Source organism: Rutidosis leptorrhynchoides, chromosome 8 (assembly GCF_046630445.1).
Source record: "Rutidosis leptorrhynchoides isolate AG116_Rl617_1_P2 chromosome 8, CSIRO_AGI_Rlap_v1, whole genome shotgun sequence".
In the NCBI taxonomy this organism is placed as follows: Eukaryota; Viridiplantae; Streptophyta; class Magnoliopsida; order Asterales; family Asteraceae; genus Rutidosis; species Rutidosis leptorrhynchoides.
The window spans coordinates 253,540,711-253,612,799 of record NC_092340.1 but is presented as its reverse complement, the minus strand read 5'-3'; positions in this window follow the sequence as shown (position 1 = coordinate 253,612,799).

Sequence of the window (72,089 nt, the reverse complement as noted above, 5' to 3'; positions counted from 1 at the left end):
GAAAGTAAAGGTTTTTATAATATTATTAAGATTAAATATAGAAATTTTGATATAAATATTATTATGAAAATGACTAGAATTTTAATCAAAATATGATTTAATGGAATTAGTAAAATTATTATAACTATTCTTATCATATTTATTATAATTATAATACAATTTAGTATTATGATCATTATTAATATCATTATTTTTATTAACATTATTATTATTATCACTTTTATCATTATTATTATAAAATATCATTATTATTACTAATATTAATATTATCATAAATAATAATTTAACAAACAAATAGTTATATACTTATTACACATACGTAAACTATATTAATATCTTATTTATTAAAATATATAAAATGAACAAACCTAATTAAATAATGAAATATATAAGTATTAATATAAAAATTATATCACTAATAATAATATATATTTGTTCGATTACAAGTATATGTTTTAATATATATATGAATGATATAGGTTCGTGAATCCGAGGCCAACCCTGCATTGTTCAATGTCGTCATATGTATTTTTACTACAAAATACAGTATTGTGAGTTTCATTACTTCCTTATTATATATATTTTTGGGACTGAGAATACATGCACTGATTTTATTAATGTTGTACGAAATAGACACAAGTGATCAGAAACTACATTCTATGGCTGGATTATGAATATTGAATATCACCCCCTTTTTAGCTTGGTAACCTAATAATTAGGAAATAGGTATGGCCCCTAATTGACGCGAATCCTAAAGATAGATCTATGGACCTCGACAAGTCCCATCCGGGGTACAAATGCTTTAGTACTTCGAGATTATTATTATTATACAGACGGGAGGTTCTGTTTGGGGATATTCTATGCATTAAAGTTAAGTCGGTTATCAAGCGTTCACCATATGAATGATTTTTAATTCGAGGGTTACACATGTTATTTTGTACTCGGGTTACGTGTACAATTAAATACATGAAATCTTGTGGTCTATTAAAATGATGGAAATGAATGTTTATGATAAACTAATGAACTCACCAACCTTTTGGTTGACACTTGAAAGCATGTTTATTCTCATGTTTGAAAAAAATCTTCCGCTGTGCATTTGCTCATTATAGAGATATTACTTGGAGTCATTCATGGCATATTTCAAAAGGCGTTACATTCGAGTCGTTGAGTTCATTAAGAATATTATTAAGTCATTTATAGTTGGATATATTATGAAATGGTATGCATGCTGTCAACTTTCGATGTGATGAAAGTTTGTCTTTTAAAAACGAATGCAATGTTTGTAAAATGTATCATATAGAGGTCAAGTACTTCGCGATGTAATCAACTATTGTAAATCGTTTATAATGTATATGAACGGGTCCTTTCAGTTGGTATCAGAGTGGTGGTCTTAGCGAACCAGGTCTGCATTAGTGTGTCTAACTGATAGTCGTTAGGATGCATTAGTGAGTCTGGACTTCGACTGTGTCTGCACGTCAAAAGTTTTGCTTATCATTTTTATCGGAAATTACCTGCTTATCATTCTTAGTCTAGACACATCTTATTGCATTGATTGAATGTATAGTGTATAGACAAAATAAATATCTTAGCGTATCTGCTAATTCATATCTTAGCGTATCTGTTAATGTAAGCTTTGCCTGACATATTCCGTAAATTTCTCCGTAATCTATGAAATCTTTTGCTCTATATATATATATATATATATATATATATATATATATATATATATATATATATATATATATATATATATATATATATATATATATATATATATATATATATATATATATATATATTCTATGTAATTAGAATACCACCTGATAGCCGGAAAAATCATTTCATATCGAAAAATACTTTATTCAGTTGTATGAAATGGAATTCGTCACTAGTTCAAATTCCTCGGATTCCGACAGCTATTTCGACATGGATGATCACCTAAGCTCCGAAAGCAGTGTAACCGGAATGGGTCAACCAATTAGCCATCATTTATTCTGGATGAATTGGAGATGGTTTCATAGTCTACTTAATCAATGGAGACAAGAAAAAGGAGATTCCTTCTACCAATCGAATTCACCTCTTGGCAAGGAACCTAAAGCACTTACCGGCGAACCCATTCGAAACACCATTTCCACACTCATTTCCAGAGTATCTCGCCACGATTATATTCTATCTAAAATTCTAAATCTTATTCATTCACTCGTTCCAACCGACAATCATCCCTGAATAATATAAGAAGTCAACGAACTTCGCGTTCGAATAATCAATTTGGAGAATATGGTGCAAAATTTACCAGCTTTAACAACATCATCGACACCAACAGTACCATCAATAAACAGCACCAGTACCATCAACAATCTATGCCTCAACATCTCATTCTGTACCTCGAGTATAATCATCGTTCTACGTATCGTTCTACATCAATTATCTTCGTTCTTCATGGCGATTATGTAATCTCTAATGTTTTAGAGATTATGTATTCTAGTTCTAACGGTAAATCAAATTAGATAAATATTATATTAACTCATTAAATCCATGATTACATCTGAAGAAAATATATATGTAAGTATATTTTCATAAAGATTGTAATTAAAAATTTCTTTCGTACAAACTGTTAATGGTGAAAATATTTTAACGGGTAGGTAATACCCGAGGAATATTTAGATTTTACATTAATAAGTTACACTGTACATTCTTTCAAATCTAATTCAATAGTCATTTACTATCCTATTTACAACCACCGATATACGTATCCGTTCACCGCAAAATAACCATTTTCATTCAATTTCATATTTGGATTTTGATCTATCAGAATCCAACAAGTGGCATAATGAAGAAAACATTGGACAAAAATAAAATTTGTTAGAAACAAACAATTTAACTATGAGAAGAATTTTGATAAGAATCCACGCTAACTGTTCCTAGCTAACTGTTCCTTTGCGAACTGATTAATTTCGTATTACATTTTATTTAGCGCAATTTATTTATCGCAATTTAATTATCGCAATTTATTTATCGCAATTTAAATTCTCGCAATTTTATTTATCGTCTTTTAATTTCTGTTATTTATTTTACGCACTTTAAATATCGGGACACGTATACAATGTTTTGACATATCATATCGATGCATCTATATATATTATTTGGAATAACCATAGACACTCTATATGCGGTAATGATCAAGTTAGCTATACAGGGTTGAGGTTGATTCTATAATAATATATATACTTTGAGTTGTGATCGAGTCTGAGACATGTATATAACGGGTCACGACACGTATTAATTAATTCGAATATTATATATTAAACTATATATGAATTGTTGAACTACAAATTGTGGACTACTAACTGTGGACTGTCAACATTGGACAATTAAAATGAATTAAAATATTGATTATAACATATGAAACTAAACAATTCTTCAAGTTTGCCACTTGATTTCATCTTAAACTTCATTTGTATCTTGACGATTACAATATGCGTTTAAACCTTTCGTTATTCTTGAGAACACCTCAATCGAGAGGATGAACCAACCACACTTCATCTACGGAAGAAAAGATTGATGCATATAGTTATGCACCTGTAAAATTTTCGGAACCTAAGTAAACGTTTAACACGTATCTGCGCTAGCTTCTTTGGCGTTGTTATTACCGAAAATTACTTTACAATCCCTTTCCAAAGTAGCCAATTTTGTCACAGCTCCAGCAAATCAACTTCGATTTTCATTCGAATAAGCCTTATTATAACAATTACCCCTTCATCATCGTTAACGGGGAACCGTTTATATTCCACCACATTAGCAGTAAACTTACCAATAACTTTTTTGATCTTTGACTCTCAGAAAAATCATTATATTCGTTGCAACCCTATCATATACTCATCCGCATCTTATAACGAGAATTGCCATACCAATTACTGGGAATCAGCAAACCGTATTTTGAATCTCGCAGCGTTTCTACATCAACAGTTATATGTATACATATAACCTTTATCTCTTAGAATTATGAACTTCCATTCTGAAATTCTGAAAATCAACCAGTCTACGAATCAATATTCTGAATTTTGAAAAAGTTGAATGAAGCAACAAAAACTGTAACGACCTTAACCATCGGAAGTTTGATGATAAAGATAGTAGGTTGGTAAAAGCTCTGAAAAGTTGTAACTAAAAAATGGATTGAGCAAATCATGAAGGAGGCTGTGGACAAATCATCAAGACTAAATCTGCCTTCAAAGAATTCAAATTATTCAGTATCTGCTGAAGTTATTAATGAATACCTTACTCCTGACTCTACGCTTTTGCGGACAAATCTTCATCATCATCCATCGATATTAGAAATTATAAGATATCATCGTATCTTTCATTATAAATATTCTCAATATTTATGAAAGTATTTTCATAACTATCCTTATCTGAAATCATTTATCTCTTCGCGATAACAGTGTTACATCAGAAAGGAAACTTTTTTAGTTTCTAAATTCTGAAAAATTCGAACTTAAAATATGAATGTTATTGAAGTAGTGTTGGGAACTGAAGCATGACTTAGTATGATATAATGACACTTGATCTACGTGATTATATTACAGTAAGTCATGCCGAGTTTTAGTGGAACGTGATGATTCACAGACCATATTGTCATCATGTACCATGTTACACGACTCTTACATTCTACCTAATCTACAAACATATCGAGAACATATCTTCCTGATAATTCTATCATTTCTCTTGAATTCTGGTAATTTGACAAATCAAGATCATGCCATTTTAATTTCCTTCTTAGAACATTAACTATGTTCATTTTGAAATTCATATCTACAAATTCTGGACCATTACATGCTGTGCTTAAGGGATAGAAGAGAAAACTGAGCATAAAGCTTCGAAGTGTAAGTGGGGGTATAAATCGCAGCAAATAGGAGAGAGCATTAACTGTGGAAGACAATGATTATAGGAGACAGAAGTAGGGACATCGAAATATAAAGGAAGATATAAAACCCAATAACAACACATAAATTACAAACCGTGGATATTAATACGAATAACAATATAAAGACACGGTAGAATTAAGAATAGTATCACCTCAAGGTAATAGTAGAAGTAAACAGATTTTTCTGGTGGAAGATTGAAAAGAAGGATGACAGAAATGATAATTAGGAAAATATCAAGGATTAGAACGAGATTAAGCATTTTCACAATCTTTTGGATGTATGAACTAAGAAAGAAAGTATAGGAATGGTGAGAATAATGGAACAGAAAAAGTTTCATTTATAATGGAAATATCAGACAGAGTAATCGAGACAGATCACCGTATTTAATTATAGAGATCTTAATTTCCTTATTCGGCGAAGAATCAAATCTTTTAGATTTCGAAGATTTTCTTTATATCCCTTGAATTCCGGAATTCAACCAAGACAACGTCAAAAGTTAAGACGCACCTTATTTACTAAATTCAAACGTGACTACGGCAAAAACCAAGGCAAATCTGTATTTCTTCATTTTAAATCTTTTGTGATAACTTCACTCGTACTCTTCACATAATCGAATTGTTTTATCTATATTATTCAATGATGATAAAACTCTAATTATCAACTCATATTCGTCATGAAAACATTTTTATTCTTAGCCATGACTACCTCACTCAAATTTCGGGACGAAATTTCTTTAACGGGTAGGTACTGTGACGACCCGGAAATTTTTGACCAAATTTAAACTTGATCATTATATGTTCCCGACATGATAAGCAAAGCCTACAACGTTGAGTCTCGAAAATTTTGGAACTATGTTCATGTATTCAATTAACTTTTGACCATTCCCGACGATTCACGAACCAATGTGTAAATAATTATGTAAATATATATATATATACATATATATAAGTGTATATATAGTAATTTAAATTAATAAGTATACAGTAATCAACTAGAATTAAAAATGTAAGATAACAAATAAAATAATTAAGTTATTATTACCATAAATATATATAAATAGATATATAATATTATTATGAATCTATATAATTTCTATTAATAACTAATATATTGTAACATATCTAAAATATATAAATATTAAATATTCAATAATGATATTATATAATATAAGTAGTACATAATTAACAACATATTAGATTTAATCATATAAATTGTTATTATAATAATATTTTCATTACTTTTAATATTAATATTAATATTAGTGTTATATATAATCTATAGATACAAATTTGTTATATATAAATGATTGTAGTATTATTATTACTAATATTATTAACATTAATAATATTAACATTGTTATAATTAGTATTATCATTATTATCATTAATAATATCATTATCATTTTCGTTAATATTATTGTTACTTATTATTATTATTATTATTATTATTATTATTATTATTATTATTATCATTATTATTATTATTATTATTATTATTATTATTATTATTATTATTATTATTATTATTATTATTATTATTATTATTAACAATATTAAAATTATTATTAATAATTATCAATATACTTGATATAATATTAGCATTATTATTATTATTAGATATTAATATTAAGAATTGTTATTATTATAAATTATTATCATGATCATTATCATAGTTATTAGAAAATAATACAATTTATCATTATTATTAATATTATTGATATTGTTATCATTATTATTTTTATTATTATTATTATTATTATTATTATTATTATTATTATTATTATTATTATTATTATTATTATTATTATTATTATTATTATTATTATTATTATTATTATTATTATTATTATTCTTAAAATTAATAACAGATTTTATGAATACCGATATATAAATATATACATAAATCTAATTTAATATATACAGATAAATATATATCTACTAATATATATATATATATATATATATATATATATATATATATATATATATATATATATATATATATATATATTAAGAATCAGAATCTACGAATAAATATTATTGTTATTATTAGTATGATTATTATTATATTATTATTATCAGTATTATTATTATTATGATTTCAAGGTTATTAAACAGGTTATTAACACAAGTATATAATAAAAGTTGTTATATTAAAGATTATAGAAATTTGTTATATGAATACATGTAAAAATTATAATTTTGATACAAATTAAGGTTATGAGAAGCCATAGTTATTAACTACGAAGATTATGATTACTATGACCATGAAAGTAAAGGTTTTTATAATATTATTAAGATTAAATATATAAATTTTGATATAAATATTATTATGAAAATGACTAGAATTTTAATCAAAATATGATTTAATGGAATTAGTAAAATTATTATAACTATTCTTATCATATTTATTTTAATTATAATATAATTTAGTATTATTATCATTATTAATATCATTATTTTTATTAACATTATTATTATTATTATCACTTTTATCATTATTATTATAAAATATCATTATTATTACTAATATTAATATTATCATAATTAATAATTTAACAAACAAATAGTTATATACTTATTACACATACGTAAACTATCTTATTTATTAAAATATATAAAATGAACAAACCTAATTAAATAATGAAATATATAAGTATTAATATAAAAATTATATCACTAATAATAATATATATATTTGTCCGATTACAAGTATATGTTTTAATATATATATGAATGATATAGGTTCGTGAATCTGAGGCCAACCCTGCATTGTTCAATATCGTCATATGTATTTTTACTACAAAATACAGTATTGTGAGTTTTATTACTCCCTTTTTATATATATTTTTGGGACTGAGAATACATGCGCTGATTTTATTAATGTTTTACGAAATAGACACAAGTGATCAAAAACTACATTCAATGGCTGGATTATGAATATTGAATATCACCCCTTTTTAGCTTGGTAACCTAATAATTAGGAAACGGGTATGGCCCCTAATTGACGCGAATCCTATAGATAGATCTATGGACCTCGACAAGTCTCATCCGGGGTACGGATGCTTTAGTAGTTCGAGATTTTTATTATTATACAGACGAGAGGTTCTGTTTGGGGATATTCTATGCATTAAAGTTAAGTCGGTTATCAAGCGTTCACCATATGAATGATTTTTAATTCGCGGGTTACGCGTGTTATTTTGTACTCGAGTTACGTGTACAATTAAATATATGAAATCTTGCGGTCTATTAGAATAATAGAAATGAATGTTTATGATAAACTAATGAACTCATCAACCTTTTGGTTGACACTTGAAAGCATGTTTATTCTCAGGTTTGAAAGAAATCTTTCGCTGTGCATTTGCTCATTATAGAGATATTACTTGGAGTCATTCATGGCATATTTCAAAAGACGTTGCATTCGTGTCATTGAGTTCATCAAGAATATTATTAAGTCATTTATAGTTGGATATATTATGAAATGGTATGCATGCTGTCAACTTTCGATGTGATGAAAGTTTGTCTTTTAAAAACAAATGCAATGTTTGTAAAATGTATCATATAGAGGTCAAGTACCTCGCGATGTAATCAACTATTGTGAATCGTTTATAATGTATATGAACGGGTCCTTTCACAAATTATCCATAAATCTCATAAACCCTAACTTCACATAACCCATTTAAAATTTCAACATTTAAACACTAATTCAAGGATAAGGAGCCATCTTAGGGTCACACAAACCTCCAATTCCAATCATAAACCGTAATCACTGAATTAGTCACTAATTAGAAATTAGAGTTCTTACCAACAAGAATCAAAGAGTAATGGTGATGAAGATCAGCTGCAACACTCCCAAGGGCACCATAGCAACAATCATCAAAGGAACATGAATCTGGATAAAAACCAATCGTTCATTAGGAATCTGACAAAGAGTCTCAAGAAAATCCTCGTGGCAGAGCCTATATAAAAGACATTCACTAGGCCATCACGCATGTCTCAGTATGTGCGGAGAGATAAAAGTTTTGTGGCTTCCCCGAAGACTACGGTTGAAATGTCCCGTTCTTATTGATTAAAAACGTTCCATATTAATTGATTTCGTTGCGAGGTTTTGACCTCTATATGAGACGTTTTTCAAAGACTGCATTCATTTTTAAAACAAACCATAACCTTTATTTCATAGATAAAGGTTTAAAAAAATTTTTACGTAGATTATCAAATAATGATAATCTAAAATATCCTGTTTACACGCGACCATTACATAATGGTTTACAATACAAATATGTTACAACAAAATAAGTTTCTTGAATGCAGTTTTTACACAATATCATACAAGCATGGACTCCAAATCTCATCCTTAATTAAGTATGCGACAGCGGAAGCTCTTAATAATCACCTGAGAATAAACATGCTTAAAACGTCAACAAAAATGTTGGTGAGTTATAGGTTTAACCTATATATATCAAATCATAATAATAGACCACAAGATTTCATATTTCAATACACATCCCATACATAGAGATAAAAATCATTCATATGGTGAACACCTGGTAACCGACATTAACAAGATGCATATATAAGAATATCCCCATCATTCCGGGACACCCTTCGGATATGATATAAATTTCGAAGTACTAAAGCATCCGGTACTTTGGATGGGGTTTGTTAGGCCCAATAGATCTATCTTTAGGATTCGCGTCAATTAGGGTGTTTGTTCCCTAATTCTTAGATTACCAGACTTAATAAAAAGGGGCATATTCGATTTCGATAATTCAACCATAGAATGTAGTTTCACGTACTTGTGTCTATTTTGTAAATCATTTATAAAACCTGCATGTATTCTCATCCCAAAAATATTAGATTTTAAAAGTGGGACTATAACTCACTTTCACAGATTTTTACTTCGTCGGGAAGTAAGACTTGGCCACTGGTTGATTCACGAACCTATAACAATATATACATATATATCAAAGTATGTTCAAAATATATTTACAACACTTTTAATATATTTTGATGTTTTAAGTTTATTAAGTCAGCTGTCCTCGTTAGTAACCTACAACTAGTTGTCCACAGTTAGATGTACATAAATAAATCGATAAATATTATCTTGAATCAATCCACGACCCAGTGTATACGTATCTCAGTATTGATCACAACTCAAACTATATATATTTTGGAATCAACCTCAACCCTGTATAGCTAACTCCAACATTCACATATAGAGTGTCTATGGTTGTTCCGAAATATATATAGATGTGTCGACATGATAGGTCGAAACATTGTATACGTGTCTATGGTATCTCAAGATTACATAATATACAATACAAGTTGATTAAGTTATGGTTGGAATAGATTTGTTACCAATTTTCACGTAGCTAAAATGAGAAAAATTATCCAATCTTGTTTTACCCATAACTTCTTCATTTTAAATCCGTTTTGAGTGAATCAAATTGCTATGGTTTCATATTGAACTCTATTTTATAAATATAAACAGAAAAAGTATAGGTTTATAGTCAGAAAAATAAGTTACAAGTCGTTTTTGTAAAGGTAGTCATTTCAGTCGAAAGAACGACGTCCATATGACCATTTTAGAAAACATACTTTCACTTTGAGTTTAACCATAATTTTTGGATATAGTTTCATGTTCAAAATAAAAATCATTTTCTCAGAATAACAACTTTTAAATCAAAGTTTATCATAGTTTTTAATTAACTAACCCAAAACAGCCCGCGGTGTTACTACGACGGCGTAAATCCGGTTTTACGGTGTTTTCGTGTTTCTAGGTTTTAAATCATTAAGTTAGCATATCATATAGATATAGAAGATGTGTTTAGTTGATTTTAAAAGTCAAGTTAGAAGGATTAACTTTTGTTTGCGAACAAGTTTAGAATTAACTAAACTATGTTCTAGTGATTACAAGTTTAAACCTTCGAATAAGATAGATTTATATGTATGAATCGAATGATGTTATGAACATAATTACTACCTTAAGTTCCTTGGATAAACCTACTGGAAAAGAGAAAAATGGATCTAGCTTCAATGGATCCTTGGATGGCTCGAAGTTCTTGAAGCAGAATCATGACACGAAAACAAGTTCAAGTAAGATCATCACTTGAAATAAGATTGTTATAGTTATAGAAATTGAACCAAAGTTTGAATATGATTATTACCTTGTATTAGAATGATAACCTACTGTAAGAAACAAAGATTTCTTGAGGTTGGATAATCACCTTACAAGATTGGAAGTGAGCTAGCAAACTTGAAAGTATTCTTGATTTTATGTAACTAGAACTTGTAGAATTTATGAAGAACACTTAGAACTTGAAGATAGAACTTGAGAGAGATCAATTAGATGAATAAAATTGAAGAATGAAAGTGTTTGTAGGTGTTTTTGGTCGTTGGTGTATGGATTAGATATAAAGGATATGTAATTTTGTTTTCATGTAAATAAGTCATGAATGATTACTCATATTTTTGTAATTTTGTGAGATATTTCATGCTAGTTGCCAAATGATGGTTCCCACATGTGTTAGGTGACTCACATGGGCTGCTAAGAGCTGATCATTGGAGTGTATATACCAATAGTACATACATCTAAAAGCTGTGTATTGTACGAGTACGAATACGGGTGCATACGAGTAGAATTGTTGATGAAACTGAACGAGGATGTAATTGTAAGCATTTTTGTTAAGTAGAAGTATTTTGATAAGTGTATTGAAGTCTTTCAAAAGTGTATAAATACATATTAAAACACTACATGTATATACATTTTAACTGAGTCGTTAAGTCATCGTTAGTCGTTACATGTAAGTGTTGTTTTGAAACCTTTAGGTTAACGATCTTGTTAAATGTTGTTAACCCAATGTTTATAATATCAAATGAGATTTTAAATTATTATATTATCATGATATTATCATGTATGAATATCTCTTAATAGGATATATATACATTAAATGTCTTTACAACGATAATCGTTACATATATGTCTCGTTTAAAAATCATTAAGTTAGTAGTCTTGTTTTTACATATGTAGTTCATTGTTAATATACTTAATGATATGTTTACTTATCATAGTATCATGTTAACTATATATATATCCATATATATATCATCATATAGTTTTTACAAGTTTTAACGTTCGTGAATTACCGGTCAACTTGGGTGGTCAATTGTCTATATGAAACATATTTCAATTAATCAAGTCTTAACAAGTTTGATTGCTTAACATGTTGGAAACATTTAATCATGTAAATATCAATCTCAATTAATATATATAAACATGGAAAAGTTCGGGTCACTACAGTACCTACCCGTTAAATAAATTTCGTCCCGAAATTTTAAGCTGTTGAAGGTGTTGACGAATCTTCTGGAAATAGACGCGGGTATTTCTTATTCATCTGATCTTCATGCTCCCAGGTGAACTCGGGTCCTCTACGAGCATTCCATCGAACCTTAACAATTGGTATCTTGTTTTGCTTAAGTCTTTTAACCTCACGATCCATTATTTCGACGGGTTCTTCGATGAATTGAAGTTTTTCGTTGATTTGGATTTCATCTAACGGAATAGTGAGATCTTCTTTAGCAAAACATTTCTTCAAATTCGAGACGTGGAAAGTGTTATGTACAGCCGCGAGTTGTTGAGGTAACTCAAGTCGGTAAGCTACTGGTCCGACACGATCAATAATCTTGAATGGTCCAATATACCTTGGATTTAATTTCCCTCGTTTACCAAATCGAACAACGCCTTTCCAAGGTGCAACTTTAAGCATGACCATCTCTCCAATTTCAAATTCTATATCTTTTCTTTTAATGTCAGCGTAGCTCTTTTGTCGACTTTGGGCGGTTTTCAACCGTTGTTGAATTTGGATGATTTTCTCGGTAGTTTCTTGTATAATCTCCGGACCCGTAATCTGTCTATCCCCCACTTCACTCCAACAAATCGGAGACCTGCACTTTCTACCATAAAGTGCTTCAAACGGCCCCATCTCAATGCTTGAATGGTAGCTGTTGTTGTAAGAAAATTCTGCTAACGGTAGATGTCGATCCCAACTGTTTCCGAAATCAATAACACATGCTCGTAGCATGTCTTCAAGTGTTTGTATCGTCCTTTCGCTCTGCCCATCAGTTTGTGGATGATAGGCAGTACTCATGTCTAGACGAGTTCCTAATGCTTGCTGTAATGTCTGCCAGAATCTTGAAATAAATCTACCATCCCTATCAGAGATAATAGAGATTGGTATTCCATGTCTAGAGACGACTTCCTTCAAATACAGTCGTGCTAATTTCTCCATCTTGTCATCTTCTCTTATTGGCAGGAAGTGTGCTGATTTGGTGAGACGATCAACTATTACCTAAATAGTATCAAAACCACTTGTAGTCCTTGGCAATTTAGTGATGAAATCCATGGTAATGTTTTCCCATTTCCATTCTGGGATTTCGGGTTGTTGAAGTAGACCTGATGGTTTCTGATGCTCAGCTTTGACCTTAGAACACGTCAAATATTCTCCTACGTATTTAGCAACATCGGCTTTCATACCCGGCCACCAAAAATGTTTCTTGAGATCCTTGTACATCTTCCCCGTTCCAGGATGTATTGAGTATCTGGTTTTATGAGCTTCTCTAAGTTCCATTTCTCTCATATCTCCAAATTTTGGTACCCAAATCCTTTCAGCCCTATACCGGGTTCCGTCTTCCCGAATATTAAGATGCTTCTCCGATCCTTTGGGTATTTCATCCTTTAAATTTCCCTCTTTTAAAACTCCTTGTTGCGCCTCCTTTATTTGAGTAGTAATGTTATTATGAATCATTATATTCATAGATTTTACTCGAATGGGTTCTCTGTCCTTCCTGCTCAAGGCATCGGCTACCACATTTGCCTTCCCCGGGTGGTAACGAATCTCAAAGTCGTAATCATTCAATAATTCAATCCACCTACGCTGCCTCATATTCAGTTGTTTCTGATTAAATATGTGTTGAAGACTTTTGTGGTCGGTATATATAATACTTTTGACCCCATATAAGTAGTGCCTCCAAGTCTTTAATGCAAAAACAACCGCGCCTAATTCCAAATCATGCGTCGTATAATTTTGTTCGTGAATCTTCAATTGTCTAGACGCATAAGCAATCACCTTCGTTCGTTGCATTAATACACAACCGAGACCTTGCTTTGATGCATCACAATAAATCACAAAATCATCATTCCCTTCAGGCAATGACAATATAGGTGCCGTAGTTAGCTTTTTCTTCAATAACTGAAACGCTTTCTCTTGTTCATCATTCCATTCAAATTTCTTCCCTTTATGCGTTAATGCAGTCAAGGGTTTTGCTATTCTGGAAAAGTCTTGGATGAACCTTCTGTAGTAACCAGCTAGTCCTAAAAACTGGCGTATGTGTTTCGGAGTTTTCGGGGTTTCCCACTTTTCAACAGTTTCTATCTTTTCCGGATCCACCTTAATACCTTCTTTGTTCACTATGTGACCGAGGAATTGAACTTCTTCCAACCAAAATGCACACTTTGAAAACTTAGCGTACAATTCTTCCTTCCTCAATACTTCTAACACCTTTCTTAAATGTTCACCGTGTTCTTGGTCATTCTTTGAGTAAATAAGTATGTCATCAATGAAAATAATGACAAACTTGTCAAGGTATGGTCCACACACTCGGTTCATAAGGTCCATGAACACAGCTGGTGCATTAGTTAAACCAAACGGCATGACCATAAACTCGTAATGACCGTAACGTGTTCTGAAAGCAGTCTTTGGAATATCATCTTCTTTCACCCGCATTTGATGATACCCGGAACGTAAGTCAATCTTTGAATAAACAGACGAGCCTTGTAGTTGATCAAATAAGTCGTCGATTCTCGGTAGTGGGTAGCGGTTCTTGATGGTAAGTTTGTTCAACTCTCGGTAGTCGATACACAACCTGAATGTACCATCTTTCTTCTTGACAAACAAAACAGGAGCTCCCCACGGTGATGTGCTTGGTCGAATAAAACCACGTTCTAAAAGTTCTTGTAATTGGCTTTGCAGTTCTTTCATCTCGCTGGGTGCGAGTCTGTAAGGAGCACGAGCTATTGGTGCAGCTCCTGGTACAAGATCTATTTGAAATTCAACGGATCGATGTGGGGGTAATCCCGGTAATTCTTTCGGAAATACATCGGGAAATTCTTTTGCAATGAGAACATCATTGATGCTCTTTTCTTCAGTTTGTACTTTCTCGACGTGTGCTAGAACAGCATAGCAACCTTTTCTTATTAGTTTTTGTGCCTTCAAATTACTAATAATATGTAGCTTCGTGTTGCCCTTTTCTCCGTACACCATTAAGGTTTTTCCTTTTTCTCGTATATTGCGAATTGCATTTTTGTAACAAACGATCTCCGCTTTCACTTCTTTCAACCAGTCCATACCGATTATCACATCAAAACTCCCTAACTCTACTGGTATCAAATCAATCTTAAATGTTTCGCTAACCAGTTTAATTTCTCGATTTCGACATATATTGTCTGCTGAAATTAATTTACCATTTGCTAATTCGAGTAAAAATTTACTATCCAAAGGCGTCAATGGACAACTTAATTTAGCACAAAAATCTCTACTCATATAGCTTCTATCCGCACCCGAATCAAATAAAACGTAAGCAGATTTATTGTCAATAAGAAACGTACCCGTAACAAGCTCCGGGTCTTCCTGTGCCTCTGCAGCATTAATATTGAAAACTCTTCCACGGCCTTGTCCATTCGTGTTCTCCTGGTTCGGGCAATTTCTAATAATGTGGCCCGGTTTTCCACATTTATAACAAACTACATTGGCATAACTTGCTCCGACACTACTTGCTCCGCCATTACTCGTTCCGACACCATTTGTTCTTTTCGTTCTGTTAACCCCTGGTCCGTAGACATCACACTTCGCCGCGCTATGACCATTTCTTTTACACTTGTTGCAAAATTTGGTGCAGAACCCCGAGTGATACTTTTCACACCTTTGGCATAGCTGCTTCTGATTGTTGTTGTTGTTGCGGTTATTATTGTTGTTGGGATGATTGTTGTAGTTGCTGTTGTTGTTGTTGTTGTTGTTGTTGGGCCGTTTGTTGTAGTTGCGATTGATGTTGCGATTGTTGGGATAATTGTTGCGATTATTGTTGTAATTGCTGTTGTTGTTGTATTGGTGATTCTTATCACCGTTTTCCTCCCACTTTCTTTTGACTTGCTTCACATTGGCCTCTTCAGCAGTCTGTTCTTTAATTCTTTCTTCAATCTGGTTCACGAGTTTGTGAGCCATTCTACATGCCTGTTGTATAGAGGCGGGCTCGTGTGAACTTATATCTTCTTGGATTCTTTCCGGTAATCCTTTCACAAACGCGTCGATCTTCTCTTCCTCATCTTCGAATGCTCCCGGACAAAATAGGCACAATTCTGTGAATCGTCTTTCATACGTGGTAATATCAAATCCTTGGGTTCGTAACCCTCTAAGTTCTGTCTTGAGCTTATTGACCTCGGTTCTGGGACGGTACTTCTCGTTCATCAAGTGCTTGAATGCTGACCACGGTAGTGCGTACGCATCGTCTTGTCCGACTTGCTCTAGATAGGTATTCCACCATGTTAACGCAGAACCTGTGAAGGTATGCGTAGCGTACTTCACTTTGTCCTCTTCAGTACACTTACTTATGGCAAACACCGATTCGACCTTCTCGGTCCACCGTTTCAATCCGATCGGTCCTTCGGTTCCATCAAATTCCAAAGGTTTGCAGGCAGTGAATTCTTTGTAGGTGCATCCTACACGATTTCCTGTACTGCTAGATCCAAGGTTATTGTTGGTATGTAGCGCAGCCTGTACTGCGGCTATGTTTGAAGCTAGAAAAGTACGGAATTCCTCTTCATTCATATTCACGGTGTGTCGAGTAGTCGGTGCCATTTCCTTCAAAATAGTTAAATGGAACAAGTTAATCATACAGAATATTAAGAGTAGTTAATAGTATTTCGTAGCATAATATGAACTCATTTATAAAAGCTTTTTCTTCATATTAGCGTTTTATAAGTTTAAATTCGGGTAGTACCTACCCGTTAAGTTCATACTTAGTAGCTAATATACAATTCAACTACTACAATTCTATATGAAAAACTGATTATAATAATATTTCGCGTTCAAACTTTTACACAACATTTTACAAACTTACAATACCTCTTATTTTACATATAGCATGAAATATAGCACACAATAAATTTGATACAAGATGGTTGTGAAGATAATTCTAGCTAGTACACAAGTCGTTCAGCAAAGGCAATAAAGACACGTAATTCATACGTCCAGAAATAAGTCATGCATTCTGGTTTTACTAGGACTACTTCCCATCCTTGGTCTTGTGGAACATAACCGTTATGGCCGTTGATAAGACAGCGTGTTGTAACGTCGTCAAAGGGACGAGGGTTACGTAATGTCCAACAGTCCCGTAACAATCTAAAAACCTCATTTCTTACCCCAATTACCGACTCCGTCACTTGTGGGAACGTTTTGTTTAATAGTTGTAGCCCGATGTTCTTGTTCTTACTTTGGTGAGAAGCGAACATTACTAATCCGTAAGCATAACATGCTTCTTTATGTTGCATGTTAGCCGCTTTTTCTAAATCACGAAGTCCAATATTCGGATATATTGAGTCAAAATAATTTCTTAACCCATTGCGTAAAATAGCATTTGGGTTCCCCGCAATATATGCGTCAAAGTAAACACATCGTAACTTATGGATTTCCCAATGTGATATCCCCCATCTTCCGAACGAAAGCCTTTTATAAACCAAGGCATTCTTGGAACGTTCTTCGAATGTCTTACAAACTGATCTCGCCTTAAATAGTTGTGCCGAGGAATTCTGACCGACTCTAGACAAGATTTCATCAATCATGTCTCCGGGTAGGTCTCTTAAAATATTGGGTTGTCTATCCATTTTGTGTTTTTATACTGTAAAATAGACAAGAGTTAGATTCATAAAAAAATACTTATTAATACAAGCAATTTTTACATACATCATAAAGCATAAGCACACTATATTACATATATTACACCACACGAATATAACTATCTTATTCCGACTCGCTGGTTTCTTCTTGTTCGGTTTTGGTTCGTTTTGCCAAGTTTCTAGGGATATATGATGTTCCCCTAATACGAGCCGTCGTTATCCACATTGGTTTAGAAAAACCTGGTGGTTTAGAGGTTCCCGGGTCATTGTTACAACTTAAGGACTTCGGGGGTTGACGATACATATAAAGTTCATCGGGGTTGGAATTAGATTTCTCTATTTTTATGCCCTTTCCCTTATTATTTTCTTTTGCCTTTTTAAATTCGGTTGGGGTAATTTCTATAACATCATCGGAATTCTCGTCGGAATCCGATTCATCGGAGAATTGGTAATCCTCCCAATATTTTGCTTCCTTGGCGGAAACACCATTGACCATAATTAACCTTGGTCGGTTGGTTGAGGATTCTCTTTTACTTAACCGTTTTATTATTTCCCCCACCGGTTCTATTTCTTCTTCCGGTTCCGATTCTTCTTCCGGTTTCGATTCTTCTTCCGGTTCCGACTCTTCTTCCGGTTCCTCTTCGGGAACTTGTGAATCAGTCCACGAATCATTCCAATTTACATTTGACTCTTCATTATTATTAGGTGAGTCAATGGGACTTGTTCTAGAGGTAGACATCTATCACATAATATCAAACACGATAAGAGATTAATATATCACATAATATTCATATGTTAAAAATATATAGTTTCCAACAAAAATGTTAAGCAATCATTTTTAAAGAAAACACGGTCGAAGTCCAGACTCACTAATGCATCCTAACAAACTCGATAAGACACACTAATGCAAATTTTCTGGTTCTCTAAGACCAACGCTCGGATACCAACTGAAATGTCCCGTTCTTATTGATTAAAAACGTTCCATATTAATTGATTTCGTTGCGAGGTTTTGACCTCTATATGAGATGTTTTTCAAAGACTGCATTCATTTTTAAAACAAACCATAACCTTTATTTCATAGATAAAGGTTTAAAAAAAACTTTGCATAGATTATCAAATAATGATAATCTAAAATATCCTGTGTACACACGACCATTACATAATGGTTTACAATACAAATATGTTACAACAAAATAAGTTTCTTGAATGCAGTTTTTACACAATATCATACAAGCATGGACTCCAAATCTCGTCCTTAATTAAGTATGCGACAGCGGAAGCTCTTAATAATCACCTGAGAATAAACATGCTTAAAACGTCAACAAAAATGTTGGTGAGTTATAGGTTTAACCTATATATATCAAATCATAATAATAGACCACAAGATTTCATATTTCAATACACATCCCATACATAGAGATAAAAATCATTCATATGGTGAACACCTGGTAACCGACATTAACAAGATGCATATATAAGAATATCCCTATCATTCCGGGACACCCTTCGGATATGATATAAATTTCGAAGTACTAAAGCATCCGGTACTTTGGATGGGGTTTGTTAGGCCCAATAGATCTATCTTTAGGATTCGCGTCAATTAGGGTGTTTGTTCCCTAATTCTTAGATTACCAGACTTAATAAAAAGGGGCATATTCGATTTTGATAATTCAACCATAGAATGTAGTTTCACGTACTTGTGTCTATTTTGTAAATCATTTATAAAACCTGCATGTATTCTCATCCCAAAAATATTAGATTTTAAAAGTGGGACTATAACTCACTTTTACAGATTTTTACTTCGTCGGGAAGTAAGACTTGGCCACTGGTTGATTCACGAACCTATAACAATATATACATATATATCAAAGTATGTTCAAAATATATTTACAACACTTTTAATATATTTTGATGTTTTAAGTTTATTAAGTCAGCTGTCCTCGTTAGTAACCTACAACTAGTTGTCCACAGTTAGATGTACATAAATAAATCGATAAATATTATCTTGAATCAATCCACGACCCAGTGTATACGTATCTCAGTATTGATCACAACTCAAACTATATATATTTTGGAATCAACCTCAACCCTGTATAGCTAACTCCAACATTCACATATAGAGTGTCTATGGTTGTTCCGAAATATATATAGATGTGTCGACATGATAGGTCAAAACATTGTATACGTGTCTATGGTATCTCAAGATTACATAATATACAATACAAGTTGATTAAGTTATGGTTGGAATAGATTTGTTACCAATTTTCACGTAGCTAAAATGAGAAAAATTATCCAATCTTGTTTTACCCATAACTTCTTCATTTTAAATCCATTTTGAGTGAATCAAATTGCTATGGTTTCATATTGAACTCTATTTTATAAATCTAAACAGAAAAAGTATAGGTTTATAGTCGGAAAAATAAGTTACAAGTCGTTTTTGTAAAGGTAGTCATTTCAGTCGAAAGAACGACGTCTATATGACCATTTTAGAAAACATACTTTCACTTTGAGTTTAACCATAATTTTTGGATATAGTTTCATGTTCATAATAAAAATCATTTTCTCAGAATAACAACTTTTAAATCAAAGTTTATCATAGTTTTTAATTAACTAACCCAAAACAGCCCGCGGTGTTACTACGACGGCGTAAATCCGGTTTTACGGTGTTTTCGTGTTTCTAGGTTTTAAATCATTAAGTTAGCATATCATATAGATATAGAACATGTGTTTAGTTGATTTTAAAAGTCAAGTTAGAAGGATTAACTTTTGTTTGCGAAAAAGTTTAGAATTAACTAAACTATGTTCTAGTGATTACAAGTTTAAACCTTCGAATAAGATAGATTTATATGTATGAATCGAATGATATTATGAACATCATTACTACCTTAAGTTCCTTGGATAAACCTACTGGAAAAGAGAAAAATGGATCTAGCTTTAATGGATCCTTGGATGGCTCGAAGTTCTTGAAGCAGAATCATGACACGAAAACAAGTTCAAGTAAGATCATCACTTGAAATAAGATTGTTAGAGTTATAGAAATTGAACCAAAGTTTGAATATGATTATTACCTTGTATTAGAATGATAACCTACTGTAAGAAACAAAGATTTCTTGAGGTTGGATAATCACCTTACAAGATTGGAAGTGAGCTAGCAAACTTGAAAGTATTCTTGATTTTATGTAACTAGAACTTGTAGAATTTACGAAGAACACTTAGAACTTGAAGATAGAACTTGAGAGAGATCAATTAGATGAAGAAAATTGAAGAATGAAAGTGTTTGTAGGTGTTTTTGGTCGTTGGTGTATGGATTAGATATAAAGGATATGTAATTTTGTTTTCATGTAAATAAGTCATGAATGATTACTCATATTTTTGTAATTTTGTGAGATATTTCATGCTAGTTGCCAAATGATGGTTCCCACATATGTTAGGTGACTCACATGGTCTGCTAAGAGCTGATCATTGGAGTGTATACACCAATAGTACATACATCTAAAAGCTGTGTATTGTACGAGTACGAATACGGGTGCATACGAGTAGAATTGTTGATGAAACTGAACGAGGATGTAATTGTAAGCATTTTTGTTAAGTAGAAGTATTTTGATAAGTGTATTGAAGTCTTTCAAAAGTGTATAAATACATATTAAAACACTACATGTATATACATTTTAACTGAGTCGTTAAGTCATCGTTAGTCGTTACATGTAAGTGTTGTTTTGAAACCTTTAGGTTAACGATCTTGTTAAATGTTGTTAATCCAATGTTTATAATATCAAATGAGATTTTAAATTATTATATTATCATGATATTATCATGTATGAATATCTCTTAATAGGATATATATATACATTAAATGTCTTTACAACGATAATCGTTACATATATGTCTCGTTTAAAAATCATTAAGTTAGTAGTCTTGTTTTTACATATGTAGTTCATTGTTAATATACTTAATGATATGTTTACTTATCATAGTATCATGTTAACTATATATATATCCATATATATATATCATCATATAGTTTTTACAAGTTTTAACGTTCGTGAATTACCGGTCAACTTGGGTGGTCAATTGTCTATATGAAACATATTTCAATTAATCAAGTCTTAACAAGTTTGATTGCTTAACATGTTGGAAACATTTAATCATGTAAATATCAATCTCAATTAATATATATAAACATGGAAAAGTTCGGGTCACTACAACGGTCATGAGAGAAATGGGTGCAAAGCTCTTGTGGAAAAGGTGGCAGCATGCTTAAAACGAGAAGAGTTGCAACATCTAAAGGTTCAGAAGGAAATATCGAACAAATATAACAAAATCGAAAGCAAGTCTAAAGGGCCCGATAAGATGATCCACATTGTTATGCAGAAGGGGAAGAGGGCGACCTCAAGATCTGAACCCCTTCAGTCACGGGAGAAACTGCAGATTACATTCCCGTTGGTGGGGAGTAGTCGCATGAAAAGCGAGCAAATAATCGCGCAAGGATACTTTCCCAAGTGCGGATACACAATTGGACGGCTTTGTGTAGACATCATGTTTGAGCATCTCTATGAAGAGCTCTCATTCAGGGTCAGATCAAATTTGAAAGCGTCCAATGAAAAATTCTGAGGACTTGATATCTCCTAAATTATAAAGAATTTTTATAACATTTAAAGGAGTTATCTTACTATTTTAAAGTCATTTTAATACTCAAACACACTAAAATGGGTAAAATGGAGAAAAAAGTATTTCTAATGATTTTATTGAAGTTATGTATTAAACATGATCAAAAACAGTAAAAACTAAAGAAATTGAGATGAAGCCGCCGGCATGGTTTCCTGAAGCTGCCGGCTTGGTGACAAAGATCCAGAAAGTTCCAGAATTCTAGAGAAAATGCCAGAATCATTGGAGCTACCGGCTTGCAGCTGAAGCCGCTGGCTTAAATCTGTTTCGTGTACTTAAAGTCCAAGAAAAAGCTAAAAAGGAAACAAAATCAAAAAGATTGCAGATCACTGAAGCCACCAGCGTGGTCCTAAAGCCGCCGGCTTGGCCTAAGATAGTTACGAGTTATTCAATTTGATGGCTACGTTAAACTTGCGAAAGGAGTAACTGACCAAGTGAAGCCGCCGGCTTCCCACTGAAACCGGCGGCTTGGGCCTCCGAATTTGAAAACTATAAATAGAGGCCTTCTGGTTCAGTTTTAGATGTACTTTTTCATTTTTCCTTGAGGGTTTTCACCAAAATACGAAAACTCTTAGATTAGGGTTTATTTCAAGTTGTAATCAAAGTTATCAAGTTATTAGTAAAGTTCTCTTTTCATCTACCTTTTTAAGGTACATGACTTTATCCATTTACTTTTATTTATTGCATTTTATTTGCTTTTTATGCATCTGTTCGTCTACCACTATGAACTAAACGTTCATAGTGGTTGCGTGGACGAAAAACAACTTTGTCCGGGAATTAGATGAAGTCGCCGTCTTCACCATTCCAAGTCGCTGGCTTGACTAGAACAAAGCTGCCAGCTTCGTGCTTAAATTCGTACAGTTTCTGGTTTTTCCCAGATCTGTATAAACTGAGTTTCTGCGATGATTATTTAAACTGTTTTGAATCTGCTTTGTTTTAATATGCTTGTTTGCCATACTTAATAATTAAATGCTAGATTTTAGGATTGATTAGTACTTAATCCAACGATCTATTATTCGATTCATGCTAGTTGTTTAGATGTAGTCAATCAAATTTGTTAAATTGGATTGCATGCAACTAAGTTAAACAACATTGTTAGTGATAATAGTTGTCTTACCTATTGAATGATATGCAACACTTGTCTTAACTTGTTTACGAATAATAGTTGGTCTATGATTATTATCTTGATTTGTGTTAATATAAGTTATGAAACTTGAAATGTCCCGTTCTTATTGATTAAAAACGTTCCATATTAATTGATTTCGTTGCGAGGTTTTGACCTCTATATGAGACGTTTTTCAAAGACTGCATTCATTTTTAAAACAAACCATAACCTTTATTTCATAAATAAAGGTTTAAAAAGCTTTACGTAGATTATCAAATAATGATAATCTAAAATATCCTGTTTACACACGACCATTACATAATGGTTTACAATACAAATATGTTACATCGAAATCAGTTTCTTGAATGCAGTTTTTACACAATATCATACAAACATGGACTCCAAATCTTGTCCTTATTTTAGTATGCAACATCGGAAGCTCTTAATATTCACCTGAGAATAAACATGCTTTAAACGTCAACAAAAATGTTGGTGAGTTATAGGTTTAACCTATATATATCAAATCGTAACAATAGACCACAAGATTTCATATTTCAATACACATCCCATACATAGAGATAAAAATCATTCATATGGTGAACACCTGGTAACCGACAATAACAAGATGCATATATAAGAATATCCCCATCATTCCGGGACACCCTTCGGATATGATATAAATTTCGAAGTACTAAAGCATCCGGTACTTTGGATGGGGTTTGTTAGGCCCAATAGATCTATCTTTAGGATTCGCGTCAATTAGGGTGTCTGTTCCCTAATTCTTAGATTACCAGACTTAATAAAAAGGGGCATATTCGATTTCGATAATTCAACCATAGAATGTAGTTTCACGTACTTGTGTCTATTTTGTAAATCATTTATAAAACCTGCATGTATTCTCATCCCAAAAATATTAGATTTTAAAAGTGGGACTATAACTCACTTTCACAGATTTTTACTTCGTCGGGAAGTAAGACTTGGCCACTGGTTGATTCACGAACCTATAACAATATATACATATATATCAAAGTATGTTCAAAATATATTTACAACACTTTTAATATATTTTGATGTTTTAAGTTTATTAAGTCAGCTGTCCTCGTTAGTAACCTACAACTAGTTGTCCACAGTTAGATGTACAGAAATAAATCGATAAATATTATCTTGAATCAATCCACGACCCAGTGTATACGTATCTCAGTATTGATCACAACTCAAACTATATATATTTTGGAATCAACCTCAACCCTGTATAGCTAACTCCAACATTCACATATAGAGTGTCTATGGTTGTTCCGAAATATATATAGATGTGTCGACATGATAGGTCGAAACATTGTATACGTGTCTATGGTATCTCAAGATTACATAATATACAATACAAGTTGATTAAGTTATGGTTGGAATAGATTTGTTACCAATTTTCACGTAGCTAAAATGAGAAAAATTATCCAATCTTGTTTTACCCATAACTTCTTCATTTTAAATCCGTTTTGAGTGAATCAAATTGCTATGGTTTCATATTGAACTCTATTTTATGAATCTAAACAGGAAAGTATAGGTTTATAGTTGGAAAAATAAGTTACAAGTCATTTTTGTAAAGGTAGTTATTTCAGTCGAAAGAACGACGTCTAGATGACCATTTTAGAAAACATACTTCCACTTTGAGTTTAATCATAATTTTTAGATATAGTTTCATGTTCATAATAAAAATCATTTTCTCAGAATAACAACTTTAAAATCAAAGTTTATCATAGTTTTTAATTAACTAACCCAAAACAGCCCGCGGTGTTACTACGACGGCGTAAATCCGGTTTTACGGTGTTTTTCGTGTTTCCAGGTTTTAAATCATTAAGTTAGCATATCATATAGATATAGAACATGTGTTTAGTTGATTTTAAAAGTCAAGTTAGAAGGATTAACTTATGTTTGCGAACAAGTTTAGAATTAACTAAACTATGTTCTAGTGATTACAAGTTTAAACCTTCGAATAAGATAGCTTTATATGTATGAATCGAATGATGTTATGAACATCATTACTACCTTAAGTTCCTTGGATAAACCTACTGGAAAATAGAAAAATGGATCTAGCTTCAATGGATCCTTGGATGGCTCGAAGTTCTTGAAGCAGAATCATGACACGAAAACAAGTTCAAGTAAGATCATCACTTGAAATAAGATTGTTATAGTTATAGAAATTGAACCAAAGTTTGAATATGATTATTACCTTGTATTAGAATGATAACCTACTGTAAGAAACAAAGATTTCTTGAGGTTGGATGATCACCTTACAAGATTGGAAGTGAGCTAGCAAACTTGAAAGTATTCTTGATTTTATGAAACTAGAACTTTTGGAATTTATGAAGAACACTTAGAACTTGAAGATAGAACTTGAGAGAGATCAATTAGATGAAGAAAATTGAAGAATGAAAGTGTTTGTAGGTGTTTTTGGTCATTGGTGTATGGATTAGATATAAAGGATATGTTATTTTGTTTTCATGTAAATAAGTCATGAATGATTACTCATATTTTTGTAATTTTATGAGATATTTCATGCTAGTTGCCAAATGATGGTTCCCACATGTGTTAGGTGACTCACATGGGATGCTAAGAGCTGATCATTGGAGTGTATATACCAATAGTACATACATCTAAAAGCTGTGTATTATACGAGTACGAATACGGGTGCATACGAGTAGAATTGTTGATGAAACTGAACGAGGATGTAATTGTAAGCATTTTTGTTAAGTAGAAGTATTTTGATAAGTGTATTGAAGTCTTTCAAAAGTGTATAAATACATATTAAAACACTACATGTATATACATTTTAACTGAGTCGTTAAGTCATCGTTAGTCGTTACATGTAAGTGTTGTTTTGAAACCTTTAGGTTAACAATCTTGTTAAATGTTGTTAACCCAATGTTTATAATATCAAATGAGATTTTAAATTATTATATTATCATGATATTATCATGTATGAATATCTCTTAATATGATATATATACATTAAATGTCTTTACAACGATAATCGTTACATATATGTCTCGTTTCAAAATCATTAAGTTAGTAGTCTTGTTTTTACATATGTAGTTCATTGTTAATATACTTAATGATATGTTTACTTATCATAATATCATGTTAACTATATATATAACCATATATATGTCATCATATAGTTTTTACAAGTTTTAACGTTCGTGAATCACCGGTCAACTTGGGTGGTCAATTGTCTATATGAAACATATTTCAATTAATCAAGTCTTAACAAGTTTGATTGCTTAACATGTTGGAAACATTTAATCATGTAAATATCAATCTCAATTAATATATATAAACATGGAAAAGTTCGGGTCACTACAGTACCTACCCGTTAAATAAATTTCGTCCTGAAATTTTAAGCTGTTGAAGGTGTTGACGAATATTCTGGAAATAGATGCGGGTATTTCTTCTTCATCTGATCTTCACGCTCCCAGGTGAACTCGGGTCCTCTACGAGCATTCCATCGAACCTTAACAATTGGTATCTTGTTTTGCTTAAGTCTTTTAACCTCACGATCCATTATTTCGACGGGTTCTTCGATGAATTGAAGTTTTTCGTTAATTTGGATTTCATCTAATGGAATAGTGAGATCTTCTTTAGCAAAACATTTCTTCAAATTCGAGACATGGAAAGTGTTATGTACAGCCGCGAGTTGTTGAGGTAACTCAAGTCGGTAAGCTACTGGTCCGACACGATCAATAATCTTGAGTGGTCCAATAAACCTTGGATTTAATTTCCCTCGTTTACCAAATCGAACAACGCCTTTCCAAGGTGCAACTTTAAGCATGACCATCTCTCCAATTTCAAATTCTATATCTTTTCTTTTAATGTCAGCGTAGCTCTTTTGTCGACTTTGGGCGGTTTTCAACCGTTGTTGAATTTGGATGATCTTCTCGGTAGTTTCTTGTATAATCTCCGGACCCGTAATCTGTCTATCCCCCACTTCACTCCAACAAATCGGAGACCTGCACTTTCTACCATAAAGTGCTTCAAACGGCGCCATCTCAATGCTTGAATGGTAGCTGTGGTTGTAGGAAAATTCTGCTAACGGTAGATGTCGATCCCAACTGTTTCCGAAATCAATAACACATGCTCGTAGCATGTCTTCAAGCGTTTGTATCGTCCTTTCGCTCTGCCCATCAGTTTGTGGATGATAGGCAGTACTCATGTCTAGACGAGTTCCTAATGCTTGCTGTAATGTCTGCCAGAATCTTGAAATAAATCTGCCATCCCTATCAGAGATAATAGAGATTGGTATTCCATGTCTGGAGACGACTTCCTTCAAATACAGTCGTGCTAACTTCTCCATCTTGTCATCTTCTCTTATTGGCAGGAAGTGTGCTGATTTGGTGAGACGATCAACTATTACCCAAATAGTATCAAAACCACTTGCAGTCCTTGGCAATTTAGTGATGAAATCCATGGTAATGTTTTCCCATTTCCATTCCGGGATTTCGGGTTGTTGAAGTAGACCTGATGGTTTCTGATGCTCAGCTTTGACCTTAGAACACGTCAAACATTCTCCTACATATTTAGCAACATCGGCTTTCATACCCGGCCACCAAAAATGTTTCTTGAGATCCTTGTACATCTTCCCCGTTCCAGGATGTATTGAGTATCTGGTTTTATGAGCTTCTCTAAGTACCATTTCTCTCATATCTCCAAATTTTGGTACCCAAATCCTTTCAGCCCTATACCGGGTTCCTTCTTCCCGAATATTAAGATGCTTCTCCGATCCTTTGGGTATTTCATCCTTTAAATTTCCCTCTTTTAAAACTCCTTGTTGTGCCTCCTTTATTTGAGTAGTAAGGTTATTATGAATCATTATATTCATAGATTTTACTCGAATGGGTTCTCTGTCCTTCCTGCTCAAGGCATCGGCTACCACATTTGCCTTCCCCGGGTGGTAACGAATCTCAAAGTCGTAATCATTCAATAATTCAATCCACCTACGCTGCCTCATATTCAGTTGTTTCTGATTAAATATGTGTTGAAGACTTTTGTGGTCGGTATATATAATACTTTTGACTCCATATAAGTAGTGCCTCCAAGTCTTTAATGCAAAAACAACCGCGCCTAATTCCAAATCATGCGTCGTATAATTTTGTTCGTGAATCTTCAATTGTCTAGACGCATAAGCAATCACCTTCGTTCGTTGCATTAATACACAACCGAGACCTTGCTTTGATGCGTCACAATAAATCACAAAATCATCATTCCCTTCAGGCAATGACAATATAGGTGCCGTAGTTAGCTTTTTCTTCAATAACTGAAACGCTTTCTCTTGTTCATCATTCCATTCAAATTTCTTCCCTTTATGCGTTAATGCAGTCAAGGGTTTTGCTATTCTGGAAAAGTCTTGGATGAACCTTCTGTAGTAACCAGCTAGTCCTAAAAACTGGCGTATGTGTTTTGGAGTTTTCGGGGTTTCCCACTTTTCAACAGTTTCTATCTTTGCCGGATCCACCTTAATACCTTCTTTGTTCACTATGTGACCGAGGAATTGAACTTCTTCCAACCAAAATGCACACTTTGAAAACTTAGCGTACAATTCTTCCTTCCTCAATACTTCTAACACCTTTCTCAAATGTTCACCGTGTTCTTGGTCATTCTTTGAGTAAATAAGTATGTCATCAATGAAAACAATGACAAACTTGTCAAGGTATGGTCCACACACTCGGTTCATAAGGTCCATGAACACAGCTGGTGCATTAGTTAAACCAAACGGCATGACCATAAATTCGTAATGACCGTAACGTGTTCTGAAAGCAGTCTTTGGAATATCATCTTCTTTCACCCGCATTTGATGATACCCGGAACGTAAGTCAATCTTTGAATAAACAGACGAGCCTTGTAGTTGATCAAATAAGTCATCGATTCTCGGTAGTGGGTAGCGGTTCTTGATGGTAAGTTTGTTCAACTCTCGGTAGTCGATACACAACCTGAATGTACCATCTTTCTTCTTGACAAACAAAACAGGAGCTCCCCACGGTGATGTGCTTGGTCGAATGAAACCACGCTCTAAAAGTCCTTGTAATTGGCTTTGTAGTTCTTTCATCTCGCTGGGTGCGAGTCTGTAAGGAGCACGAGCTATTGGTGCAGCTCCTGGTACAAGATCTATTTGAAATTCAACGGATCGATGTGGGGGTAATCCCGGTAATTCTTTCGGAAATACATCAGGAAATTCTTTTGCGACGGGAACATCATTGATGCTCTTTTCTTCAGTTTGTACTTTCTCGACGTGTGCTAGAACAGCATAGCAACCTTTTCTTATTAGTTTTTGTGCCTTCAAATTACTAATAAGATGTAGCTTCGTGTTGCCCTTTTCTCCGTACACCATTAAGGGTTTTCCTTTTTCTCGTATAATGCGAATTGCATTTTTGTAACAAACGATCTCCGCTTTCACTTCTTTCAACCAGTCCATACCGATTATCACATCAAAACTCCCTAACTCTACTGGTATCAAATCAATCTTAAATGTTTCGCTAACCAGTTTAATTTCTCGATTCCGACATATATTATCTGCTGAAATTAATTTACCATTTGCTAATTCGAGTAAAAATTTACTATCCAAAGGCGTCAATGGACAACTTAATTTAGCACAAAAATCTCTACTCATATAGCTTCTATCCGCACCCGAATCAAATAAAACGTAAGCAGATTTATTGTCAATAAGAAACGTACCCGTAACAAGCTCCGGGTCTTCCTGTGCCTCTGCCGCATTAATATTGAAAACTCTTCCGCGGCCTTGTCCATTCGTGTTCTCCTGGTTCGGGCAATTTCTAATAATGTGGCCCGGTTTTCCACATTTATAACAAACTACGTTGGCATAACTTGCTCCGACACTACTTTCTCCGCCAGTACTCGTTCCGACACCATTTGTTCCTTTCGTTCTATTAACCCCTGGTCCGTAGACCTCACACTTCGCCGCGCTATGACCATTTCTTTTACACTTGTTGCAAAATTTGGTGCAGAACCCCGAGTGATACTTTTCACACCTTTGGCATAGCTGCTTCTGATTGTTGTTGTTGTTGCGGTTATTATTGTTGTTGGGATGATTGTTGTAGTTGCTGTTGTTGTTGTTGTTGTTGTTGTTGTTGGGCCGTTTGTTGTAGTTGCGATTGATGTTGCGATTATTGGGATAATTATTGCGATTATTGTTGTAATTGCTGTTGTTGTTGTATTGGTGATTCTTATCACCGTTTTCCTCCCACTTTCTTTTAACTTGCTTCACATTGGTCTCTTCAGCAGTCTGTTCTTTAATTCTTTCTTCAATCTGGTTCACTAGTTTGTGAGCCATTCTACATGCCTGTTGTATGGAGGCGGGCTCGTGTGAACTTATATCTTCTTGGATTCTTTCCGGTAATCCTTTCACAAACGCGTCGATCTTCTCTTCCTCATCTTCGAATGCTCCCGGACACAATAGGCACAATTCTGTGAATCGCCTTTCGTACGTGGTAATATCAAATCCTTGGGTTCGTAACCCTCTAAGTTCTGTCTTGAGCTTATTGACCTCGGTTCTGGGACGGTACTTCTCGTTCATCAAGTGCTTGAATGCTGACCACGATAGTGCGTACGCATCGTCTTGTCCCACTTGCTCTAGATAGGTATTCCACCATATTAACGCAGAACCTGTGAAGGTATGCGTAGCGTACTTTACTTTGTCCTCTTCAGTACACTTACTTATGGCAAACACCGATTCGACCTTCTCGATCCACCGTTTCAATCCGATCGGTCCTTCGGTTCCATCAAATTCCAAAGGTTTGCAGGCAGTGAATTCTTTGTAGGTGCATCCTACACGATTTCCTGTACTGCTAGATCCAAGGTTATTGTTGGTATGTAACTCAGCCTGTACTGCGGCTATGTTTGAAGCTAGAAAAGTACGGAATTCCTCTTCATTCATATTCACGGTGTGTCGAGTAGTCGGTGCCATTTCCTTCAAAATAGTTAAATGGAACAAGTTAATCATACAGAATATTAAGAGTAGTTAATAGTATTTCGTAGCATAATATGAACTCATTTATAAAAGCTTTTTCTTCATATTAGCGTTTTATAAGTTTAAATTCGGGTAGTACCTACCCGTTAAGTTCATACTTAGTAGCTAATATACAATTCAACTACTACAATTCTATATGAAAAATTGATTATAATAATATTTCGCGTTCAAACTTTTATACAATATTTTACAAACTTACAATACCGCTTATTTTACATAAAGCATGAAATATAGCACACAATAACTTTGATACAAGATAGTTGTGAAGATAATTCTAGCTAGTACACAAGTCGTTCAGCAAAGGTAATAAAGACACGTAATTCATACGTCCAGAAACAAGTCATGCATTCTGGTTTTACTAGGACTACTTCCCATCCTTGGTCTTGTGCAACATAACCGTTATGGCCGTTGATAAGACAGCGTGTTGTAACGTCGTCAAAGGGACGAGGGTTACGTAATGTCCAACAGTCCCGTAATAATCTAAAAACCTCATTTCTTACCCCAATTACCGACTCCGTCACTTGTGGAAACGTTTTGTTTAATAGTTGTAGCCCGATGTTCTTGTTCTCACTTTGGTGAGAAGCGAACATTACTAATCCGTAAGCATAACATGCTTCTTTATGTTGCATGTTAGCCGCTTTTTCTAAATCACGAAGTCCAATATTCGGATATATTGAGTCAAAATAATTTCTTAACCCGTTGCGTAAAATAGCATTTGGATTCCCCGCAATATATGCGTCAAAGTAAACACATCGTAACTTATGGGTTTCCCAATGTGATATCCCCCATCTTTCAAACGAAAGTCTCTTATAAACCAATACATTCTTGGAACGTTCTTCGAATGTCTTACAAACTGATCTCGCCTTAAATAGTTGTGCCGAGGAATTCTGACCGACTCTAGACAAGATTTCATCAATCATGTCTCCGGGTAGGTCTCTTAAAATATTGGGTTGTCTATCCATTTTGTGTTTTTAAACTGTAAAATAGACAAGAGTTAGATTCATAAAAAAAATACTTATTAATACAAGCAATTTTTACATATATCATAAAGCATAAGCACACTATATTACATATATTACACCACACGAATACAACTATCTTATTCCGACTCGCTCATTTCTTCTTCTTCAGTTTTGGTTCGTTTTGCCAAGTTTCTAGGGATATATGATGTTCCCCTAATACGAGCCGTCGTTATCCACATTGGTTTAGAAAAACCTGGTGGTTTAGAGGTTCCCGGGTCATTGTTACAACTTAAGGACTTCGGGGGTTGACGATACATATAAAGTTCATCGGGATTGAAATTAGATTTCTCTATTTTTATGCCCTTTCCCTTATTATTTTCTTTTGTCTTTTTAAATTCAGTTGGGTTATTTCTATAACATCATCGGAATTCTCGTCGGAATCCGATTCATCGGAGAATTGGTAATCCTCCCAATATTTTGCTTCCTTGGCGGAAACACCATTGACCATAATTAACCTTGGTCGGTTGGTTGAGGATTCTCTTTTACTTAACCGTTTTATTATTTCCCCCACCGGTTCTATTTCTTCTTCCGGTTCCGATTCTTCTTCAGGTTCCGATTCTTCTTCCGGTTCCGACTCTTCTTCCGGTTCCTCTTCGGGAACTTGTGAATCAGTCCACGAATCATTCCAATTTACATTTGACTCTTCATTATTATTAGGTGAGTCAATGGGACTTGTTCTAGAGGTAGACATCTATCACATAATATCAAACACGATAAGAGATTAATATATCACATAATATTCATATGTTAAAAATATATAGTTTCCAACAAAAATGTTAAGCAATCATTTTTAAAGAAAATACGGTCGAAGTCCAGACTCACTAATGCATCCTAACAAACTCGATAAGACACACTAATGCAAATTTTCTGGTTCTCTAAGACCAACGCTCTGATACCAACTGAAATGTCCCGTTCTTATTGATTAAAAACGTTCCATATTAATTGATTTCGTTGCGAGGTTTTGACCTCTATATGAGACATTTTTCAAAGACTGCATTCATTTTTAAAACAAACCATAACCTTTATTTCATAAATAAAGGTTTAAAAAGCTTTACGTAGATTATCAAATAATGATAATCTAAAATATCCTGTTTACACACGACCATTACATAATGGTTTACAATACAAATATGTTACATCGAAATCAGTTTCTTGAATGCAGTTTTTACACAATATCATACAAACATGGACTCCAAATCTTGTCCTTATATTAGTATGCAACAGCGGAAGCTCTTAATATTCACCTGAGAATAAACATGCTTTAAACGTCAACAAAAATGTTGGTGAGTTATAGGTTTAACCTATATATATCAAATCGTAACAATAGACCACAAGATTTCATATTTCAATACACATCCCATACATAGAGATAAAAATCATTCATATGGTGAACACCTGGTAACCGACAATAACAAGATGCATATATAAGAATATCCCCATCATTCCGGGACACCCTTCGGATATGATATAAATTTCGAAGTACTAAAGCATCCGGTACTTTGGATGGGGTTTGTTAGGCCCAATAGATCTATCTTTAGGATTCGCGTCAATTAGGGTGTCTGTTCCCTAATTCTTAGATTACCAGACTTAATAAAAAGGGGCATATTCGATTTCGATAATTCAACCATAGAATGTAGTTTCACGTACTTGTGTCTATTTTTTAAATCATTTATAAAACCTGCATGTATTCTCATCCCAAAAATATTAGATTTTAAAAGTGGGACTATAACTCACTTTCACAGATTTTTACTTCGTCGGGAAGTAAGACTTGGCCACTGGTTGATTCACGAACCTATAACAATATATACATATATATCAAAGTATGTTCAAAATATATTTACAACACTTTTAATATATTTTGATGTTTTAAGTTTATTAAGTCAGCTGTCCTCGTTAGTAACCTACAACTAGTTGTCCACAGTTAGATGTACAGAAATAAATCGATAAATATTATCTTGAATCAATCCACGACCCAGTGTATACGTATCTCAGTATTGATCACAACTCAAACTATATATATTTTGGAATCAACCTCAACCCTGTATAGCTAACTCCAACATTCACATATAGAGTGTCTATGGTTGTTCCGAAATATATATAGATGTGTCGACATGATAGGTCGAAACATTGTATACGTGTCTATGGTATCTCAAGATTACATAATATACAATACAAGTTGATTAAGTTATGGTTGGAATAGATTTGTTACCAATTTTCACGTAGCTAAAATGAGAAAAATTATCCAATCTTGTTTTACCCATAACTTCTTCATTTTAAATCCGTTTTGAGTGAATCAAATTGCTATGGTTTCATATTGAACTCTATTTTATGAATCTAAACAGAAAAGTATAGGTTTATAGTGGGAAAAATAAGTTACAAGTCGTTTTTGTAAAGGTAGTCATTTCAGTCGAAAGAACGACGTCTAGATGACCATTTTAGAAAACATACTTCCACTTTGAGTTTAATCATAATTTTTGGATATAGTTTCATGTTCATAATAAAAATCATTTTCTCAAAATAACAACTTTAAAATCAAAGTTTATCATAGTTTTTAATTAACTAACCCAAAACAGCCCGCGGTGTTACTACGACGGCGTAAATCCGGTTTTACGGTGTTTTTCGTGTTTCCAGGTTTTAAATCATTAAGTTAGCATATCATATAGATATAGAACATGTGTTTATTTGATTTTAAAAGTCAAGTTAGAAGGATTAACTTATGTTTGCGAACAAGTTTAGAATTAACTAAACTATGTTCTAGTGATTACAAGTTTAAACCTTCGAATAAGATAGCTTTATATGTATGAATCGAATGATGTTATGAACATCATTACTACCTTAAGTTCCTTGGATAAACCTACTGGAAAATAGAAAAATGGATCTAGCTTCAATGGATCCTTGGATGGCTCGAAGTTCTTGAAGCAGAATCATGACACGAAAACAAGTTCAAGTAAGATCATCACTTGAAATAAGATTGTTATAGTTATAGAAATTGAACCAAAGTTTGAATATGATTATTACCTTGTATTAGAATGATAACCTACTGTAAGAAACAAAGATTTCTTGAGGTTGGATGATCACCTTACAAGATTGGAAGTGAGCTAGCAAACTTGAAAGTATTCTTGATTTTATGAAACTAGAACTTTTGGAATTTATGAAGAACACTTAGAACTTGAAGATAGAACTTGAGAGAGATCAATTAGATGAAGAAAATTGAAGAATGAAAGTGTTTGTAGGTGTTTTTGGTCGTTGGTGTATGGATTAGATATAAAGGATATGTTATTTTGTTTTCATGTAAATAAGTCATGAATGATTACTCATATTTTTGTAATTTTATGAGATATTTCATGCTAGTTGCCAAATGATGGTTCCCACATGTGTTAGGTGACTCACATGGGCTGCTAAGAGCTGATCATTGGAGTGTATATACCAATAGTACATACATCTAAAAGCTGTGTATTATACGAGTACGAATACGGGTGCATACGAGTAGAATTGTTGATGAAACTGAACGAGGATGTAATTGTAAGCATTTTTGTTAAGTAGAAGTATTTTGATAAGTGTATTGAAGTCTTTCAAAAGTGTATAAATACATATTAAAACACTACATGTATATACATTTTAACTGAGTCGTTAAGTCATCGTTAGTCGTTACATGTAAGTGTTGTTTTGAAACCTTTAGGTTAACGATCTTGTTAAATGTTGTTAACCCAATGTTTATAATATCAAATGAGATTTTAAATTATTATATTATCATGATATTATCATGTATGAATATCTCTTAATATGATATATATACATTAAATGTCTTTACAACGATAAGCGTTACATATATGTCTCGTTTCAAAATCATTAAGTTAGTAGTCTTGTTTTTACATATGTAGTTCATTGTTAATATACTTAATGATATGTTTACTTATCATAATATCATGTTAACTATATATATAACCATATATATGTCATCATATAGTTTTTACAAGTTTTAACGTTCGTGAATCACCGGTCAACTTGGGTGGTCAATTGTCTATATGAAACATATTTCAATTAATCAAGTCTTAACAAGTTTGATTGCTTAACATGTTGGAAACATTTAATCATGTAAATATCAATCTCAATTAATATATATAAACATGGAAAAGTTCGGGTCACTACAAAACTTGCCTAATATGATTCTCGTATGAGTTATTCGTTCATGTAACTGCTTTTATTTGTAATTGTTTATTTTAAATCTTTGTTTCTTATTTTATATTTTATTATTTTGTTTATTAAAAACATATCTTCAATCATCTCTTTCCTAAGAGATAAGAATCTACAATCTTAAAAACACATAAAAATCTATCTTTAGTTGTTTAATAAGAACTAAATTATTTAATAAACCACCTTAAAACGCATCTACGCTCTCTTGGGATGATAACCTAAAATACTACATCTGATCGGGTTTTGTTGCTTGTTAGGGTGTTAAAGTGTATTAATAAAGGTTTTATAAATTTAAAAGTTGAAAGGCAAATTAAGCACTACTGCATACACTTTTGACACATCAACTTTTTGGCGCCGCTACCGAGGAGGGCGGTAAATACGGAAATTAAATATATTTTAGTTATTGATATTTCTTGAAAACAAGTGATGACGGTCTTCCTTTAGGGGAGGGTTGCTGGGGTTCCAATTTAAAGGCTCCTGCTGACGGTCACTTAAGTATTGAAAGATTCAATAGGATGATTTATGTTTCATTATTCGTTGTTATGCGATAAAAGTTGGCATTTAATATATATATATATATATATATATATATATATATATATATATATATATATATATATATATATATATATATATATATATATATATATATATATATATATATATATATATATATATATATATATATATATATATATATATATATATATATATATATATATATATATATATATATATATATATATATATATATATGTATATATATATATATATATATTTATATATTTATAATTATGTCATTAATATTTATTATTATATTTGTCATTTTAAATTCTATTGATATATTAATATATATCCAAAATATCCTCATAAACATAACATCAATAATAAGAAAAAGGATCATCTTAACATTAAAACTAAATTGTCTATATACCGTAAAATCTAAAAAGTTTTCTCCTAAAATATTTCTTTTTATGATTATAGATCACATGAATACTCGATCCAAGAATCCCGTCTTAGAAGACATGTTACTCAATCCCGATATACTATTTAAACATTCTAAACATCCGAATATTGTTAGGAAATTAAACTTCGATGAAGGAACTACTTCTCAAACTAAAGATAGTCCATTGTCTAGTACACCTTCTAGTCTTGATTCTAATTAACTCGATCTCTTTTTGATTCAGACATTGAAATGACTATCGAAAATTCAATGGAAGCGTTAATGAAAGCAGGTCGAGAAGGATTAGGTCACGCCATTACTCAGCCAACTATAACTGAAAATTTTGAAATTTCCAAATTAAAATGCAAAAGACCTCCCACGCCTGTTCCACGTTATTTTGAAGAAGGAGAAACATCTCAGGCTGCAAAAATGCAGAATGCGCAAACATTTTTGGCGGATATATTCAAAAAGTTGGTACCAAAAGATATGCAGCACAAGTTTGAACAAGCAGATGTCATTCAGCAAATGATTGAAAAGTATTGCGCATAAAATAAAGAAGCGCGGCCGAAGAAAGCAGCTAAAATAACGTTCGCAAGAGACAAGTTTTTCGAGCACATATCTGATTACCCGATTACTACACCACCCATTGTGCCCGCAATCTAGGTGTATATTCGGGGTTAACAGATCCACTCTACTTTTTGCAGAGATTCGAAGGTGTTGTAAGAACATATAATTGGGATGAATCGGTTGCGTGCCGCGTATTCCCAATGGTGTTGCAGGGTTTAGTGCGTGAATGGTTTCACAATTTATGAAATGTCCCGTTCATATTGATTATAAACGTTCCATATTAATTGATTTCGTTGCGAGGTTTTGACCTCTATATGAGACGTTTTTCAAAGACTGCATTCATTTTTAAAACAACCATAACCTTTATTTTATCAATAAAGGTTTAAAAAAAACATTACGTAGATTATCAAATAATGATAATCTAAAATATACTGATTACACACTGTAGTGACCCGAACTTTTCCATGTTTATATATATTAATTGAGATTGATGTTTACATGATTAAATGTTTCCAACATGTTAAGCAATCAAACTTGTTAAGACTTGATTAATTGAAATAGGTTTCATATAGACAATTGACCACCCAAGTTGACCGGTGATTCACGAACGTTAAAACTTGTAAAAAAACTATATGATGACATATATATGGTTATATATATAGTTAACATGATATTATGATAAGTAAACATATCATTAATTATATTAACAATGAACTACATATGTAAAAACAAGACTACTAACTTAATGATTTTGAAACGAGACATATATGTAACGTTTATCGTTGTAACGACATTTAATGTATATATATCATATTAAGAGATATTCGTACATCATAATATCATGATAATATAATAATTTAAAATCTCTTTTGTTATTATAAACATTGGGTTAACAACATTTAACAAGATCGTTAACCTAAAGGTTTCAAAACAACACTTACATGTAACGACTAACGATGACTTAACGACTCAGTTAAAATGTATATACATGTAGTGTTTTAATATGTATTTATACACTTTTGAAAGACTTCAATACACTTATCAAAATACTTCTACTTAACAAAAATGCTTACAATTACATTCTCGTTCAGTTTCATCAACAATTCTACTCGTATGCACCCGTATTCGTACTCGTACAATACACAGCTTTTAGATGTATGTACTATTGGTATATACACTCCAATGATCAGCTCTTAGCAGCCCATGTGAGTCACCTAACACATGTGGGAACCATCATTTGGCAACTAGCATGAAATATCTCATAAGATTACAAAAATATGAGTAATCATTCATGACTTATTTACATGAAAACAAAATTACATATCCTTTATATCTAATCCATACACCAACGACCAAAAACACCTACAAACACTTTCATTCTTCAATTTTCTTCATCTAATTGAACTCTCTCAAGTTCTATCTTCAAGTTCTAAGTGTTCTTCATAAATTCCAAAAGTTCTAGTTTCATAAAATCAAGAATACTTTCAAGTTTGCTAGCTCACTTCCAATCTTGTAAGGTGATCATCCAACCTCAAGAAATCTTTGTTTCTTACAGTAGGTTATCATTCTAATACAAGGTAATAATCATATTCAAACTTTGGTTCAATTTCTATAACTATAACAATCTTATTTCAAGTGATGATCTTACTTGAACTTGTTTTCGTGTCATGATTTTGCTTCAAGAACTTTGAGCCATCCAAGGATCCATTGAAGCTAGATCCATTTTTCTCTTTTCCAGTAGGTTCATCCAAGGAACTTAAGGTAGTAATGATGTTCATAACATCATTCGATTCATACATATAAAGCTATCTTATTCGAAGGTTTAAACTTGTAATCACTAGAACATAGTTTAGTTAATTCTAAACTTGTTCACAAACAAAAGTTAATCCTTCTAACTTGACTTTTAAAATCAACTAAACACATGTTCTATATCTATATGATATGCTAACTTAATGATTTAAAACCTAGAAACACGAAAAACACCGTAAAACCGGATTTACGCCGTCGTAGTAACACCGCGGGCTGTTTTGGGTTAGTTAATTAAAAACTATGATAAACTTTGATTTAAAAGTTGTTATTCTGAGAAAATGATTTTTATTATGAACATGAAACTATATCTAAAAATTATGGTTAAACTCAAAGTGGAAGTATGTTTTCTAAAATGGTCATCTAGACGTCGTTCTTTCGACTGAAATGACTACCTTTACAAAAACGACTTGTAACTTATTTTTGCGACTATAAACCTATACTTTTTTTGTTTAGATTCATAAAATAGAGTTCAATATGAAACCATAGCAATTTGATTCACTCAAAACGGATTTAAAATGAAGAAGTTATGGGTAAAACAAGATTGGATAATTTTTCTCATTTTAGCTACGTGAAAATTGGTAACAAATCTATTCCAACCATAACTTAATCAACTTGTATTATATATTATGTAATCTTGAGATACCATAGACACGTATACAATGTTTTGACCTATCATGTCGACACATCTATATATATTTCGGAACAACCATAGACACTCTATATGTGAATGTTGGAGTTAGCTATACAGGGTTGAGGTTGATTCCAAAATATATATAGTTTGAGTTGTGATCAATACTGAGATACGTATACACTGGGTCGTGGATTGATTCAAGATAATATTTATCGATTTATTTCTGTACATCTAACTGTGGACAACTAGTTGTAGGTTACTAACGAGGACAGCTGACTTAATAAACTTAAAACATCAAAATATATTAAAAGTGTTGTAAATATATTTTGAACATACTTTGATATATATGTATATATTGTTATAGGTTCGTGAATCAACCAGTGGCCAAGTCTTACTTCCCGACGAAGTAAAAATCTGTGAAAGTGAGTTATAGTCCCACTTTTAAAATCTAATATTTTTGGGATGAGAATACATGCAGGTTTTATAAATGATTTACAAAATAGACACAAGTACGTGAAACTACATTCTATGGTTGAATTATCGAAATCGAATATGCCCCTTTTTATTAAGTCTGGTAATCTAAGAATTAGGGAACAGACACCCTAATTGACGCGAATCCTAAAGATAGATCTATTGGGCCTAACAAACCCCATCCAAAGTACCGGATGCTTTAGTACTTCGAAATTTATATCATATCCGAAGGGTGTCCCGGAATGATGGGGATATTCTTATATATGCATCTTGTTAATGTCGGTTACCAGGTGTTCACCATATGAATGATTTTTATCTCTATGTATGGGATGTGTATTGAAATATGAAATCTTGTGGTCTATTGTTACGATTTGATATATATAGGTTAAACCTATAACTCACCAACATTTTTGTTGACGTTTTAAGCATGTTTATTCTCAGGTGATTATTAAGAGCTTCCGCTGTCGCATACTTAAATAAGGACAAGATTTGGAGTCCATGCTTGTATGATATTGTGTAAAAACTGCATTCAAGAAACTTATTTTGTTGTAACATATTTGTATTGTAAACCATTATGTAATGGTCGTGTGTAAACAGGATATTTTAGATTATCATTATTTGATAATCTACGTAAAGCTTTTTAAACCTTTATTGATGAAATAAAGGTTATGGTTTGTTTAAAAATGAATGCAGTCTTTGAAAAACGTCTCATATAGAGGTCAAAACCTCGCAACGAAATCAATTAATATGGAACGTTTTTAATCAATAAGAACGGGACATTTCAGTTGGTATCAGAGCGTTGGTCTTAGAGAACCAGAAAATTTGCATTAGTGTGTCTTATCGAGTTTGTTAGGATGCATTAGTGAGTCTGGACTTCGACCGTGTTTTCTTTAAAAATGATTGCTTAACATTTTTGTTGGAAACTATATATTTTTAACATATGAATATTATGTGATATATTAATCTCTTAACGTGTTTGATATTATGTGATAGATGTCTACCTCTAGAACAAGTCCCATTGACTCACCTAATAATAATGAAGAGTCAAATGTAAATTGGAATAATTTGTGGACTGATTCACAAGTTCCCGAAGAGGAACCGGAAGAAGAGTCGGAACTGGAAGAAGAATCGGAACCGGAAGAAGAATCGGAACCGGATGAAGAAATAGAACCGGTGGGGGAAATAATAAAACGGTTAAGTAAAAGAAAATCCTCAACCAACCGACCAAAGTTAATTATGGTCAATGGTGTTTCCGCCAAGGAAGCAAAATATTGGGAGGATTACCAATTCTCCGATGAATCGGATTCCGATGAGAATTCCGATGATGTTATAGAAATTACCCCAACTGAATTTAAAAAGGCAAAAGAAAATAATAAGGGAAAGGGCATAAAAATAGAGAAATCTAATTCCAACCCCGATGAACTTTATATGTATCGTCAAACCCCGAAGTCCTTAAGTTGTAACAATGACCCGGGAACCTCTAAACCACCAGGTTTTTCTAAACCAATGTGGACAACGACGGCTCGTATTAGGAGAACATCATATATCCCTAGAAACTTGGCAAAACGAACCAAAACCGAAGAAGAAGAAACGAGCGAGTCGGAATAAGATAGTTGTATTCGTGTGGTGTAATATATGGAATATAGTGTTCTTATGCTTTATGATATATGTAAAAATTGCTTGTATTAATAAGTATTTTTTTTATGAATCTAACTCTTGTCTATTTTACAGTTTAAAAACACAAAATGGATAGACAACCCAATATTTTAAGAGACCTACCCGGAGACATGATTGATGAAATCTTGTCTAGAGTCGGCCAGAATTCTTCGGCACAACTATTTAAGGCGAGATCAGTTTGTAAGACATTCGAAGAACGTTCCAAGAATGTCTTGGTTTATAAGAGACTTTCGTTTGAAAGATGGGGGATATCACATTGGGAAACCCAAAAGTTACGATGTGTTTACTTTGACGCATATATTGCGGGGAACCCAAATGCTATTTTACGCAACGGGTTAAGAAATTATTTTGACTCAATATATCCGAATATTGGACTTCGTGATTTAGAAAAAGCGGCTAACATGCAACATAAAGAAGCATGTTATGCTTACGGATTAGTAATGTTCGCTTCTCACCAAAGTGAGAACAAGAACATCGGGCTACAACTATTAAACAAAACGTTTCCACAAGTGACGGAGTCGGTAATTGGGGTAAGAAATGAGGTTTTTAGATTATTACGGGACTGTTGGACATTACGTAACCCTCGTCCCTTTGATGACGTTACAACACGCTGTCTTATCAACGGCCATAACGGTTATGTTGCACAAGACCAAGGATGGGAAGTAGTCCTAGTAAAACCAGAATGCATGACTTGTTTCTGGACGTATGAATTACGTGTCTTTATTGCCTTTGCTGAACGACTTGTGTACTAGCTAGAATTGTCTTCACAACTATCTTGTATCAAAGTTATTGTGTGCTATATTTCATGCTTTATGTAAAATAAGCGGTATTGTAAGTTTGTAAAATATTGTATAAAAGTTTGAACGCGAAATATTATTATAATCAGTTTTTCATATAGAATTGTAGTAGTTGAATTGTATATTAGCTACTAAGTATGAACTTAACGGGTAGGTACTACCCGAATTTAAACTTATAAAACGCTAATATGAAGAAAAAGCTTTTATAAATGAGTTCATATTATGCTACGAAATACTATTAACTACTCTTAATATTCTGTATGATTAACTTGTTCCATTTAACTATTTTGAAGGAAATGGCACCGACTACTCGACACACCGTGAATATGAATGAAGAGGAATTTCGTACTTTTCTAGCTTCAAACATAGCCGCAGTACAGGCTGCGCTACATACCAACAATAACCTTGGATCTAGCAGTACAGGAAATCGTGTAGGATGCACCTACAAAGAATTCACTGCCTGCAAACCTTTGGAATTTGATGGAACCGAAGGACCGATCGGATTGAAACGGTGGACCGAGAAGGTTGAATCGGTGTTTGCCATAAGTAAGTGTACTGAAGAGGACAAAGTGAAGTACGCTACGCATACCTTCACAGGTTCTGCGTTAACATGGTGGAATACCTATCTAGAGCAAGTGGGACAAGATGATGCGTACGCACTACCGTGGTCAGCATTCAAGCACTTGATGAACGAGAAGTGCCGTCCCAGAACCGAGGTCAATAAGCTCAAGAAAGAACTTAGAGGGTTACGAACCCAAGGATTTGATATTACCACGTACGAAAGACGATTCACAGAATTGTGCCTATTGTGTCCGGGAGCATTCGAAGATGAGGAAGAGAAGATCGACGCGTTTGTGAAAGGATTACCGGAAAGAATCCAAGAAGATATAAGTTCACACGAGCCCGCCTCCATACAACAGGCATGTAGAATGGCTCACAAACTAGTGAACCAGATTGAAGAAAGAATTAAAGAACAGACTGCTGAAGAGGCCAATGTGAAGCAAGTCAAAAGAAAGTGGGAGGAAAACGGTGATAAGAATCACCAATACAACAACAACAGCAATTACAACAATAATTGCAACAATTATCCCAACAATCGCAACATCAATCGCAACTACAACAAACGGCCCAACAACAACAACAACAACAACAACAACAACAACAGCAACTACAACAATCATCCCAACAACAATAATAACCGCAACAACAACAACAATCAGAAGCAACTATGCCAAAGGTGTGAAAAGAATCACTCGGGGTTCTGCACCAAATTTTGCAACAAGTGTAAAAGAAATGGTCATAGCGCGGCGAAGTGTGAGGTCTACGGACCAGGGGTTAATAGAACGAAAGGAACAAATGGTGTCGGAACGAGTAATGGCGGAGCAAGTAGTGTCGGAGCAAGTTATGCCAATGTAGTTTGTTATAAATGTGGAAAACCAGGCCACATTATTAGAAATTGCCCGAACCAGGAGAACACGAATGGACAAGGCCGTGGAAGAGTTTTCAATATTAATGCGGTAGAGGCACAGGAAGACCCGGAGCTTGTTACGGGTACGTTTCTTATTGACAATAAATCTGCTTACGTTTTATTTGATTCGGGTGCGGATAGAAGCTATATGAGTAGAGATTTTTGTGCTAAATTAAGTTGTCCATTGACGCCTTTGGATAGTAAATTTTTACTCGAATTAGCAAATGGTAAATTAATTTCAGCAGATAATATATGTCGGAATCGAGAAATTAAACTGGTTAGCGAAACATTTAAGATTGATTTGATACCAGTAGAGTTAGGGAGTTTTGATGTGATAATCGGTATGGACTGGTTGAAAGAAGTGAAAGCGGAGATCGTTTGTTACAAAAATGCAATTCGCATTATACGAGAAAAAGGAAAACCCTTAATGGTGTACGGAGAAAAGGGCAACACGAAGCTACATCTTATTAGTAATTTGAAGGCACAAAAACTAATAAGAAAAGGTTGCTATGCTGTTCTAGCACACGTCGAGAAAGTACAAACTGAAGAAAAGAGCATCAATGATGTTCCCATTGCAAAAGAATTTCCCGATGTATTTCCGAAAGAATTACCGGGATTACCCCCACATCGATCCGTTGAATTTCAAATAGATCTTGTACCAGGAGCTGCACCAATAGCTCGTGCTCCTTACAGACTCGCACCCAGCGAGATGAAAGAACTGCAAAGCCAATTACAAGAACTTTTAGAGCGTGGTTTCATTCGACCAAGCACATCACCGTGGGGAGCTCCTGTTTTGTTTGTCAAGAAGAAAGATGGTACATTCAGGTTGTGTATCGACTACCGAGAGTTGAACAAACTTACCATCAAGAACCGCTACCCACTACCGAGAATCGACGACTTATTTGATCAACTACAAGGCTCGTCTGTTTATTCAAAGATTGACTTACGTTCCGGGTATCATCAAATGCGGGTGAAAGAAGATGATATTCCAAAGACTGCTTTCAGAACACGTTACGGTCATTACGAGTTTATGGTCATGCCGTTTGGTTTAACTAATGCACCAGCTGTGTTCATGGACCTTATGAACCGAGTGTGTGGACCATACCTTGACAAGTTTGTCATTGTTTTCATTGATGACATACTTATTTACTCAAAGAATGACCAAGAACACGGTGAACATTTGAGAAAAGTGTTAGAAGTATTGAGGAAGGAAGAATTGTACGCTAAGTTTTCAAAGTGTGCATTTTGGTTGGAAGAAGTTCAATTCCTCGGTCACATAGTGAACAAAGAAGGTATTAAGGTGGATCCGGCAAAGATAGAAACTGTTGAAAAGTGGGAAACCCCGAAAACTCCGAAACACATACGCCAGTTTTTAGGACTAGCTGGTTACTACAGAAGGTTCATCCAAGACTTTTCCAGAATAGCAAAACCCTTGACTGCATTAACGCATAAAGGGAAGAAATTTGAATGGAATGATGAACAAGAGAAAGCGTTTCAGTTATTGAAGAAAAAGCTAACTATGGCACCTATATTGTCATTGCCTGAAGGGAATGATGATTTTGTGATTTATTGTGACGCATCAAAGCAAGGTCTCGGTTGTGTATTAATGCAACGAACGAAGGTGATTGCTTATGCGTCTAGACAATTGAAGATTCACGAACAAAATTATACGACGCATGATTTGGAATTAGGCGCGGTTGTTTTTGCATTAAAGACTTGGAGGCACTACTTATATGGGGTCAAAAGTATTATATATACCGACCACAAAAGTCTTCAACACATATTTAATCAGAAACAACTGAATATGAGGCAGCGTAGGTGGATTGAATTATTGAATGATTACGATTTTGAGATTCGTTACCACCCGGGGAAGGCAAATGTGGTAGCCGATGCCTTGAGCAGGAAGGATAGAGAACCCATTCGAGTAAAATCTATGAATATAATGATTCATAATAACATTACTACTCAAATAAAGGAGGCGCAACAAGGAGTTTTAAAAGAGGGAAATTTAAAGGATGAAATACCCAAAGGATCGGAGAAGCATCTTAATATTCGGGAAGACGGAACCCGGTATAGGGCTGAAAGGATTTGGGTACCAAAATTTGGAGATATGAGAGAAATGGTACTTAGAGAAGCTCATAAAACCAGATACTCAATACATCCTGGAACGGGGAAGATGTACAAGGATCTCAAGAAACATTTTTGGTGGCCGGGTATGAAAGCCGATGTTGCTAAATACGTAGGAGAATGTTTGACGTGTTCTAAGGTCAAAGCTGAGCATCAGAAACCATCAGGTCTACTTCAACAACCAGAAATCCCGGAATGGAAATGGGAAAACATTACCATGGATTTCATCACTAAATTGCCAAGGACTGCAAGTGGTTTTGATACTATTTGGGTAATAGTTGATCGTCTCACCAAATCAGCACACTTCCTACCAATAAGAGAAGATGACAAGATGGAGAAATTAGCACGACTGTATTTGAAGGAAGTCGTCTCCAGACATGGAATACCAATCTCTATTATCTCTGATAGGGATGGCAGATTTATTTCAAGATTCTGGCAGACATTACAGCAAGCATTAGGAACTCGTCTAGACATGAGTACTGCCTATCATCCACAAACTGATGGGCAGAGCGAAAGGACGATACAAACGCTTGAAGACATGCTACGAGCATGTGTTATTGATTTCGGAAACAGTTGGGATCGACATCTACCGTTAGCAGAATTTTCCTACAACAACAGCTACCATTCAAGCATTGAGATGGCGCCGTTTGAAGCACTTTATGGTAGAAAGTGCAGGTCTCCGATTTGTTGGAGTGAGGTGGGGGATAGACAGATTACGGGTCCGGAGATTATACAAGAAACTACCGAGAAGATCATCCAAATTCAACAACGGTTGAAAACCGCCCAAAGTCGACAAAAGAGCTACGCTGACATTAAAAGAAAAGATATAGAATTTGAAATTGGAGAGATGGTCATGCTTAAAGTTTCACCTTGGAACGGCGTTGTTCGATTTGGTAAACGAGGGAAATTAAATCCAAGGTATATTGGACCATTCAAGATTATTGATCGTGTCGGACCAGTAGCTTACCGACTTGAGTTACCTCAACAACTCGCGGCTGTACATAACACTTTCCACGTCTCGAATTTGAAGAAATGTTTTGCTAAAGAAGATCTCACTATTCCGTTAGATGAAATCCAAATCAACGAAAAACTCCAATTCATCGAAGAACCCGTCGAAATAATGGATCGTGAGGTTAAAAGACTTAAGCAAAACAAGATACCAATTGTTAAGGTTCGATGGAATGCTCGTAGAGGACCCGAGTTCACCTGGGAGCGTGAAGATCAGATGAAGAAGAAATACCCGCATCTATTTCCAGAAGATTCGTCAACATCTTCAACAGCTTAAAATTTCGGGACGAAATTTATTTAACGGGTAGGTACTGTAGTGACCCGAACTTTTCCATGTTTATATATATTAATTGAGATTGATGTTTACATGATTAAATGTTTCCAACATGTTAAGCAATCAAACTTGTTAAGACTTGATTAATTGAAATAGGTTTCATATAGACAATTGACCACCCAAGTTGACCGGTGATTCACGAACGTTAAAACTTGTAAAAAAACTATATGATGACATATATATGGTTATATATATAGTTAACATGATATTATGATAAGTAAACATATCATTAATTATATTAACAATGAACTACATATGTAAAAACAAGACTACTAACTTAATGATTTTGAAACGAGACATATATGTAACGTTTATCGTTGTAACGACATTTAATGTATATATATCATATTAAGAGATATTCGTACATCATAATATCATGATAATATAATAATTTAAAATCTCTTTTGTTATTATAAACATTGGGTTAACAACATTTAACAAGATCGTTAACCTAAAGGTTTCAAAACAACACTTACATGTAACGACTAACGATGACTTAACGACTCAGTTAAAATGTATATACATGTAGTGTTTTAATATGTATTTATACACTTTTGAAAGACTTCAATACACTTATCAAAATACTTCTACTTAACAAAAATGCTTACAATTACATTCTCGTTCAGTTTCATCAACAATTCTACTCGTATGCACCCGTATTCGTACTCGTACAATACACAGCTTTTAGATGTATGTACTATTGGTATATACACTCCAATGATCAGCTCTTAGCAGCCCATGTGAGTCACCTAACACATGTGGGAACCATCATTTGGCAACTAGCATGAAATATCTCATAAGATTACAAAAATATGAGTAATCATTCATGACTTATTTACATGAAAACAAAATTACATATCCTTTATATCTAATCCATACACCAACGACCAAAAACACCTACAAACACTTTCATTCTTCAATTTTCTTCATCTAATTGAACTCTCTCAAGTTCTATCTTCAAGTTCTAAGTGTTCTTCATAAATTCCAAAAGTTCTAGTTTCATAAAATCAAGAATACTTTCAAGTTTGCTAGCTCACTTCCAATCTTGTAAGGTGATCATCCAACCTCAAGAAATCTTTGTTTCTTACAGTAGGTTATCATTCTAATACAAGGTAATAATCATATTCAAACTTTGGTTCAATTTCTATAACTATAACAATCTTATTTCAAGTGATGATCTTACTTGAACTTGTTTTCGTGTCATGATTTTGCTTCAAGAACTTTGAGCCATCCAAGGATCCATTGAAGCTAGATCCATTTTTCTCTTTTCCAGTAGGTTCATCCAAGGAACTTAAGGTAGTAATGATGTTCATAACATCATTCGATTCATACATATAAAGCTATCTTATTCGAAGGTTTAAACTTGTAATCACTAGAACATAGTTTAGTTAATTCTAAACTTGTTCACAAACAAAAGTTAATCCTTCTAACTTGACTTTTAAAATCAACTAAACACATGTTCTATATCTATATGATATGCTAACTTAATGATTTAAAACCTAGAAACACGAAAAACACCGTAAAACCGGATTTACGCCGTCGTAGTAACACCGCGGGCTGTTTTGGGTTAGTTAATTAAAAACTATGATAAACTTTGATTTAAAAGTTGTTATTCTGAGAAAATGATTTTTATTATGAACATGAAACTATATCTAAAAATTATGGTTAAACTCAAAGTGGAAGTATGTTTTCTAAAATGGTCATCTAGACGTCGTTCTTTCGACTGAAATGACTACCTTTACAAAAACGACTTGTAACTTATTTTTGCGACTATAAACCTATACTTTTTTTGTTTAGATTCATAAAATAGAGTTCAATATGAAACCATAGCAATTTGATTCACTCAAAACGGATTTAAAATGAAGAAGTTATGGGTAAAACAAGATTGGATAATTTTTCTCATTTTAGCTACGTGAAAATTGGTAACAAATCTATTCCAACCATAACTTAATCAACTTGTATTATATATTATGTAATCTTGAGATACCATAGACACGTATACAATGTTTTGACCTATCATGTCGACACATCTATATATATTTCGGAACAACCATAGACACTCTATATGTGAATGTTGGAGTTAGCTATACAGGGTTGAGGTTGATTCCAAAATATATATAGTTTGAGTTGTGATCAATACTGAGATACGTATACACTGGGTCGTGGATTGATTCAAGATAATATTTATCGATTTATTTCTGTACATCTAACTGTGGACAACTAGTTGTAGGTTACTAACGAGGACAGCTGACTTAATAAACTTAAAACATCAAAATATATTAAAAGTGTTGTAAATATATTTTGAACATACTTTGATATATATGTATATATTGTTATAGGTTCGTGAATCAACCAGTGGCCAAGTCTTACTTCCCGACGAAGTAAAAATCTGTGAAAGTGAGTTATAGTCCCACTTTTAAAATCTAATATTTTTGGGATGAGAATACATGCAGGTTTTATAAATGATTTACAAAATAGACACAAGTACGTGAAACTACATTCTATGGTTGAATTATCGAAATCGAATATGCCCCTTTTTATTAAGTCTGGTAATCTAAGAATTAGGGAACAGACACCCTAATTGACGCGAATCCTAAAGATAGATCTATTGGGCCTAACAAACCCCATCCAAAGTACCGGATGCTTTAGTACTTCGAAATTTATATCATATCCGAAGGGTGTCCCGGAATGATGGGGATATTCTTATATATGCATCTTGTTAATGTCGGTTACCAGGTGTTCACCATATGAATGATTTTTATCTCTATGTATGGGATGTGTATTGAAATATGAAATCTTGTGGTCTATTGTTACGATTTGATATATATAGGTTAAACCTATAACTCACCAACATTTTTGTTGACGTTTTAAGCATGTTTATTCTCAGGTGATTATTAAGAGCTTCCGCTGTCGCATACTTAAATAAGGACAAGATTTGGAGTCCATGCTTGTATGATATTGTGTAAAAACTGCATTCAAGAAACTTATTTTGTTGTAACATATTTGTATTGTAAACCATTATGTAATGGTCGTGTGTAAACAGGATATTTTAGATTATCATTATTTGATAATCTACGTAAAGCTTTTTAAACCTTTATTGATGAAATAAAGGTTATGGTTTGTTTAAAAATGAATGCAGTCTTTGAAAAACGTCTCATATAGAGGTCAAAACCTCGCAACGAAATCAATTAATATGGAACGTTTTTAATCAATAAGAACGGGACATTTCACACACAACCATTACATAATGGTTTACAATAGAAATATATTACATTGACATATGTTTCTTGAATGCAGTTTTTACACAATATCATACAAACATGGACTTCAAATCTTGTACTTATTTTAGTATGCAACAGCAGAAGCTCTTAATATTCACCTGAGAATAAACATGCTTTAAACGTCAACAAAAATGTTGGTGAGTTATAGGTTTAACCTATATATATCAAATCGTAACAATAGACCACAAGATTTCATATTTCAATACACATCCCATACATAGAGATAAAAATCATTCATATGGTGAACACCTGGTAACCAACATTAACAAGATGCATATGTAAGAATATCCCCATCATTCCGGGACACCATTCAGATATGATATAAATTTCGAAGTACTAAAGCATTCAGTACTTTGGATGGGGTGTGTTAGGCCCAATAGATCTATCTTTAGGATTCGCGTCAATTAGGGTGTCTGTTCCCTAATTCTTAGATTACCAGACTTAATAAAAAAGGGCATATTCGATTTCGATAATTTAACCATAGAATGTAGTTTTACGTACTTGTGTCTATTTTGTAAATCATTTATAAAACCTGCATGTATTTTCATCCCAAAAATATTAGATTTTAAAAGTGGGACTATAACTCACTTTCACAGATTTTTACTTCATCGGGAAGTAAGACTTGGCCACTGGTCGATTCACGAACCTATAACAAATATGTACATATATATCAAAGTATGTTCAAAATATATTTACAACACTTTTAATACATTTTGATATTTTAAGTTTATTAAGTCAGCTGTCCTCGTTAGTAACCTACAACTAGTTGTCCACAGTTAGATGTACAGAAATAAATCGATATATATATTATCTTGAATCAATCCACGACCCAGTGTATACACGTCTCAGGCTAGATCACAACTCAAAGTATATATATTTTTGGAATCAACCTCAACTCTGTATAGCTAACTCCAACATTACTGCATATAGAGTGTCTATGGTTGTTCCAAATAATATATATACATGGGTCGATATGATATGTCAAAACATTTGAATACGTGTCTATGGTATCCCAAGATTACATAATATATTAGAATACATGTATAATACAATATAAGTTAGCTAGGATATGATTTGTATAGAATTGTTAATATCTCTCGTAGCTACAAAAATAAAAAAATATCCAATCTTGTTTTACCCATAACTTCTTCATTTTAAATCCGTTTTGAGTGAATAAAATTGCTATGGTTTCATATTGAACTTTATTTTATGAATCTAAACAGAAAAAGTATAGGTTTATAGTCGGAAATATAATTTACAAGTCATTTTTGTAAGAGGTAGTCATTTCAGTCGAAAGAACGACGTCTTGATGACCATTTTGAAAAACATACTTCCACTTTAAGTTTAACCATGATTTTTGGATATAGTTTCATGTTCATAAGAAAAATCATTTTCCCATAAGAACAACTTTTAAATCAAAGTTTATCATAGTTTTTAATTATCAAACCCAAAACAGCCCGCGGTGTTACTACGACGGCGTATGTCCAGTTTTACGGTGTTTTTCGCGTTTCCAGGTTTTAAATCATTAAGTTAGCATATCATATAGATATAGAACATGTGTTTAGTTGATTTTAAAAGTCAAGTTAGAAGGATTAGCTTTTGTTTGCGAACAAGTTTAGAATTAACTAAACTATGTTCTAGTGATTTCAAGTTTAAACCTTCGAATAAGATAGCTTTATATGTATGAATCGAATGATGTTATGAACATTATTACTACCTCAAGTTTTTTGGATAAACCTACTGGAAAAGAGACAAATAGATCTAGCTTCAAAGGATCTTAGATGGCTTGAAAGTTCTTGAAGTAGAATCATGACACGAAAATAAGTTCAAGTAAGATTTCCACTTGAAATAAGATTGTTATAGTTATAGAAATTGAATCAAAGTTTGAATATGAGTATTACCTTATATTAGAAAGATATCTTACTGTAAATAAGAAAGATTTCTTGAGGTTGGATGATCACTCTACAAGATTGGAAGAAACTAGCAAACTTGGAAGTATTCTTGATTTTATGAAACTAGAACTTGTAGAATTTATGAAGAACACTTAGAACTTGGAGATAGAACTTTAGAGAGATCAATTAGATGAAGAAAATTGAAGAATGAAAGTGTTTGTAGGTGTTTTTGGTCGTTGGTGTATGGATTAGATATAAAGGATATGTAATTTTGTTTTCATGTAAATAAGTCATGAATGATTACTCATATTTTTGTAATTTTATGAGATATTTCATGCTAGTTGCCAAATGATGGTTCCCACATGTGTTAGGTGACTCACATGGGCTGCTAAGAGCTGATCATTGGAGTGTATATACCAATAGTACATACATCTAAAAGCTGTGTATTGTACGAGTACGAATACGGGTGCATACGAGTAGAATTGTTGATGAAACTGAACGAGGATGTAATTGTAAGCATTTTTGTTAAGTAGAAGTATTTTGATAAGTGTCTTGAAGTCTTTCAAAAGTGTATGAATACATATTAAAACACTACATGTATATACATTTTAACTGAGTCGTTAAGTCATCGTTAGTCGTTACATGTAAGTGTTGTTTTGAAACCTTTAGATTAACGATCTTGTTAAATGTTGTTAACCCAATGTTTATAATATCAAATGAGATTTTAAATTATTATATTATCATGATATTATGATGTATGAATATCTCTTAATATGATATATATACATTAAATGTCGTTACAACGATAATCGTTACATATATGTCTCGTTTCAAAATCATTAAGTTAGTAGTATTGCTTTTACATATGTAGTTCATTGTTAATATAATTAATGATATGTTTACTTATTATAATATCATGTTAACTATATATATATCCATATATATGTCATCATATAGTTTTTACAAGTTTTAACGTTCGTGAATCACCGGTCAACTTAGGTGGTCAATTGTCTATATGAAACCTATTTCAATTAATCAAGTCTTAACAAGTTTGATTACTTAACATGTTGGAAACACTTAATCATGTAAATAATAATTTCATTTATTATATATATAAACATGGAAAAGTTCGGGTCACTACAGTACCTACCCGTTAAATAAATTTCGTCCCGAAATTTTAAGCAGTTGGAGGTGTTGACGTATCTTCAGGAAATAAATGCGGGTATTTCTTCTTCATCTGATCTTCTCATTTCCAGGTGAACTCGGGTCCTCTACGAGCATTCCATCGAACCTTAACAATTGGTATCTTGTTTTGCTTAAGTCTTTTAACCTCACGATCCATTATTTCGACGGGTTCTTCGATGAATTGAAGTTTTTCGTTGATTTGGATTTCATCTAACAGAATAGTGAAATCTTCTTTAGCAAAACATTTCTTTAAATTCGAGACATGGAAAGTGTTATGTACAGCCGCGAGTTGTTGAGGTAACTCAAGTCGGTAAGCTACGGGTCCTACATGATCAATAATCTTGAATGGTCCAATATACCTTGGATTTAATTTCCCTCGTTTACCAAATCGAAAAACGCCTTTCCAAGGTGCAACTTTAAGCATGACCATCTCTCCAATTTCAATTTCAAATTCTATATCTTTTCTTTTAATGTCAGCGTAGCTCTTTTGTCGACTTTGGGCGGTTTTTAACCGTTGTTGAATTTGGATGATCTTCTCGGTAGTTTCTTGTATTATCTCCGGATCCGTAATCTGTCTATCCCCCACTTCACTCCAACAAATCGGAGACCTGCACTTTCTACCATAAAGTGCTTCAAACGGCGCCATCTCAATGCTTGAATGGTAGCTGTTGTTGTAGAAAAATTCTGCTAACGGTAGATGTCGATCCCAACTGTTTCCGAAATCAATAACACATGCTCGTAGCATGTCTTCAAGCATTTGTATCATACTTTCGCTCTGCCCATCAGTTTGTGGATGATAGGCAGTACTCATGTCTAGACGAGTTCCTAATGCTTGTTGTAATGTCTGCCAGAATCTTGAAATAAATCTGCCATCCCTATCAGAGATAATAGAGATTGGTATTCCATGTCTGGAGACGACTTCCTTCAAATACAGTCGTGCTAACTTCTCCATCTTGTCATCTTCTCTTATTGGCAGGAAGTGTGCTGATTTGGTGAGACGATCAACTATTACCCAAATAGTATCAAAACCACTTGCAGTCCTTGGCAATTTAGTGATGAAATCCATGGTAATGTTTTCCCATTTCCATTCCGGGATTTCGGGTTGTTGAAGTAGACCTGATGGTTTCTGATGCTCAGCTTTGACCTTAGAACACGTCAAACATTCTCCTACGTATTTAGCAACATCGGCTTTCATACCCGGCCACCAAAAATGTTTCTTGAGATCCTTGTACATCTTCCCCGTTCCAGGATGTATTGAGTATCTGGTTTTATGAGCTTCTCTAAGTACCATTTCTCTCATATCTCCAAATTTTGGTACCCAAATCCTTTCAGCCCTATATCGGGTTCCGTCTTCCCGAATATTAAGATGCTTCTCCGATCCTTTGGGTATTTCATCCTTTAAATTTCCCTCTTTTAAAACTCCTTGTTGCGCCTCCTTTATTTGAGTAGTAAGGTTATTGTGAATCATTATATTCATAAATTTTACTCGAATGGGTTCTCTGTCCTTCCTGCTCAAGGCGTCGGCTACCACATTTGCCTTCCCCGGGTGGTAACGAATCTCAAAGTCGTAATCATTCAACAATTCAATCCACCAACGCTACCTCATATTCAGTTGTTTCTGATTAAATATGTGTTGAAGACTTTTGTGGTCGGTATATATAATACTTTTGACCCCATATAAGTAGTGCCTCCAAGTCTTTAATGCAAAAACAACCGCGCCTAATTCCAAATCATGCGTTGTATAATTTTGTTCGTGAATCTTCAATTGTCTAGATGCATATGCAATTACTTTCGTTCGTTGCATTAATACATAACCGAGACCTTGCTTTGAGGCGTCACAATATATCATAAAATCATCATTCCCTTCAGGTAATGACAATATAGGTGCCGTAGTTAACTTTTTCTTCAATAACTGAAACGCTTTCTCTTGTTCATCCTTTCATTCAAATTTCTTCCCTTTATGCGTTAATGCAGTCAAGGGTTTTGCTATTATGGAAAATTCTTGGATGAACCTTCTGTAGTAACCAGCTAGTCCTAAAAACTGGCGTATGTGTTTCGGAGTTTTTGGGGTTTCCCACTTTTCAACATTTTCTATCTTTGCCGGATCCACCTTAATATCTTCTTTGTTCAGTATGTGACCGAGGAATTGAACTTCTTCCAACCAAAATGCACACTTTGAAAACTTAGCGTACAATTCTTCCTTCCTCAATACTTCTAACACCTTTCTCAAATGTTCACCGTGTTCTTGGTCATTCTTTGAGTAAATAAGTATGTCATCAATGAAAACAATGACAAACTTGTCAAGGTATGGTCCACACACTCGGTTCATAAGGTCCATGAACACAGCTGGTGCATTAGTTAAACCAAACGGCATGACCATAAACTCGTAATGACCGTAACGTGTTCTGAAAGCAGTCTTTGGAATATCATCTTCTTTCACCCGCATTTGATGATACCCGGAACGTAAGTCAATCTTTGAATAAACAGACGAGCCTTGTAGTTGATCAAATAAGTCGTCAATTCTCGGTAGTGGGTAGCGGTTCTTGATGGTAAGTTTGTTCAACTCTCGGTAGTCGATACACAACATGAATGTACCATCTTTCTTCTTGACAAACAAAACAGGAGCTCCCCACGGTGATGTGCTTGGTCGAATGAAACCACGCTCTAAAAGTTCTTGTAATTGGCTCTGAAGTTCCTTCATTTCGCTAGGTGCGAGTCTGTATGGAGCACGAGCTATTGGTGCAGCTCCCGGTACAAGGTCTATTTGAAATTCAACAGATCGGTGTGGAGGTAGTCCAGGTAATTCTTTCGGAAATACATCTGGAAATTCTTTTGCGACAGAAATATCATTGATGTTCTTTTCTTCGGAATTGACTTTCTCGACGTGTGCTAGCACAGCATAGCAACCTTTTCTTATTAGTTTTTGTGCCTTCAGGTTACTAATAAGATTTAACTTTGCATTGCTCTTTTCTTCGTACACCATTAAGGGTTTTCCTTTTTCTCGTATAATGCGAATTGCATTTTTGTAACAAACGATCTCTGCTTTCACTTCTTTCAACCAGTCCATACCGATTATCACATCAAAACTCCCTAACTCTACTGGTATCAAGTCAATCTTAAATGTTTCACTAACCAGTTTAATTTCTCGATTCCGACATATATTATCTGCTGAAATTAATTTACCATTTGCTAATTCGAGTAAAAATTTACTATCCAAAGGCGTCAATGGGCAACTTAATTCAGCACAAAATTCTCTACTCATATAGCTTCTATCCGCACCCGAATCAAATAAAACATAAGCAGATTTATCGTCAATAAGAAACGTACCCGTAACAAGCTCCGGGTCTTCCTGTGCCTCTGCCGCATTAATATTGAAAACTCTTCCGCGGCCTTGTCCATTCGTGTTCTCCTGGTTCGGCCAATTTCTAATAATTTGGCCCGGTTTTCCACATTTATAACAAACTATATTGGCATAACTTGCTCCGACACTACTTGCTCCGCCATTACTCGTTCCGACACCATTTGTTCCTTTCGTTCTATTAACCCCTGGTCCGTAGACCTCACACTTCACCGCACTATGACCATTTCTTTTGCACTTGTTTCAAAATTTGGTGCAGAACCCCGAGTGATACTTTTCACACCTTTGGCATAGCTGCTTCTGATTGTTGTTGTTGTTGCAGTTGTTATTGTTGTTGGGATGATTGTTGTAGTTGTTGTTTTTGTTGTTGTGCCATTTGTTGTAGTTGCGATTGATGTTGCGATTGTTGGGATAGTTGTTGTTATTTTGGTGACTCTTATCACCGTTTTCCTCCCACTTTCTTTTGACTAACTTCACGTTGGCCTCTTCGGCCGCCTGTTCTTTAATTCTTCTCTCAATCTGGTTCACTAGTTTGTGAGCCATTCTACATGCCTTTTGTATGGAGGCAGGCTCGTGTGAACTTATATCTTCTTAGATTCTCTCCAGTAACCCTTTCACAAATGCGTCGATCTTCTCTTCCTCATCTTCGAACGCTCTCGGACACAATAGGCACAATTCTGTGAATCGTCTTTCGTACGAAGTAATATCGAATCCCTGTGTTCGTAACCCTCTAAGTTCTGACTTGATCTTGTTGACCTCGGTTCTGGGATGGTACTTCTCGTTCATCAAGTGCTTGAATGCTGACCATGGTAGCGCGTAAGCAGCATCTTGTCCCACTTGCTCTAGATAGGTATTCTACCATGTTAACGCACTACCTGTGAAGGTATGCGTAGCGTACTTCACTTTGTCTCCTTCAGCACACTTACTTATGGCAAACACCGATTCAACTTTCTCGGTCCACCGTTTCAATCCGATTGGTCCTTCGGTCCCATCAAATTCTGAAGGTTTGCAGGTAGTGAATTCCTTGTAGGAGCATCCTACACAATTTCTTGCGCCGTTAGCTATATTGCTAGATTCAGAGTTATTGTTGGTATGTAGTGCGGCCTGTACTACGGCTATGTTTGAAGCACGAAAGGCACGAAATTCCTCTTCGCTCATATTCAAGGTGTGTCGAGTAGTCGGTGCCATTTCCTTCAAAATAGTCAAATGAAACAATTTAATCATACAAAATATTAAGAGTAGTCAATAGTATCTCGTAACATAATATGAACTCATTTATAAAAGCTTTTTCTTCATATTAGCGTTTTATAAGTTTAAATTCGGGTACTACCTACCCGTTAAGTTCATACTTAGTAGCTAATATACAATTCAACTACTACAATTCCATATGAAAAACTGATTGTAATAATATATCACATACAAATATTCTTCAAACTTACAACTTCGCTATATTACATATAACATGAAATATAGTACACTATGATACAGGACAGTTTTGAAGATAAATCTAGTTAATACGCAAGTTGTTCAGCAAAGGAAATAAAGACACGTAATTCATAAGTCCAGAAACAAGTCATGCATTCTGGTTTTACTAAGACGACTTCCCATCCTTGGTCTTGTGGAAAATAACTGTTATGACCATTAGCTAGGCAGCATGTTGTAATGTCGTCAAAAGGATGAGGGTTTCGTAATGACCAACAGTCTCGTAATAACCTAAAAACCTCATTTCTTACCCCAATTACCGACTCCGTCACTTGTGAGAACGTTTTGTTTAATAGTTGTAGCCCAATGTTCTTGTTCTCACTTTGGTGAGAAGCGAACATTACTAACCCGTAAGCATAACATGCTTCTTTATGTTGCATGTTAGCCGCTTTTTCTAAATCACGAAGTCCTATATTCAGATATATTGAGTCAAAATAATTTCTTAACCCATTGCGTAAAATAGCATTTGGGTTCCCCGCAATATATGCGTCAAAGAAAACACATCGTAACTTATGGATTTCCCAATGTGATATCCCCCATCTTTCGAACGAAAGCCTTTTATAAACCAAGGCATTCTTGGAATGTTCTTCGAATGTCTTACAAACTGATCTCGCCTTAAATAGTTGTGCCGAGGAATTCTGACCGACTCTAGACAAGATTTCATCAATCATGTCTCTGGGTAGGTCTTTTAAAATATTGGGTTATCTATCCATTTTGTGTTTTTATACTGTAAAATAGACAAGAGTTAGATTCATAAAAAAAATACTTATTAATACAAGCAATTTTTACATATATCATAAAGCATAAGCACACTATATTACATATATTACACCACACGAATACAACTATCTTATTCCGACTCGCTCATTTCTTCTTCTTCGGTTTTGGTTCGTTTCGCCAAGTTTCTAGGGATATATGATGTTCCCCTAATACGAGCCGTCGTTTTCCACATTGGTTTAGAAAAACCTGGTGGTTTAGAGGTTCCCGGGTTTTTGTCACAACTTAAGAAATACGGGTGTTGACGATACATATAAAGTTCATCGAGTTTGGAATCAAATTTCTATATTTTTATGCCCTTTCCCTTATTGTTCTCTTTTGCCTTATTAAATTGTGTTGGGGTAGTTTCTATAACATCATCGGAATCCTTGTCGGGATCCGATTCATCGGAGAATTGGTAATCCTCCCAATACTTTGCTTCCTTGGCGGAAACACCATTGACTATAATTAACTTTGGTCGGTTGGTTGAGGATTTTCTTCTACTTAACCGTTTTATTATTTCCCCCACTGGTTCTATTTCTTCTTCTGGTTCCGATTCTTCTTTCGATTCCGATTCTTCTTCCGGTTCCTCTTCGGGAACTTGTGAATAAGTCCACGAATCATTCCAATTTACATTTGACTCTTCATTATTATTAGGTGAGTCAATGGGACTTGTTCTAGAGGTAGACATCTATCACATAATATCAAACACGTTAAGAGATTAATATATCACATAATATTCACATGTTAAAAATATATAGTTTCCAACAAAATTTGTTAAGCAATCATTTTTCAAGTAAACACGGTCGAAGTCTAGACTCACTAATGCATCCTAACAAACTCGATAAGACACACTAATGCAAAATTCTGGTTCTCTAAAACCAACGCTCGGATACCAACTGAAATTTCCCGTTCATATTGATTATAAACGTTCCATATTAATTGATTTCGTTGCGAGGTTTTGACCTCTATATGAGACGTTTTTCAAAGACTGCATTCATTTTTAAAACAACCATAACCTTTATTTTATCAATAAAGGTTTTAAAAAAAACGTTACGTACATTATCAAATAATGATAATCTAAAATATACTGATTACATACGACCATTACATAATGGTTTACAATAGAAATATATTACATCGACATATGTTTCTTGAATGCAGTTTTTACACAATATCATACAAACATGGACTTCAAATCTTGTCCTTATTTTAGTATGCAACAGCGGAAGCTCTTAATATTCACCTGAGAATAAACATGCTTTAAACATCAACAAAAATGTTGGTGAGTTATAGGTTTAACCTATATATATCAAATCGTAATAATAGACCACAAGATTTCATATTTCAATACACATCCCATACATAGAGATAAAAATCATTCATATGGTGAACACCTGGTAACCGACATTAACAAGATGCTTATGTAAGAATATCCCCATCATTCCGGGACACCCTTCGAATATGATATAAATTTCGAAGTACTAAAGCATCCGGTACTTTGGATGGGGTGTGTTAGGCCCAATAGATCTATCTTTAAGATTCGCGTCAATTAGGGTGTCTGTTCCCTAATTCTTAGATTACCAGACTTAATAAAAAAGGGCATATTCGATTTCGATAATTCAACCATAGAATGTAGTTTCACGTACTTGTGTCTATTTTGTAAATCATTTATAAAACCTGCATGTATTCTCATCCCAAAAATATTAGATTTTAAAAGTGGGACTATAACTCACTTTCACAGATTTTTACTTCATCGGGAAGTAAGACTTAACCACTAGTCGATTCACGAACCTATAACAAATATGTACATATATATCAAAGTATGTTCAAAATATATTTACAACACTTTTAATACATTTTGATGTTTTAAGTTTATTAAGTCAACTGTCCTCGTTAGTAACCTACAACTAGTTGTCCACAGTTAGATGTACAGAAATAAATCAATATATATTATCTTGAATCAATCCATGACCCAGTGTATACACGTCTCAGGCTAGATCACAACTCAAAATATATATATTTTTGGAATCAACCTCAACCCTGTATAGCTAACTCCAACATTACTGCATATAGAGTGTCTATGGTTGTTCCAAATAATATATATACATGGGTCGATATGATATGTCAAAACATTTGCATACGTGTCTATGGTATCCCAAGATTACATAATATATTAGAATACATGTATAATACAATATAAGTTAGCTATGATATGTTTTGTATAGAATTGTTAATATTTCCCGTAGCTACAAAAATCAAAAAATATCCAATCTTGTTTTACCCATAACTTCTTCATTTTAAATCCATTTTGAGTGAATCAAATTATAGGTTTATAGTCGGAAATATAAGTTAAAAGTCAGTTTTGTAAGAGGTAGTAATTTCAGTCGAAAGAATGACGTCTTGATGACCATTTTGAAAAACATACTTCCACTTTGATTTTAACCATGATTTTTGGATATAGTTTCATGTTCATAAGAAAAATCATTTTCCCATAAGAACAACTTTTAAATCAAAGTTTATCATAGTTTTTAATTATCAAACCCAAAACAGCCCGCGGTGTTACTACGACGGCGTATGTCCAGTTTTACGGTGTTTTTCGTGTTTCCAGGTTTTAAATCATTAAGTTAGCATATAATATAGATATAGAACATGTGTTTAGTTAATTTTAAAAGTCAAGTTAGAAGGATTAACTTTTGTTTGCGAACAAGTTTAGAATTAACTAAACTATGTTCTAGTGATTACAAGTTTAAAACTTCGAATAAGATAGCTTTATATGTATGAATCGAATGATATTATGAACATCATTACTACCTTAAGTTCCTTGGATAAACCTACTGGAAAAGAGAAAAATGGATCTAGCTTCAACGGATCCTTGGATGGCTCGAAGTTCTTGAAGCAGAATCATGACACGAAAACAAGTTCAAGTAAGATCATCACTTGAAATAAGATTGTTATAGTTATAGAAATTGAACCAAAGTTTGAATATGATTATTACCTTGTATTAGAATGATAACCTACTGTAAGAAACAAAGATTTCTTGAGGTTGGATGATCACCTTACAAGATTGGAAGTGAGCTAGCAAACTTGAAAGTATTCTTGATTTTATGTAACTAGAACTAGTAGAATTTATGAAGAACACTTAGAACTTGAAGATAGAACTTGAGAGAGATTAATTAGATGAAGAAAATTGAAGAATTAAAGTATTTGTAGGTGCTTTTGGTCGTTGGCGTATGGATTAGATATAAAGGATATGTAATTTTGTTTTCATGTAAATAAGTCATGAATGATTACTCATATTTTTGTAATTTTATGAGATATTTCATGCTAGTTGCCAAATGATGGTTCCCACATGTGTTAGGTGACTCACATGGGCTGCTAAGAGCGGATCATTGGAGTGTATATACCAATAGTACATACATCTAAAAGCTGTGTATTGTATGAGTACGAATACGGGTGCATACGAGTAGAATTGTTGATAACACTGAACGAGGATGTAATTGTAAGCATTTTTGTTAAGTAGAAGTATTTTGATAAGTGTCTTGAAGTATTTCAAAAGTGTATGAATACATATTAGAACACTACATGTATATACATTTTAACTGAGTCGTTAAGTCATCGTTAGTCGTTACATGTAAGTGTTGTTTTGAAACCTTTAGGTTAACGATCTTGTTAAATGTTGTTAACCCAATGTTTATAGTATCAAATGAGATTTTAAATTATTATATTATCATGATATTATGATGTATGAATATCTCTTAATATGATATATATACATTAAATGTCGTTACAACGATAATCATTACATATATGTCTCGTTTCAAAATCATTAAGTTAGTAGTCTTGCTTTTACATATGTAGTTCATTGTTAGTATACTTAATGATATGTTTACTTATCATAATATCATGTTAACTATATATATATATCCATATATATGTCATCATATAGTTTTTACAAGTTTTAACGTTCGTGAATCACCGGTCAACTTGGGTGGTCAATTGTCTATATGAAACCTATTTCAATTAATCAAGTCTTAACAAGTTTGATTACTTAACATGTTGGAAACACTTAATCATGTAAATAACAATTTCATTTATTATATATATAAACATGGAAAAGTTCGGATCACTACAATTTAAGCGCAAGAAGCATCGTCGGATTCGTAGACTTAAGAGAATAATTCCTTTTACAATTTCAAAATTTGTTGCCACAAAAGAAGACGTACATTAAATGTCATGATATCAAGCAAGGCTTCAAAGAGACGTTGGGGAGTTTGTTGACAAGATACATTTATGAATGCCAGAAAATCCCAAACCTTAATGAAGATCAGAAAATTTCTGGATTTGTGCATGCGATAAATCCGCAGAAGTACCCAACTCTTGTACATCGTTTGCGAAGAGATGTGCCGTGTAATTTTGCTAAAGTCATGCAGGAAACATATGAATATATTTGTCGTGGAGAGGACAACAATATAGTGCAGATTTGTAGTTGGGGTAAGGACAAGAGTTGGCGCGATGATAATGATACATACCGTGATGGTAACGGGGATGGGTATCGCGATTATAACCGCGGATCTGGGCAGCAACGAAGAAATAATAATGATGGAAATTGGCGCAATGATTGACAGCTCAATAATGGGGATGGTGGCAACCAAGGTTATAATAACCGTGACATGAATTACACGCGAAAGTGGAATAATGATTCCTTTGCCATCATTTAAACATTATCAAAAGCGCCAAAAGAGATACTTTTACAAGAACGTGTTGCTAAGGCATTTCCAGACCCTCCGCAGTTGAAAGATAATAATAGGCGTGACAAGTCTAAATTTTGTATCTTTCATGTTGATTATGGCCACGATACAAATAGATGTCGCGACCTTGTTGAGCTAATTGCAGACGCGGTTGGGCAAGGGAAATTGAATCATTTGTTACTTAGCAAAGCAACGAGCACAATAAATGCGATAGCTATACCCGCGTTGGCAAGCACTTCAAAGACACCTAATGTTAATACAATGGTACAACAAGAGCGCAAAGCACCCCCGGTCAGGAACTTGGGTGTGACGACCCGGAAATTTCTGATCAAATTTAAACTTGATCTTTATATGATTTCGACACGATAAGCAAAGTCTGTAATATTGAAATCTCAAAAACTTTGAATTGTGTTCATGTATTCATTTACCATTCGACTGCTTTCGACGATTCACGAACAAATTGATGGTAAATAAAAATGTAATTAAATAAATGTATATTTTTATATAAATGTAAGTATTGGAAATGATAAAATATTATTAACTCATTAAAAATTAAAAATGTAAAATATTATACAAAATAAATTGTTGCTAAAATAAATCAATGTATAGAGATAAATGATTTCTATAATAATTATTATCATATGTATATTAGATTATATATAAAAACTATAAATATTATTTTTCAAAATTATTTTAAATGAATATAACATATCAATTAAATATATATCTAATATTTATAAAACAATTATATTTAATATACAAACACATATATTATAATGTAATTGTTATTAAAATGAATAAATAATATTCAACATATGTTATATATGGTATAATTATAATATATACGATTATTATGTAAAATATAAGTACATATTCAAAATATAATTGTTATATTAACATTACTATTATTACTTTCATTATTATTATTATTATTATTATTATTATTATTATTATTATTATTATTATTATTATTATTATTATTAATATCTGTATCGTTAATATTATTATCTCTAATACAATATATATATATATATATATATATATATATATATATATATATATATATATATATATATATATATATATATATATATATATATATATATATATATATATATATATATATATATATATAAACTGGTATGAATAAGTTAATATATATAATTTGATATATTATTATTATCAATGTTATTATTATTATTATTATTATTAATATTATTATAATTAGTATTATTGTTATTAACTATATTATACATTTATGGTAATTGTTATTATTATCATTAGTAACATTATTATTACTATCATATTATTATAAATTTGTATTGTTATTATGTATAATATTAAGAGCATTATTATTATTATTATAATAATTATTAATAACATTAATTATAACCTATAAAATTAAATATATAAATATAAGAGTTATACATATATAGAAATATATAAAAGCAAATAGATGTATATATATATATATATAAATATATATTAGGAAATCTGTATTATTATTAAATAATAATAATAATAATATTATTATTATTATTATTATTATTATTATTTTTCTTGTTATTAATATTAATTATTAATATTATTTATGTAAAAGTCGTATTTATCTATAGATTTGGAATCAAATATGTTTCAAGTATCAATCAGACTATATTTGATTTTTGTCTATATCACTAAATCCAGTACATAACTGTATTAAATGTACGAATTAGTTGAATTTGGAGATCTCTTTATTCATTTTTTTTCTTTCTAATTAACTTTTCTGTCTCAATTACGTTACTCGTCCAAATCAATTGGCATAGCACACAAACTGATCATATCATCTTTATTAGAATCCAATTATTTGAAATCTATATTATATAAAGTATTACACTTCTGAAAATTCAAAAGAAAGCGTATTTTTTTTATTTACAGTTCGTAACCTCTGTCCCTCTTTCTTTTATACAAAAACTTGATTTCGAATGAGATTTTAAAAACTAAAAATGGGATTTTGTTAGGAATCATCTATGTAATATATCAGAAAAGTTTCATATCCCAATTCTTTATATCGAGCTCTAATTTTGAAGTCAAAGATCAAATTTTCAAATATCAACAACATTGTTCATCGTGGAATTTGATTTAAATTTGATGTTTTAGGTCCAATTGAGGATACAAAAAGTTTCTATGAGTGATTTGAGACATAATTTGTGTTATAATTTTCGTCTAAAACGTTCAAGATTTTGATTTTGATGTTTGGAATTTGTTTGTTCTTCACGATGCAGCAACAGCGAATGTTCTTTATTTTTTTTTTCAAATCGTGTCTGTCATTTGGAAATCACCATTATAGGTTGTTTAGTATCAAATTAACATTTTGATTCGAATCTTAAACTGATTGATACGATTATTGTTTTACTGTCAAATTGCAATTTGGTTGAAGAGAGGAAGAAGATATACGAAATAGTAAAATGGGATAAATATAAGTGGCCAGTGAGTATTAGTAGATAAACAGAAATGGATCAATGGTGATGGGTGTTTGCGGGTATGCGAGAGGTCGGGGGTTCGAACCCGGGGGACGGCAGTGTTTTTTTTAGGAAGCTTATTTTTAAAGGTAGCCATTTTATTATTATTGCTTCTATTATTATTATTATTATTATTATTATTATTATTATTATTATTATTATTATTATTATTATTATTATTATTATTATTATTATTATTATTATTATTATTGTTATTATTATTATGATTATTATTATTATTGTTATTGCCATTATAAATTGTTATTATTATGTTAAAATCTATGATATGATTATTATTATTATTATCATATTAGTTAATAATAAGTAATATCACTAATTATTATTAGTATTATTATTAAGTAATGGTATTATTATTATTTCTATTACTATTATTAAGTATTATGAATATCATAATTATTATTATTATCACCATTAGTATTATTATTATTGCTATTAGTATTATTATTAGAATTATCTTTATTTTTATTATTTTTATCATAATTATTATTTTATGAATATTACAATTATTTTCATAAAAATTACTATTATTATTATTAACTTTATGAATATTATAATTATTATTATTACCATTATTATTTTAACTTAAAATGTTTATTATTTTGACATTATTATTACTACTATTATTTGTATTACTAATATTACTACTAGCATTATTATTATCATTACAACCAATATTATTAATATAAAAATATAATTGTTACATATAACATAACAAAAATTTTAATTTTTATTTATTTAAAATATATAAAATGAATATTTGAAAACATATAAGTTGTTAATATATATATATATATATATATATATATATATATATATATATATATATATATATATATATTTGCTCGATTACAAATTATGTATATTAATAAATATACAAATGATATAGGTTTGTGAATCTGAGGCCAACCCTGCATTATTCAGTATCGTCATATGTATTTTTACTACAAAATACAGTATAGTGAGTTTCATTTGCTCCCTTTTTAAATGCTTTTGCAATATATATTTTTGGGACTGAGAATACATGCGCTGCTTTTATATATGTTTTATGAAATAGACACAAGTAATCAAAACTACATTCTATGGTTGGATTATCGAAATCGAATATGCCCCTTATTAGTTTGGTAGCCTAAGAATTAGGAAAATGGCCCCTAATTGACGCGAATCCTAAAGATAGATCTATGGACCTTGACATGTCCCATTCGGGTTACGAATGCTTTAGTACTTTGATTATCATGTTCGATGAGAGTCCTGGAATGATGGGATATTCTATATGCATCCTGTTAGTTCGGTTATCAAGCGTTTACCATATGAATGATTTTTATCTCTATACAGTTTGCGAAATGCCTGATATGAGAATGATGTTTATGAAATATGAAAATCTTGTGGTCTATTAAAATGATGGAAATGAATTTTTATGATAAACTAATGAACTCACCAACCTTTTGGTTGACACTTGAAAGCATGTTTATTCTCAGGTTTGAAAGAGATCTTCCGCTGTGCATTTGCTCATTCTAGAGATATTACTTGGAGTCATTCATGACATATTTCAAAAGACGTTGCATTTGAGTCGTTGAGTTCATCAAGATTATTATTTAGTCAATTATAGTTGGATATATTATGAAATGGTATACACGCCGTCAACTTTTGATGTAAGGAAAGTTTGTGTTTTAAAAAAGAATGCAATGTTTGTAAAATGTATCATATAGAGGTCAAGTACCTCGCGATGTAACCAAATGTAATGTATTCGTCCAGATGGATTAGGACGGGTCGTTATAGTTGGTATCAGAGCGGTGGTCTTAGCGAACCAGGTCTTGCATTAGTGTGTCTAACTGATAGTTGTTCAGATGCATTAGTGAGTCTGGACTTCGATCGTGTCTGCATGTCAAAAGTTTTGCTTATCATTTCGTGTCGAAAACCATCTGCTTATCATCCTTATGAAATTACTTGCTTATCATTCTTAGTCTAGACACATGTTACTGCATTAATTGCATGATTAATGTATAGACAAAATTCATATCTTAGCGTATCTGTTACGGTAAATTTTGCCTAACATATTCCGTAAATTCCTCTGTAATCTACGAAATCTTTTGTTCTATATATATATAGATAATCTATGTAATTAGAATACCATCCGATAACCAAAAATCATTTCATATCGAAAAAAAACCCCTTTACTCAATAGTACAAAATGGAACTCGTCACTAGTTCAAGTCCCTCGAATTCCGACAGCTATTCCGATATGGATTTCGATTCGAGCTCCGAAAGCAGTGTAACTGGAATGGATCAACCAGTCAGTCATAACCAATTCTGGATGAATTGGGGATGGGTTCGGAGTCGACTTAATCAATGGAGTCACGAAGAAGGTGATCCTTTCCACCAACCAAATTGCCCTCTTGACGAAGAACCTGAAGCACTTACCGGCGAACCTATCCGAAACACCATTTTCAGCCTCATTTCCAGTGTAGCTCATCACGATTATATTCTATCCACAATTCTAAATCTTATTCATCAACTTGTTTCGACCGAAAATCATCCTGGAGTAATCGAAGAAGTCAACGAGCTTCGCGCTCGAGTAGTGGTTTTGGAGAATATGGTGCAAAATTTACCAGCTTCAGCAACATCATCGACACCAACAGTACCACCAGCATCAGCACCAGTACCATTAACAACCACATCCGCATCGCAAACCTCAACTTCACAATCTGTTCCACGAGCATCAACGTAGTACGCACCATAGATACTAAGGAGTACTAATAAAGAAATCAACGATGAAGTATTGATTCATAACTTCATTGAAGAAATATTCTGCGAAGAATATGTGGTTTCTAAAAGTTTTAGAGATTACTTATTCTAGCTCAAACCGAAAATCAAATGAGATTAATATCATATTAACTCATTAAATCCATGATTACATCTGAAGAAAATATATATGTATATATGTTTTCATAAAGATTATAATTAAAAATTCTTTTGTACAAACCGTTAATGGTGAAAATATTTTAACGGGTAGGTAATACCCAAGGAATATTTAGTTTTCACATTAGTAAGTTACACTGTACATTCTTTGAATCTGATTCAACAGTCATTTACTATCCTACTTACACCCACAGCTATACAAATCCGTTCACCACAGAGTAACCATTTTCATTCAATTTCATAATTGGATTTTGACTTATTAGAATCCAACAAGTGGCATAATGAAGAAACCATTGGACAAATATAAAAATTTGTTAGAAACAAACAAATTAACTATGAGAAATTTTGTTAAGAATCCACGCTAACAAAATCCTAGCTAACTGTTCCTAGCTAACTGTTAATTCCGTATTACCTTTTATTTATCGCAATTTATTTATCGCATTTTATTTATCGCAATTTTAATTCTCGCAATTTTATTTATCGTCATTTAATTTCTGTTATTTATTTTATGCACTTTAAATATCGGGACACGTATACAAGGTTTTGACATATCATATCGACGCATCTATATATATTATTTGGAATAACCATAGACACTCTATATGCAGTAATGCTTGAGTTAGCTATACAGGGTTGAGTTTGACTCTACAATAATATATATACTTTGAGTTGTGATCGAGTCTGAGACATGTATATAACGGGTCACGATACGTATTAATTAATTCGAATATTATATATTAAACTATATATGAATTGTTGAACTACAAATTGTGGACTGCTAACTGTGGACTGTCAATATTGGACAATTAAAATGAATTAAAATATTGATTATAACATATGAAACTAAACAATTCTTCAAGTTTGCCACTTGATTTCATCTTAAACCTCATTTGTATCTCGACGATTACAATCTGCGTTCAAACCTTTCATGATTCTTGAAAAGCACCTCAATCGAGAGGATGAACCAACCGCACCTCATCTACCGAAGAAAAGATTGATGCACATAGTTATGCACCTGAAAAACTCTCGGAACCTGAGTAAACGTTTAACACATATCTGTGCTAGCTCCTTTGGCGTTTTTATTACCGAAAATAACTTTACAATCCCTCTTCAAATTAGAAAATTTTGTCACAGCTCCAGCAAATCAACTTCGACTTTCATTCGGATTAGTCTTATTATAACCTCGATATATAAGTTTGCCTTTTTTCATCGTTACCAGAGAACCG